This window comes from Rhododendron vialii, chromosome 7a (assembly GCF_030253575.1).
Source record: "Rhododendron vialii isolate Sample 1 chromosome 7a, ASM3025357v1".
NCBI classification, from domain to species: Eukaryota; Viridiplantae; Streptophyta; class Magnoliopsida; order Ericales; family Ericaceae; genus Rhododendron; species Rhododendron vialii.
The window spans coordinates 31,409,123-31,470,070 of NC_080563.1; the positions used below are offsets into that span (position 1 = coordinate 31,409,123).

Genomic DNA, 60,948 nt, shown 5'->3' on the forward strand with positions numbered 1-60,948 from the left:
CAGTCCCAAGGTAATGGCAAACCCAAAAGTTGGGGACCCAACACCCTCGTCCAAGGGCCAATTGATTGGGGGCCAAGGACAACAGAAGAGCTATGGGGAAAGGGAAGGCTTCTCAGAATGCTGCTAACAAGCAACGTTGTGGCACTATCTCATGCTTCTTGAGCAATGAATCAGCATAACCTAGATCACCGGGATTTGGTGGATCAAACTTCAACTGTTTCCATTGATAATAAGAGCATAACAAAGGCGCCAAAATGATTTTCTTGAACTACCTGATATGCTGGTATGCTTGCAAGAATACCACCATGAGACTGTAAATATACTTGTGAAATCATACAAATAATGCAGCTTAATAGAGACTACATCAGCCAGTAGCATTACATATTAGAGATTTCTTATGTATAACTTTCCGTCAAGTAGAAATGAGAAGGACAAGAAAACGTATTTACTACCAGATGTGAATACACAAAAAACATGCTTCCCCAACACTACCCATAGATGTAATACAAGAGGAAATGAGAATGCTAGCTAATGTCAGCATATGCATCACTAAATTCTAGCTAACGCTAACAGCAGTGCAGTCCAATCTCTCAAAGGTAAACAGAAGAAGAGTCGATGTCAGAGATATATAAGCAAGAAATGAGATGAGGTTATGGACCGGTCAGTGCTCTGTACACGCCAATGAAGCTTTCTCTGCTGCTTCAGAAAAAACAGCAGCCCCAACAGAAAACAACCTTTGGACCCATTGTTATCCCAACGAACAAAGCAAGCTTTTCTAGCCTCATCTGAATATCTTCCTTATAATCATACTACGTATTATATAGCTGTATCTAAGGCTCTTGGATGCAATGCTTATCATATGGGTATTGTTACTTGACAGTTGATTCTAAGTTTCTAATTATCCTAAAGACCTTAAGCGCATTTTCAAATGTTCTTAAAGCTTGTTACTGCATGGAGAAAGAGAAAGGAAGTCCAATAGACCTGTGCGCTGCTGTTTCTAAGGAATGCCCAGCTCTTGGTCTGCTCAATGCCAAAATCCTGCAACCTATTTCCTCTGTAGACAAAAAATCAAACATATAGAGTACAACTCTCCATCTCAAACGACAAACAAATTAGGAGAGAAAAGAAACCGCGTTTCTCTCTCTCTCTCTCTCTCTCTCTCTCTCTCTCGCATTCTATTTCTTCCTGAGTTCCTGTTGATTACAGCTTATTGTCATAGTGCTCTGGTTGAGTTGCTACTAAAATGGCTGTTCAAAAAAAAAAAAGAGTTGCTACTAAAATGGATCTCATTTAACTAAAAACAATGTTTCACGCAAGTGGAAGATGCTGTTCTTTGATACAACTAGAAAAAATAACTTCATCCAATTTTCCTACCATCCAACCACAAAGTTCAAGATGTTAAATCATGTCCAACCTCCTAAATCGCCAAGACGTGCATGCATCGGATAGCCTTCGTATACCCAACAGAGAGAGATGAAGATGAAGCAGACTCCTGCAGTTATATTTCACAGACACTCCCCAGGCCCAGCCTTGAGCTATTTGCTTCCTCTAGGTTTTGCAATAGGTGCATTGATTCCCGCCAATTTTGAACTTTATTTGGCCCAAAGAGGATATGTCCACCTGTATTACAAGAAACAATAATTAGTAAGGGAGTGCTTGATGGAGACAAGTAGCAGCAACCTCTCAAAGTGTAAAAGAGGCGTGGACGAGATGTCTCCAAGACTCAAGCTTTAATTTAGCATGCATTCGATGATGCTCAACCTACTTGGGAGTTAGCATAATTATGTTTTAATCTTATAGAGTCTTGTTTCACTTCTATTTTTATATCCTATGTCACTGGTTAGTTTTGTAGGGGTCACCCAAGGGTCGTCTCGTGGGTCAAGTTATTTATTTGGTATTTTCGTTATGTTTTATTTGGGAGTCAATTAGTAGTTTCCTTATTGAAATTATGAAGTCTCTTGTAGTTTCCTTATTTAGATAAGGAAACCTCTAGTCTATATATAATCATGTTATGCTTCAATAAGGAGGGAGATTAATATTACAGAAAATTCAGAGCTTTACAGCCTCTTTGATGGATTGTGCAATGCAATCAAACCCTAGGTGTGATGCCTAATGCTTGTTGGAGTGATTCCTAGGCTTATCTTCTTGACTTCTTCTATTCGTCTCTTTTATTCTTGTTTTTAGTTATTAACAGCTTTGCTACTGTTCAGATTACTATTCACAGCCCCAAACAACCTAAATTGGCACTAAAACATCCCCTACTCACATCTCCAAAACCCCAGTTCTTTGTTCCCCTTAAGTCCTCCGGCTGTCCTACATCAGTGCTCTAAATATAACTTAACCATGACAATAAATTAAGTTTCAACAGGATACCTTTTCATTATTTTGACTACTTCCCATTGAGAATGAGCGGGAACTTTTCAGCCCCATATAGAAGCCAGAAAATACATCATTTTGAAACAGCCTTATAACAGGTTTACAGCGTACAAGTTGACCAAACTGCACGAGCAAGTCTCTTTTATTTTCAGATTTATTCCAGGAACAAGCTGAAGCACATCAACATTTGCTAAGATACTAGAGTAATTAAAGGTAGAGAAGTGCAAAAAAAATTAACAAAAAGTAAAAAGCATAGATGTTGGACTTACAGATTGCTCAAATCAGTTGTGTCCTCATTGGCTAGATGGGTCCATTTTGTCCTCCCTCTATGACCAAAGTGCTTCACCTGCATGACCTTGGGTAGTATTGTCTTGTCCATCTTACCTTCTCTGGTTGGATCAGAGAAATCACATTTGTATATCTCATCTTTCCCAACGACAGTGGTAGAAGCACAATCATTGGCACCCGACTGGAAGAAAACACCTTTGTGCTGATACTTCTGCATAAATCTCCATCTCTTCTTTCGTGGGAGCTCAAGTTTCACATTTTCCATCTCTTCTTCCTCGGCCATATTTCTCACCTTCTCCGTCTCTTCCTTCCACTTCGACATTGCCCCTGGCTCCTCCTTATCCCTCTTGATCCCTGCAATCACTCTCACCATCCATGCTTCAAGTTCCTCTTCCTTTTTTACTTCCTCATCAGTGTCTATATCGGCAAAATTAGCCTCCCTTAATTCTATATTCTTCTGAAATTGTTCATCCTTCCAGATCTCCTGAGCCAGAATCCACTTCGTCTCCAACTTTCGTCCTTCCATTCGCTTCTATGTTATTTCCTCATGTGCTCGTTTTCGTGCCTCAAGTCTCTCACGCTCAGCTATGGTGCCATTTTCTGATGTTGAAACAAAGACTGGCTTCACCAACACCAGCCCCGTCATTTCATTCTCAGAGTCGGTCTCATATTCAAACTCCTCTTCTTCTTCTGGAATAAACGCAGCTTCTTCTTCCTGCTGCCTCTTAAGCAACTTCTCCCCAAGTGTCCTTCTCCTTTCCTCCAAGGCATCTTCATCTAAACTAGTCGATCCTTCTTTTGTTATCTTTTCCTCCTCTTATTGTCGACACAGTATCATCAGCTAGTCGAATCCTCTTATGATCAGCTATTATATCTCCGCGGCTATTCATTCTACTCTCAGCCAGACGAATCAGCCTACGATCATCATCCCGCCTAACAATATGTGAATCTTCCTGACTATGGAAAGCATTCTCCAGGGCAACTGCTCCAGTCATCCTAATTCCCACATCTTCATCCGCAAAAGTTGCCCATTCAGGAGCTTTGCCAGGCCAATACCTTTTAACTTTTCCGCGCCCAATATTTATTATCCCCATTATGGCAATCAGAGTATGCCAGTTCAAAGATATCAACCGTGGGTGGGGTGGCCTTCTACTCTCTTACTCTCTCGCCTTTAGTTGCTAAGTCTAATCAAGAGACTGCAGAATTGGTGAGCGAGAGTTGAGACCAACCCATTGTATTTATAACCTTTACACAAGTCCAAAGCCATAGAGGAGTGTAACCCTGATACAAATAGGATACCACTTAAATAGGTCCACACCAATAAGAAACCCCCATACATGAGACCTACGTATAAAACAATAGAACGTAACAAGGTGCACTGAGCCCAACCCGGGGGTGGTATTGTTGAGATGTGAAGACAATTTTAGAGTTACAGTAAAAAATGACCCGGAAGGTTTTGGGTCCCGTCCAACGCAGGTTTTAGCGTTTTTTAGGGTTTTCTAGTATTAGCTTGCTTGCACATATAAAAGCAAAGCTAGGGCTGCCTCCTTTTGTAACTCTGACTTATTTTCATTATAGTGAAACATCCCAGCACCCCCGTGGACGTACAATTAAGCAATCAGCTTAAATCGGAACCACGTAATCTCTGTGTTTTATTCTTTTCTTGTTTTATATTATTTTCTGTTCTTGGTTTGTTCTTCGATTGTGTGCGTTTGCTTGTGGGTTTGGACGTTCGAATCCCCAACAACTGGTATCAGAGCTCCGAGTTAGGAGGTCGAGGGTTTACACAATGGTTGAAGAAAAATACAAGATCGAGAAGTTCAATGGTATGAATTAGGGGTGTTATTCGGTCGGTTCGGTTCGGTTCGGTTCGGGGTGATTTTGCCGGAAACCGATCGGGTTTGGGGTACTTTATTCCGGGACCGATACCGACCGGTATTAATTTCCGTTCGGTTCGGTTCGGGGTGAGGTCGGGGAGTTCGGTCCACCCCGAAATGGGCCTTAATTGGGCCTTAATTGGGCCGTTTGGGCCATTTTGAAAATAATGGACTGTTAGGCCATTGTGGGCCCATTTTTATAAGAGTCCATTTTCACCTATTTATATATAGGCCATTTTTAGCATTCTTTTCACTTAGTTTTGGGCCATTTTTATATGGGCCATTTTCTCCAAAGCAAACAATCCACCTGTGTTTCTTTCTATTTGCCTTGAAAAGAAGTTGCTGATTGAAGCTGGAATAAGAAACAAAATGACAAAATAACAATCACCCAAGCATGCTAATTTCGGCAATATGAATCCCTATGATGGGTATTCCCAAACACCCGAGCAAACATAAGAAACAAAATCAAATAACAAAAGCAGAAACCCCATTGATGTCAATTTTCACGATGATCTACCCAAATAAAACACAGTCACCCAAATAAAACACAGTCACCCTTCAGGCCTTCACTAATTTTTTTTGACCAATCACCCTTCACAGTCACAATCACAGTCACGGAGTCACCATTCACTTCACTACGTTAGTTTCATTACAAAATACAACACGAAATTAACATTAAAAGTTTACAAAACATTTCAAATTCACTACCAAAACATCACCAATTCAAAACATTTCGCCGTCACCACCTCAACACATCAAGCCATACCCTGCCAAGGAAAACATAAGAAAGAAATTAAGGGAGTTCAAAATCAACTCGATAAATTAAAACAAGAATTTGTAGACAAACAAAACAATTACATTTGTGTACCCATGGTAGAACTTCTCAATCCAAACAAAACAATTACAAGAGTATCACCTTTGTGATTAGGAACAACACAAAAATTCAGAATTTTCTTTTGGTACCTCCAATTCTCATCAATAAAATGACCCGTAAGACACAAGTAATTCAGATTTTGGACCGAAGTCCAAGTGTCCGTTGTAAGACAAACCCTTTGATGCTTGAGTGTATGTTTCAATGTTTTTTTCTCCTCCTCATACATGACCATGATTTTTTTTGCCATCACAAGCCTACGAGGAGGATTCCACATTGGTTGAACGACACTAATAAAATCTTTGAATCCTTCACCCTCAACAAATGAAAAAGGCAACTCATCAATTGTTATCATCCTCGCTAGTGCCCTTTTACAAGCATCAACACTAAAGGCCACAGGCAAAAGGTTTGCACTTGTTTCACCATTGTGTTCTTTCTTTTGAAAACTAAGGAGTTTTTGCCTAGAACCTGCAAATTTCTTACTTGGTGGATATTTGGTACACTGATACGCTAGATGATGAGTTAGTGATTTAGTACCATTTAACTTCGAGTGACAAGCATAATCGACACCACACCAATTGCATGCAGCCCTAGGTTTCGGATGACCTTCCGGTGTAATAGTTGTAAAATGCTTCCAGCATGGAGCCCTTTTTTTTAGACCAACAACCTTCTTTTTTTCAGACTCATTGTTAATTTCAGGCATCAAATCATCATTTAGTTCAGCATTTTGAGGGATATCAAACTCAGCACCTTCATCCATAATGTCATCATCATCCATATCATCCATCTAACACAGTAGAAAATTAAAACCAACATAATCACAATCTGATTTTCATGTTGTTCGTACACTAATCTAATTTTCAGTCCATCACCTCATGTTCATGCAAAAATTCTCAGTATGTAAATTGTAAACACTAAACCCATTAAACTATTTAACAAAAATCTTATTTTCAACAAAAATATAGAGTTTTGAGATTGAATACCTCATGCTCACGGTCAGACATTTCACCGGCGTTATCAAGGAGGTTCTGGTGGAGATGAGGGACGAGAGATGAACCTGAGAAGTGAAAGCAAAACAAAAGCCCTAACTTAGAAATCATTTTACTGTTTATTTGCATTTGGAGATATTAGTTAACATTTGTAAGTGTGCTGGTGAGACAGGTTAAGTAGCGTTGAAGAGCTAGCTAGGGCTACTATCAAGAAATTAACTCAGGGTATGGCTGAGCACAACAAAGCAATGGCTTCTGCTAAATCTGATGAAGCAAAAGCTAGCATTGTGAGTGCATAGGTTGCTTAGTCTGTTGTAAAGTTTTAAGCTTATTAACAAGTAACTGACATAGATGTTCTGTATAATCTATTTGCAGAAAGCTCAAAAACATAATACTACCACTAGACTGCGAACCTGCAATAACATTTTGGCAATGAAATGAAAAAAGATGCAGAGACTCGTCAACTGAAAAAATGCTTAAAAGGTTTGGTCCGATGAAAACATAATTATGTTCTTTCTTTTTTTTTTGGGGTAAATATTATGTTCTTATTTTCATATTGCAGAAACTTAAAAAGAGAGAGAGGATGTTTTGGTACACATGCTTCTAATAGAAATTTCGACCAAATTAAACCCACAAGAATCAATTAGAGAATGCTGGCTAACGGATCTAAGATGTGAGAGAGAGAGAGAGAGAGAGAGAGAGAGAGAGAGAGAGAGAGCTAGAGCTTACTACCTTACTCGATCAAGAGAAGCCCGATCTATGAAAGGATTTTTCGTTCTCTCTGTCCAAAGGAGCTGAGAAGAAGGCCGGAGGGTTCCACCGTTTCCGAGAAGGTGAGGGAGGCGTGGTGGCCTGGTGGGCTTGGCGGCTGTGAGCAGTGAGCCAGAGAGGGTGAGAGATACACGCAGCCTCGCCGATCGGCGAGAGAGAAGCTGAGAGCAGAGAGAACGAGAGGATGAAAGGGAGAAATTGTGGCTGCTGGCCTGCTGCAGTGAAATGTAAGGAGATGAGAGTAAAAGAAGTTCTGAAGTAGGGTTTGGGTGATGAATGGTGTAGATAAGCACAAAATTTAATTGACGGTCCAGATTAAATCGATTTACATAAATATATTTATATATATATATATATAATAAATTAAGTCGGTTCGGTTCGGGGTGTTCGGTTCGGTTCGGGGTTTTCGGGCAGTTCGGTTCGGTTCGGTCTGACTAACATGCAACAAAACTGAGACCGAACCGAATTTGGTTCGGTCGGTTCGGGGTGGACCGAACCGAGAAAATCCCGCAACCACCCCGACCGAAGACCGAACTGATCGGTCAGTTTTTTCGGTCCGGTCGGGTTCGTAACAGCCCTAGTATGAATTATGCTTTCTGAAAGATGCGAATGCAGGATATTTTGTATCAGAAGGATCTATATCATCCGATCAGTGGCACAAAACCAGAAAGCATAAAACAAGCAGATTGGGATATTTTGGATCGCAAAGCTTTGGGGACTGTGCGATTGAGCCTCGCGCTGTTGGTTGCGTCGAATATTGCCAAAGAAAAGACTACAACAGATTTGTTCAAAACCCTAGAAAAGATGTACGAGAAACCTTCTGCGGTGAACAAGGTATATCTTATGAAAAAATTGTTTAACCTAAAGATGCCTGAAAACTCTATTGTTGCTGAACATCTGAATGAATTTAGTACGGTCACGAATCAGTTAGAATCCGTGGGTATTAATTTTGCTGATGAGATTAGAGCTCTTGTTCTACTATTGAGTTTGCCAGAAAGTTGGAATGGACTTATCGTGGCAGTGAGTAATTCCTCCGGGTCTGTAACAATTAAATTGGAGGATGTTACTGGATTGATATTAGGAGAAGAGGCTAGGAGGAGATTATCGGGTGAGGATGTTGCTTCGAGTTTAGCACTTAGTACAGAGGACAGAGGCAGGTCTACGAATAGGGGAGGCAACAAGGGCAAGGAAAGAGGGGGTTCAAAGAACAGGGGCAGGAGTAAATCTCATAGTAGAGAAGTGAAACCTGAAGGTTGTTGGAACTGTGGTCAGATGGGGCATTGGAAGCGAGACTGTAAGGCACCACCGAAAAAGCAGCAAAACAGGAATTATCAGGGGGGGTAAGAACACCGTCAATGTTTCCGAGGAATCGGATAATGAATCCTTGATTTGTTCGCTGGATTCTCATAATGAGTCTTGGATTGTAGACTCGGGAGCCTCATTTCATGCTACTTAACGCATGAATGTGCAACAGAATTATGTGCAGGAAAACTTTGGAAAGGTTTATCTGGGTGATGATGAAACTTGCAACATAATTGGGAAAGGGGATGTGTATATGACTCAGACAGACGGGACAGTACTGAAATTGAAGGATGTTAGACATGTACCTAGTCTAACAAAGAATCTTATTGCGGTGGGTCAGTGGTCAAAGGGTGGAGTGGTCACATCGTTTACATCAGACGTTTGGAAGATGAGCAAAGGGGCACTGGTTGTGGCTCGTGGTAAAAAGGAAGGAACCCTATATGTATCTTCGGGTACTTATCGTAGCATCGCAGTGGCAGCATCAGCGGTTAATTGTACTACGTGGCATCGTAGGCTGGGTCACATAAGCGAAAAGGGGATGAAAGTAATGTTGTCAAAAGGGAAATTGTCGGGTTGTAAGTCGCTAGACTTGGACTTCTGTAAGGATTGCATCTTCGGAAAACAGAGGAAAGTTAGCTTTACAAAGGTGGCAAGAACTCTAAAATCAGAGAAGTTGGAGCTGGTTCATACAGACGTGTGGGGACCATCTCAGTTATCTTCTCTTAGTGGCTCATGTTATTTTGTTACTTTCATTGATGACGCTACTAGAAAATTATCGGTTTATTTTCTCAAGTATAAATCTGATGTATTTGGTGTTTTCAAGAATTGGGAAGCATTAGTTGAGAATGAAACAGAAAAGAAATTGAAGTGTCTGAAATCTAATAATGGCGGCGAGTATTGTGATGGTGAGTTTGAGGCTTACTGTGCTGCAAATGGGATTCGAAGGTTGAAAACGATCCCAAAGAAGCCAAGGCAGAATGGAGTTGCTGAGCGCATGAATAGGACGATCCTAGAGCGCGCAAGGAGCATGAGGCTACATGCTGGGTTACCTAAGCAATTATGGGCTAACGCAGTAAATACATCAGCGTATTTGATCAATAGGGGACCTTTAGTTCCTTTGAACATTGGATTGCCGGAGGAGACTTGGTCAGGTAAAGAGGTAAATTTATCTCATTTACGAGTATTTGGTTGCATGGCCTATATGCATATTGAATCGAGTGAAAGGGGTAAACTTGATGCTAAGTCTCGAAACTGCATGTTCATAGGCTATGGTACTGATAGCTATGGGTATAGGCTATATGATTTTGAAAATCGAAAAATACACAGGAGTATGGATGTGGTATTTAATGAGTCTGTTTTGTATAGAAATAGACAGAATCAACCTGATGAGGCTAATGAAAATTCAGACTTTGTAGAGTTTGAGGGGATCCCTGACAGTAATGTCTTACAGCCTCAGGATATTAATATACAACCTACTCCACAGGCAGATTCTCAGACTCCTCCACTCAGGAGGTCTATACGTACCCTTAAACCACCAATGCGTTATTCTCCTGCTTTACACTATTTGTGGTTAACTGATAGTGGTGAACCAGAATGTTTTAAGGAAGCATTACAGGTGGAGACCAAGGGAGAGTGGGAGCGAGCAATGGATGATGAGATGGATTCTCTCTTATCAAACCAAACTTGGGACTTGGTTCAGTTGCCCAAGGGAAAGAGAGCTTTGCACAACAAATGGGTATACACGCTTAAGGAAGAATCTGATGGGAACAAACGGTACAAGGCGAGGTTGGTAGTAAAGGGTTTTGAGCAGAAACCAGGTATTGACTACACCGAAATCTTTTCTCCTGTGGTAAAGATTTGTACTATCAGATGTGTCCTTAATATTGTAGCTGTTGAGAACTTGCACTTAGAGCAGTTAGATGTTAAAACTGCTTTCCTTCATGGGGATTTGGAGGAGGATATTTATATGCATCAGCCAGAGGGTTATGTTGTCAAAGGGAATGAAGATCAGGTATGTAAGCTTCGAAGGAGTCTGTATGGGTTGAAACAGGCGCCTAGGCAGTGGTATAAAAGGTTTGATACTTTTATAACAAATACGGAGTTCAGTAGATGTCATGGGGATCACTGTTGTTATTTTAAGAAGCTTGGTAAATCGTATCTCATACTTTTGTTGTATGTAGATGATATGCTTGTTGCAGGTTCAAGCATGGATGAGATTGCTAATCTCAAGGCACAGCTGTCCAGGGAGTTTGCAATAAAGGATTAGGTTCTGCGAAGAAAATCCTTGGGATGCGAATCAATAGGGACAGGGTGAACCGGAAGTTGAAGTCGTCACAGGAGGAATATGTTGAAAAGGTGCTCAAAAGGTTCAACATGGAAGGTGCTAAGCCTGTTAGCACACCGTTGGCAAGTCACTTCAAGCTTTCGAGGGAAAAAAGGGGCAGTAACTGATGAAGAAAAGAACTACATGGCCAAAGTTCCATATGCCTCGGCGGTAGGCAGCTTGATGTATGCTATGATTAGCACAAGGCCAGACATTGCTCAAGCAGTGGGAGTTGTTAGCAGGTTTATGGAAAATCCAAGCAGGGAGCATTGGGAGGCAATCAAGTGGATTTTGCGGTATCTGAGAGGTACTTTTGATTTGGCTTTGTGTTTTGGAAGTTCTGATATTTGTTTGCAAGGATATGTAGATTCGGATTTAGCAGGGGACATTGACAGCAGGAAGAGCTCTACTGGGTATGTTTTTACATTGGGGAGTGCAGCAGTTGATTGGGTCTCGCGGCTACAGAAAATAGTGACTATTTCCACAACAGAGGCGGAGTATGTTGCAGCCACGGAGGCGTGCAAGGAGACGATATGGCTAAGGAGCTTCATGAAAGAGTTAGGTAAGGAACAGGACAATTGCAAATTGTTCAGCAACAGTCAGAGTGCAATGCATCTTGCAAAGAACGCACCTTTTCATTCGAGGACCAAGCATATTGACATAAAGTATCACTTTATTTGCTCTTTGTTGGAGGATGGACAGTTCACTTTGGAGAAGATTCACACAAGGGATAATCCGGCAGACATGTTTACGAAGGTGGTTATTGTGGAGAAGCTGAAGTCTTGTTCAGCTTCTGTAGGTCTCCAAGCTTGAGTGGGAGGTTGGGTGCCGATGGTGTTGATGATAGTTGATGATTGGCTGGATGTCTGATCATGTCTTCAAGTGGGAGATTGTTGAGATGTGAAGATAATTTTAGAGTTGCAGTAAAAAATGACCCGGAAGATTTTGGATTCCGCCCAACGCAGGTTTTAGTGTTTTTTAGGATTTTCTAGTATTAGATTGCTTGCACATATAAAAGCAAAGTTAGGGCTGCCTCCTTTGGTAACTCTGAGATATTTTCATCATTGTGAAACACCCCAGCACCTCGTGAACGTACGATTAAGCAATTAGTTTAAGTCGGAACCATGTAATCTCTGTGTTTTATTCTTTTCTTGCTTTATATTGTTTTCTGTTCTTGGTTTCTTCTTCGATTGTGTGCGTTTGCTTGTGGGTTTGGACGTTCGAATCCCCAATAGTCAAGTGGTTGAGGCCTGAGACATAGGGGTTTGCTGTTGAATTCTTCTTCTTGCAAACAACTCTTGGGGCTATCTCATCCCATGCATAAGTGGGAGGAGTTATAGGGATTATAGGGATTAGTCTGAGACGTGCGTAAGCTAGTCCGGGGCACTTGTATTACCAAAAAAATATACATTAAAAAAAGGTGCACCAAGCCCATAAACTTATAGTTGATCGCTAAATAATGGTTTTTGGTACAAGTAACGGTAGCGGTCGTCTTGTAAGGGTATCTGAAGTATGGGACGTCAGACGTTATCAATTGCGGCAGTCCTAAATGTTTAAGAAATCATTGTTAACCCCCCAAAAAAATTTGATTGCCCAACTCACCCGTAACAGTCGAGTATCGACTGTAACAGCCGTGAACCAGTCCATGAAAGGGAAATAGGCCGATACGCAACGGGACTTGCCTGATACACATGGAATTTTTCATCTCACCTGTATATCGGGGGTAATGGTTTTGGAAGGCTACGTAACTTTTTTTTGGTAACTAGCACATTTTATAACCAACCACCAAAACAACAAGAGAAGTTAATCCCACGTACAAAAACCTTTACAAAGGAGTTGGATACATGCAACTCTTGCATCTGCATCAGCGTAGATAGAGAGGGGTACCTGTTCTCGTCGTTGCCTAAGTTCTGTAGGATTTGGATTAAGATTTTGGAGGAGTTGGACAGGTTCAATTTACATAAATGTAGTTAAATATGGAATTATAGGCAACCAATCTTATGTGAAAAACTTCTTTACGGAGCAACCGTAAATAAATTTACAGTGCTCAATTGCGCGTATCAAAAATTATTTTAGACAGTTCGGATTTTAAGAATAATTTTTTAAAATCTGGACTATTAATTGCCAAAACAGACAGCGAAAATTGTGCAGAGTAGGGCTTGAACAAAATAGGAGTACTAATTTCTAAATAGGGAGTGGGGTGTCTTGGATTAATCGCATGGGAGGAGTGGGGAGTCCTGGATTAACTAGCCACACAACTCCAACCACAACACTTTCACATGGGGATGGGACCCTTATGGAACAAGTGAAAACGGTTCTTCATCTGTTTCTAAATGAGAGTTCATGTTACTATTTCGGATACTTCAAAAAAATTATTTATATCTTTCATTCTATAATGCTAAAAATATCCAATATGGATCTTGTTTGATAGATCCCAATTAGTTTTATTGGACAACATTTTTAAAATCATAAAAAAAATATCATAAATTGAAAGATATAAACAAAATAAAAATAACAAGAAAAAATAAAAGTGGACTCTCATTTAACAACGGAGGGAGTATTTCGCAATTCGGCAGGGGCAATTTTGGTCATTGGCCTTATCTATTTATAACGCAGTTGGCATGTAATTAGGGTTAAGAGTTTTCAGAAAAAAACAGAGAGGAAGGCGAAAAAAAAACTGTTCCCCCATAGAAGAGAGAAGACTTGTACTCCATATTCTTCGATTATAGTAGACTAGTGTAGCTTCCATGGTTTTTTCTCGCATTGGAATTTTTCACGAAAATCTGTGTATTCTGTCTTTTCTGTTCACTAAGCACTATTTTCGTTTTGCTGTTTGATTTCTGCAACAATATTTTTTAAGATCCGTAGGGACATTGTGGGTTGAAAGTGTAATTTGATTCCTAACACTTACAACTTGGATGGAGGGGTTTCATGAGAAAAGAAAGGAAAGGGTTATGGTTTCTTGTGAAATCCCTTATTTGGATTGAATATTTTGGTGAAAAAATGGAGAGAAAAGTACAAAAAATAAATGTGTTGATTGGCCCTTCCTCTTTCTGACGCAATCTCACCAAAATGGTGAGATTTAGTGAGAAATGACTCTCATTTCTTATCTCTCTATTTCTCATCATCCAAATGAGTACCTACATATATGAATAAAAGGGGTATTCAAAGTTTCAATGATTATATTGGTATGAATTGATGAGTCCTATAATGAAGCTAGAAGAAAGAATTGTTGAGCATTTTGAGTTATGAGGATTGTATCTGAGAATTGATTTAAGGTTAGGCCTTTTACATCAATTATGGAATAAATCTACCTAGAGATTCATCAAAAAAGTACCTTCATCTGATTTTGAGATATTTAGAAAAAATATACTATACTAAAGTGTTTAAATGGTGGACTTGAAAATAGGTTTCTGGCACCTAGGCATCCATCCAGATGATCGTCCCAAAATTGGTTTTTGCATTCCAGATCACCACTTCCAGTGGTCAGTCATGCCTTTTGGATTAAAAACAGCCACATCCTTGTTTCAAAAGACCATGATTCGGGTATTTGCTCCTATTCTATCCTCAGCACTTGTCTACATTGATGACATCCTACTTTTTTCTTCAGATATTGAGTCTCATGTTGTCCTATTACAAATTTTTCATTCCCTAATCCAAACCAATGGTATCATGCTCTTGGAGAAAAAGATGCTTCTTGCCCAACCAGAAACTGATTTTTTAGGGATGCATATCTCTAAAGGTCAATATGCCCTCCAACCTCATATAGCCTCCCAACTTGACCATTTTTCAGATGAAAATCTCACAGTCAAACAAGTTCAATAGTTCCTTAGAATTAACTATATGGCTGATTTTATTCCCAACCTTACCCTATACCGAACTCCTCTCTCAGCTCTACTAAAGAAAACTCCTCCTCCTTGGTTAGCCCTTTGTACCAAAGTCGTAAAAGACCTCAAAAGCCATAGCCAAAACTCTTCCTCCATTAACCATACCTTCAAATGGGAAGAGAGTTCTTCAAACAGATGCCTCTGATCTATATTGGGGAGCAGTTCTTTTGGAAGAAAACACAGATCAAAAGCGCAGAATTTGTGGATACAAAAGTGGTGCATGCTCTCCTGCAGAACTTCATTACCACTCTACTTACAAAGAAATTCTGGCAATCAAAAGAAACATTGAGAAGTTTGAATTTCATCTAATCGGTCATCATTTTCTAATAGAGATTGATATGATGAGCTTTCCTAGCATGCTCAAATTCAAACAGAAGCACCTCCCAAAGGCAAAGTTACTCAGACGGGCAAATTGGTTTTTGAATTGGAGTTTTGATGCTATTCACATAAAAGGAAAAATAAATGTCCTCCCTAATTTTCTGTCAAGGCTCAAAAAAAGAAATCAACCAATTTTCAAAAACAAAATCATATTCCTTTATTCATGGTTGTTTTTCCATGATTTCCTATTTCCATCCAGTTAATTTTTCTGTCCACCTTCAGTGTCATATTTTAGAGTTAACCCTTCTTTCTAGGTGTATTCAAATGTGTCAAAACCTTCAACATCTCTGTATTTTCAAGTATGGTCTTGATGAAGGTCCCATAAAAGGTCTACCTTTCCATCCTGTCTATTCTTTTCTCATCCAGTTTGAAGTGTCTTACCACAATGTCTTTTATTTAAAAAAAGAACCTATTCATCTTATGTTATTTAGTCGATGTGTATATTATAAGTGACTGTTTTAATAGATCAACAGTATTGGTCTATCTGGCTCATGCGGCGTTCAATCAAGTTCAACCTCCAAAAGATTTCTTTTTAAAATTTCTCCTGCTATTTGGAAATATACCCTACTGGCAACGGAAGATTAGACAAATCCCCAACAGTGTAGGCGGAGATCTCCAATTGCTTTTTGGACAAGTCGCAACAATATGAGTCATCCCAATCCAGATGGTTCTTTCACTTGGCGAAAGGAGTATCACACTATATTCCTCTCTGCATATCAGGAGTCTCAGAGCATCCAAGACCACAATGGAAATTATCTGGTCATGACTCAAATACTGTGTTCACTCAATGGGTTGACACCTGCAGAAGTGCCCTCATCTCTCCTCCATTATGAATCTGCAAACTGGAAATTCACCGATACTTATCCGGAAGAATGGCGCCAAAATATCTTTTGGAACAGTATTACTTGACCGACAGAACTGAAGACTATTCTGGAAGCAGTGGTTCAGATAATCCTGAATAATATCCTAGTGTTAAGGCCAGCTGTCTCTTTTGGTGCCCTCTTTCCCTTTTCAGGAGAGGGTAATATTATTGGAGTTTACTGTTGTGTACTATTGTAAAAAGTATTAATCAGTATAAGTGTAATGATCTTTTCAGAAGAAGTGAAAGTCTTGTAAATAACGTAGTAAAAGTTCATGGCAGGTAAAGTAGGATTGACTAATCAATTAAGATTGAACAGTAATGTTCAATTATACTTTGTAGGTGTAAAAAAAGTCCATGGTAGGTGTACGAAAGACCCAATTATGCATGGATACTGTTTGTATAGGTAATCTGTGATGTAAGCGCCAGTGTTTGTGATAAGCACCCAATAATGCATATTCTTGGTGCTTAAGTCCTCTAATATGTTGTGTTTGTACATATATTGTCGTTTTTATGCGATATTGCACGTAAGGTACGTTTTTGTGTATTTCAGGTAATACGTGCTAATAAGACAGTTTTGATGCCAATTAACGTTCCGGGATGAACCAAGTGTCCAAATGCCCGCCGGTACTCATCTCAATGCCAATTAACGTTCCGGGATGAACCAAGTGTCCAAATGCCCGCCGGTACTCATCTCATTGTTACCAAAGCCTAACGGTGCCACAAGAAGCCTCGGAGATTAGCCGGAGGTCAAGGTTGGCAAGGAACGTGCCAAAGTGGTTCAAGCGAGCCTAATGCATCGAAGATAGTCCTCGAGGGCATCCAAGAGTACAAGGCCATAAGGCATACCTCCGCCAAGTCCCGTTGATCATGTAATGAAGCATCGGAAGGCCGTCGGGGCACGACAAGGCATGATGGCCCAAGCTGACCCTGTTCTGCTGTTTTCACACAAAGGTATCAATACCTCATTTTTTAGGTATTGGTACCATCATGCCGAATTAGAAGACAGTTGAATTGGTACCAACACCTCATTTTTTAGGTATTGGTACCAATGCCCTTCGGCCAGCACCTTTTTTGCTGAATATTTCAACCTTCCATTAATGGAAAGTTTATACTTCTAGTATGTTTTTGGGATATTTTGGGGGCCTTTTTGTCCATTGTAAGGCTGATTTTGTAAGGCCTATAAATAGTCTTGTATGCCATTTATGGAAGATATGGGCCATTAGTTAGTTTTTTTTAGGCCTAAGTCTTTTCTTTCTTCCTAGGACTCCATTGTTAGTCTTTCAAGCTTTTGTTTGTGTTTCCTTCAAGAACTCCTTAAGGTAATTGTCTTATGTTAAATTCTCGTTTATTAATGTTGTAGCTATTGTATAGATCTCTATATAAATCAAGTTTATTTTCGTTTTTATCGGTTAATTACGTTTACCTTTCTTAGCATGCTTTCTAGTCTTTTTATTATGAGTGAGTAGATAATCGGTTCGGTCATGGGGTGAGGTTCACCCTATGGATTAGTCCATTAAATGGTTTCTCTTAACTTTAGCTTAATCTCAAGGTTTTGAATGAATTAAACCCATGATTTCTAGTTTTGATCATGGGGTTGGTGGCTTCTTTGATCAATGAAGTTTATCGCCTTGTACTACGAGCTTGATAATCCTACGCGTGCGAACGATCTTTTTTTCGTCTCTCACTTGCGTTAAATGAGTTCAATTTGAATTAGAGCTTTGAATTAAGTTATAAGTAGTCTTCAGCTTTTAATTCGTCTAGTGGATCCGGACGGTTTCGGTCCATTCTTGAGTTAGATGAAGAAACCGTTTGATGGCTAAGTCGTGGGTAAATCAATCCCTTTGACTCGACCATCTTAACCTAGTTTATTTGAAGTTTAAATTTCGTTATTCAAATCAAATACCAAAGTTGGCCGCTTGAATGCCACAACTCTCTATGCAACATCTAATCCAAATTCGCTAAAGAAGATTTCTCTGTGGGAATGATTCCGGTCTTACCGGTTATTATGCTTTCAACGACCTAGCCCTACGCTTGGGGTGCAAACCTATTTCTAAGAGGTTAGGTTGCGACAGAAGCAGTTTGTAGTCCCTCCTTACGCCTATAAAAGGAGAGCTCTCCCCGTTGTAAAAAGGCAGGTTAATGAAAGTCAGTATTTTCCTAATATATCATGTGTCTTGTATTCTCTCTCTTTGATCTTAACCTACTTTGTGTTTGTACCCACTTCGTGTCTGTAAACTACTTTAGGCAAATTTGCAAAAAGAACACTTCTTCGAGGAAGAGAGAATTTGTTATCCTGCAAAAAATGATTAAGAGGCTGGTAGTTAATAACCAGGCGAAGCTTTCCTCTTATCTGCTCGGTTCTTTTGTTCACATAAAATGCTTCACATTCCCACTGAGAGGTTATGGGCTCAATCAAACCTTCTGACTGAAGTTGCTGGAGCTCTTGAAGAGCAAGCTGGTAATGTTCTGGGTTCATTCCATGATGGATAGCTTTGGTGGGGTTGATGTCTTCATTTTTCTTAAAGGGAAGAGAAGTAAAGAAATCTGGATTTTTTCAAAGTGGGTTGGAGCATTTGGTGAGAAACTGAGAATGGGATTCAACATAGGAAGTTTGGATTATGGTTTCTTTGATGGAAGAGATATTTTCTATGGAAAAAAGATTTGGTTGAGTGGTCCAAGGTAACACGTAGTTTTTGTATTTCAAATCTTTTTTGAGCCAGGAGACTTTGTTGAGATTTTGGAGAATATCAAAGTTTAACAATAAATCTTTTCCTGGGAGATCAGAACCATAAACTTGGTGTTTTATGGTGTATCCGGGGAAAAGTTGAATGATAATAGGCTTACTAATCAAAGTGATGACAAAAGTTTCTCCATTGGCTGCTGTAAAGGGTCTAAAACATGATTGCCAATAGGATCTGGGAAGGATTGCTGGGTTGAGAATAGAGGCTGCTGCACCAGTATCAAAGAAAGCGATAACTGGTATGGGTTTCTCATATTTTTCAAGCAAGATTTTGACCTTGGCTAAAGGTTGAGCCAGCATGATATTGGAGAATCCAAATGTTCGGACTTCATAGGGGAATGAGTCAGGATCATCAGAAGAGTCATCTGATTCTGATGAATCATCTGAATCATCAAAAGTGAATGCAAGGACTGCTTCATCTGTTGCTTCATTGTCAATAGAAAACAGAGATTCGACATCAACATCTTCAATATCATCATCAATGAGAGCCAAAGAGCTTACCATTTTGTCCTTTGTTGCTTTATTTGGACACTGTTTTGCATAGTGCCTTTTCTTTCCGCATATGTAGCAACGATCAGACTTTCGCTGCCCTCTGAACTTCTTCTTTTTGAAAAATTTCCATTTTTTCCTGCGTGAGAACTTGCCAGATTTTGGAAACTTTGAAAACTTGCCAGGAGACTGAAACTTCCATTTCTGAAAATGTTTGAACTTCCGGTATGAAGGATGGCAAGTGCACTTCTTGTCTTTGCACTTTATGGATAAGTCTGGCCGGTCACATGCTTTATCAAGAAGTTTTCCCTGTTCTTCAAGAGTTCTGAGGAATTTCTGATGATTGCACAATTTTTCTAAGGCAATCAAAGAGTGCTGGTAAATACCACCAATAGATGTTGCATTCAGCGTCAATCCTTTTGTTTGAAGTAACCTTGTTGTCTCATTTCCCAATGGTCCAGGAAGGGAATTGAGAAAGGCTTGCTTGAGATTGACATCATCCATGCTGTTGAGAAGATAAAATTTATGAGACATACGGTCATAATGAATCTCAAGATCTTTTCTTTTGAATGAACAACACTTCATGCTGATATATTCCTTTCGAACAAACTCTTTTGTATTGTTATGGTCTCCAAGAAACTCAGTATGCAGGACTGAGATGAATTGATCAAGGATTGGCAATTGTTTAAGCTGCAGCTGTCGGTATTCACCAAGAGCCAAGTACCATTGACGAAGACGGCCAAGGAATTTTGTTGTACACTTAGTAATGACAATACTCAGTGTAGCATTTGGAGAAAGCATAGCAGCAGTGCACCAAGCATGAATTTCATAAAGTTTATCCAACCATTTTGATGGGGGAATGTTATCAAAGAAGAAACTTTGGGTGTGGATATTGGAATGTGAGAAGGAATCAAAAGTGGAAATTTCTGAAAGTGTATCAAACTCAGGACCTTCTTCAATAATAGGATCATCAACATGTTCATCTGGAGTATTTTCTGGATTCATCATGAAAACATGAGGAATGTGCATCGAGTCAATGGATTCAGTATCCGATTTAGACTCAATGGTTGGTTCAGGAGATGGGGCTTCTGGTATAGTGACTAAGGTATGTAGGAGAGTAGATATTGGATTTTTGGAAGGGTTAGAAGTTAACTGAACCATTAACTGAGGTGACTTTAAATTTGGGTCAGATGGTTTGGAAGGAGTAGAGGTAGTTGGAGTAGATGTAGATGGTAGAGACGGAACTGTTGGAGGCTGGATAGATTTTATCTGGGGCTTTGGGAAAGGAAGTTTTGGTGGAGATGGTCTTTTTGGTGGAGGAAGAAAAGCTGATGAGCTCCCAAAGATATTGAACTCACCAAATCCTGAAGCAGGATTTATAGGTAAGGGTTGAGACATTTAAGGATACCCAGAAAAATATTCTTGAGAGGAAGAAGGGAACATGTCAAATGGGCTTTTTTTTTCTGAGAATACTGCTGAGCTTGAAGTGAGTGAAGTTGGTTTTTTAGGTGCTTCATTTCAGCATCCTTTTGAGAAAAAGCTGCTGAAAATGCTTGGTCGGCATATGCCATCTGGAGAAGTTTCTGGTGAACATTTTGAATTTTCTGCTGCAAATCTCTGATAAGAAGTTCCAAAGAGGATAATTTCTTATGAACGACATTCTCCAAATTTTGTTGGGAGTTAGCAATTCTCTGGAGAATTTTGTTTTGAGCTAGAGAATTTGCTGATTGCCAATTTATTGCTGCTTCTGCTGCTGAAACTGCTTTGGTACTACCATCAGGGAAAATGGTAGTAGAGTCTGGAATTTTATGCCGATGGATCATCCTTTCTTAGGAATTATGAAATTCTAAAGGAGGAAAATCTGCTTCAGTCTAGGAAGGAGATGAGATGAACATAAAACATCCACTCGATTGAGCAGAAGAACCATCATGTCACGACCCTAACCCGCCCCATGAGGTCTTAATCATGACAAATGCCAGTGATTTCTCACTAAGGCCAAATCACGAATCAAATATCATCTAAACAAGCGATAATCAAAAGGGGATAAACATAACAGCAGAAGTAAAAGACGACTTTTATTGATAACGAACCAAAGTATTACTTAGGTTTTACAAACCAAAAGGTAACCCTCTCAGAGTTGTGCTTATTTACAAACCCAAAAGCTAGCAAGCCATATACAAAGCTAAGTGTCTACAAGCAAAACTTCCTTTCTACAAGTTTCCAACAAAAAAAAATACAACACGTCCCAAAAGTAAACACGCCACCACACTATGCGTCACTTCCTGAAAGGTGGAAAAGAAAATCCATAAGCCAAAGCTCGTATGAATGATTAATATTTAACTCACATGCCTTCTATGGACAATGCAAAATAATTCGATAATATTTCAAAACAAAAAGCTCGAAACCGTAAGCCAAATATAATGCACATTCTGCTATTCAAAATTCAAAAGCTACCGGGCGTCCCCGGTAGTGGATAAGCCAAACGTCTATGCAATATCCCAAACACCAACCTCAAACACCCTTGCTAGCCATTAAGCCGTCCCCTAGCAAGACTGGACGTTGGGAATGCCATTAAATAGATTCGCAAATATTTCACAAATAGGTCCACCTTTCATTGTTATCCATAGAGTACATAATTTATAAAATATGTTCAATTAAGCTCGATAGGGAAAACAAGTTCAAACCATGTGTTATTAAATCACTCACCTTGGCTCTACGAACCACCGGAGCTTCCTAAAACAATTAGGCAATAAAAACATGATTAGATGATGCTAAACAAGCCTATTTTTAAGGTCCTAAGGTAGACATGTGAAGTTAGATAGCTAGCCCAAGAAAATAATCTCAGAAACTGCAGTTCCATAAACTTTAACGCAAAAACTGACTTTGTACAAGAATAACTAAGACATGATCTTCATGCATTTTTTTAGGTCTACGAGTCTAGGTTAAAAATCAGAAATCGGATCGGAATTTCATCGCCCGAGCTCAAAATTATGGCCGTTTCCGTAACATGTGTCTGTGCAGTCTGCACAGTTCCAAAAATGAGTGATGCTAGGTCACGAATTTTTACAGAATTCAATACTTTGATTCTGATCCCGAAATTTTTACCATAGATAGAAAACTCATAGAGGAGCTCTCAATAAAAATCTCAGAATTTTTTGAGCCTAAAAACTGCCTCAAACAAAATCCACAAAATCAAGACAGATACGAAATTTCTACCCTGCAGATTTTCAGAAATTTTCCTCTTGTTCTACTTGCGATTTTCAACTCTTAAACCCATCCAAACTACTTGTAATTCCCATTAAAACCTCACTAATCATGCTCAAACTCATAGATATAGAAGAGATACTCCAAGAACGTCAACTTCATGCACCAAAATAGATTTTAAACACTCAATCCAAGGGATTTCAAGTTAGGCACTTGAGTTCCTTAAGAATTCAACCCTAAAACTCAAATTCTACTTAAATCAAACATTTAAAGCATGAATTCAAACCCTAAGATATGAAATTTAACATACAAATCATGAAATCAAGTAAAAGAAACATGTATTACCAAGTTAAATCTTCAATTCCAAGCCAAGCAAGGTTTTTCCCTAATTTTTTTCTTTCTCTTCTTCTTCTTCTTTTCTACCGGTTCTTTCTCTCTCTCACTCACTCTCTGTTTCGATAAGAACAAGGGAAAAAAAACGTAGAGGCCCTGTTTTTGTTTTGCTAGGTTTAGGAAAAATTATTGAGTGTGTGTGTGCTATTTACCAACTTATGTTTCAATTTCATGTAGCTAGCAAATTAAGCCCAATAACTCACATATTAAGCCTAAAACACATCACATAATTAACTTAAAACATAATTAAAGACTATGGGTATTACACATCATCAGATGGGGGTTGAGGAGGAGGTGGAGATTTACAATGAGTGGGAGGTAATGAAGGACATATGGAACATGGACATGAATCTTCAAAGTCCTCGTCATCTTCTAGGAGACTGTCTTCTAGACACTCATCACAGTCACAGGCATCAAAATAATAATGACCTGTTTCTGGATTTTTGAAATAGAAGACTGGAAAGCCACTGGGATCAAAATATTTAATTGGAGGGCCAGGCCTAGAACCATCCACAAACATGTAATTCTAGAGGGAAAAATGACAGGATGGGTGGAGGATGAGGCAGAGGTTTCTTTTGGGAAAGAAATCTCCACTGTACCATCAGGTTTTGAAATGAAAGTTGGATTTGAGGATTGGATAGGTATGGGCTTGTTTTGATTTTTCTCATAAGCTGTAACTCAAGACTCTGGGAGAAGTTGAGAAACTCAGGACGAGAAATTTGTCGTGGAACATGGACACAGGAAGCTTGGTGAGGTGCGTTGACAGTTAGGAAAAGGGCTTCATCTGTGGAAGACGGTAAGGACATGTCAAAAGCATAGTTTTGAAGGCGATATGCCATTTGGTAGTGAAGGGTTGCTGCATATGTGGTAGAAATTTGGGAGGCACCACCAATTTGAACTTGGACCTTCAAGGCGGATAGCAGATGAGGATCTGCTAATGGCATGTTGAAATTGGGATAGAAGGTAAAGATCACAGTTCCAGCATTTAAAGTGGCTTGGACTGTAACAATACATGCATGCTGGTACTAGATAAACCTGATGTCTACCAGAGCAAGTCTAGAAGTTACAGGTAAACCTTTCCTGCCATGGAAAGTGACAGCCAATCTGATTGCTCCAAAGTGAATATGGGTAAATCCTTATTGTTGCCAAAGGCGAGGCAAATCAACCGGAATTTCCAAAGATAAAAGTTGTTCAGCTTCTGTAGCTGCTATGAAGCATTGATCAAACTTAGAGGCTTGAACATATTCTTTTACGGAAGTTGGTCGTTTTGTAGAGAAAAATTGGGTGACAGTCTTTTTTACAAAGGTTTGTGGTCTGACAAAAGTATTATAGGGATTTAGGAAAGGGAGATCAGTAAGAGGAACCTTACTATCATCAGGAAGGTATTCAAACTCATACAAGTACTCAAGGTTAGAAGAAGGGGTGGAAGAATTTCTACTGCTGGAAGAGCGTGAAGGAACAAGAGATGAGGTGGCAGAAGAATAGGTAGAAAAAAGATGATTCATTTTTATGGATAAAAATCTGGATTCCTCATTTCCTAGTACAACAAATCTTTTCTTTTTCAATGTAAAATCTTTTAACTAATTTTGATTAATAAAATTTTGTATACTAGGGTAGATAAACCAAAACACACCGCTCAATAGCCAAAAGTCTCAAGATACTTTTAACCCACTGATACAAAATTCTTTAATCAAAATAGTTAATGAAATTTCTGATGTGGAGGATCCTTAAAAGGCAACCACAAAGCATACGCTTCAATTTTTTCCTTTTAGAAAAGATTTGAAATAGTTTTGGAAAAGAAGTTCCCAAAAGAGGGCTTAAGCTAGAATGGAAGACATGGCTCTGATACTAAGTTTACAGATACGAAGTGAGTACAAACACAAAATAAGTTAGGACCAAAGAGAGAGAATACAAGACACATGATATATTAGGAAAACACTAACTTTCATTAACCTGCTTTTTACAACGGAGAGAGCCCTCCTTTTATAGGCGTAAGGAGGGACTACAAACACTGGTGCTTACATCACAAATTACCTATACAAACAGTATCCATGCGTAATTGGGTCTTTCGTACACCTGCCATGGACTTTCTTTACACCTACAAAGTATAATTGAACATTACTGTTCAATCATAATTGATTAGTCAATCCTACTTTACCTGCCATGGACTTTTACTACGCTATTTACAAGACTTTCAAATCGGTGTAAGTGTAATGGTCTTTTCAGAAGAGGTGAAAGTCTTGTAAATAGCGTAGTAAAAGTCCATGGCAGGTAAAATAGGAATGACTAATCAATTATGATTGAACAGTAATGTTCAATTATACTTTGTAGGTGTAAAGAAAGTCCATGGCAGGTGTACGAAAGACCCAATTATGCATGGATACTGTTTGTATAGGTAATCTGTGATGTAAACACCAGTGTTTGTTGTCCCTCCTTACGCCTATAAAAGGAGACTCTCCCCGTTGTAAAAAGGCAGGTAAATGAAAGACAGTGTTTTCCTAATATATCCTGTGTCTTGTATTCTCTTTCTTTGATCCTAACCTACTTTGTGTTTGTACCCACTTCCTGTCTGTAAACTGAATTCTGTACAGAAAGGTTGTGACAAATGGTATACTGATGTAATTAAGGATATGTCTCATATACCGTCGCTACTATTAAATCTCCAGTGGGAAACAATAAAATTTTCAACCAAGGTATGATTACACCAAGGGTCCGCTATGAATCTTTGCCTTAGCCATGAATGAATTAACTATACATATTTAGTCATATGGTGGTGTCGATGAAACTGCCAAAAATTCTGAATTAGAAGATTGGAGGGAAACTTGAAGCTTGAATCCTATATACTTTAGGCAAAAGTTGAGCCTAAAGCAGTCACCAATAACAAAAAAATTACTGTATCAAAATTCTTCGTCTTAAAAAATATGCATTTGAAACAACTCATTGATATTTAGTAACTAGTGACAAAATTAAAAACAACTCATAGATATTTAGTAACTAGTGACAATTTTTATTGAATCTCACTAGGATGGAGTAGTAACTAAACCCAGGAGTTTACTTTGCTGTCATTGGTTGAAAACATCATGGTCCAAAAAAACATTGTGATCGGTCGATGCACGGAGAGCAAAAATAATCCGTTTTATTCCTGTTGTATTGTGCATCAAACATGCACAACACTAGTTAATAAGGAAAAGAACGGTCAAAAGGTGTTATCATTTACAATGACGAGAAACAGAAACTAAACGAAGCAACTTAACTATAAGAACTAAGAAAGCACACAAACGACACGGCAATCATTTCCAATCACGAGAAACAGAACAGAAAAAAGAAATTGACAATCTGGTTCTTGAGGAGAATTCAAGTGATATAAAAAAAGGGGTTTAATGTCCAGTTTTCGAGTAAATAACGAGTGTCTTCTGCCCTTCAGAATGATTCTGAGAAAGAATGAGAGAAAAGCCCCTCCAACAGTACAGTCCCAACGCAACAAGTACTGTCCAAAACATGGATCATGAGGGAGTGTAATTGCTCACGGTTTCCCCGTAATTTGAAAATGTGTCAAAAGATTACTCTTTCCACATGAAGTCTAATCCGAGCACCTACATGTCTTCTTTATATTCCTCTTCAACAACCCAACAAGGGAAACTTGGGTTGTAAAATCGGCGTATATGGTACACATAAGCAAAACCTGTGCAATTTCCCCTTTCCGATCATCAGCTGATTTGACGGGGACCCCACCCATGTCCCATTTCAGATATCCGATTCTGAACCAGAAATTTCGGCACTCAAAAGAAACAGTACAACAGGCTAAGGTGGTTCTTTCTTCTTCCAAGATGATGTCTTCAATCTCTTGATTGGAGCTTCTATGTCAAATTTTCCAACGAGGCTAATGTGTGCAGGATACCTGATATTTGGACAAACTTGCTCAAATGGTAGAGATAACAAGGGCTCCCTTGAACTGAAAGTACTACCAACACTTGGGTGCTCAAATCCACGATCAAAGAAATTCTGGCGGCTCCTGGCTCTTCGCCTGACAAACATTCTTCACTTGCTTGTCATGTGTTGCAGCTGATGACGTTTGTTGTTTATAACACGTTCCACTATTTCCAGCAGGCCGTCTAATGATCCACTTGGGAGGTGGTGATGGAAGTGGACCAATGTTCTGCACAAACTGGTTCTGATTACTTGGAAACTGTCCTGAATTGGGTATCCTTGGGGACATCAATGCCGGTGGCTTTGTACTGATTTCTTCAATTGTCAAAGCGGACATTCCATCCTGTAGGCTGTGGCGCTGCTCTTCTTGATGCAAGTACCCATCTTGTCTTCTAAACTTCTGTGTGTTGCCTTGCACCACATAGGGAGAGACCGTCTGCTGCTCTTGATTTAAGTATCTATCTTGTGTCCTTAAACTCTGTTGGCTTGCTTTCAATTCAAAGGGAGAAAATGCAGGTCTAGGAGAACCTGCAATTCCGTTGCCTTTGTCATAATTTCCACAGTAGGAATTTCTGTCCTCAATGAACCTCCTTCCATACCCAGAGGATCCAGTCCCTCGTGGCCTATTATGTACTTGATTGCTAGCAGCATTCCTGTACGAAGTTTGTTCTCCTGATCCAAAATTATTGTGATTGGATTTGAGATTCAATGTGTTCTTGAGCAGACGATGTGCTGCTTCTCCCAACTGAGGAATAGACATTGCCCCGGGTACACGTGGCCTGAGGGAAACAAAAGCCATCAAAAGAAAAAGTTCGCTATGTCAAGATGTGCCGTCATTAGGAACAAAACATAAGTAACTTGTCAGTGAAAAAGCAGTAACAAAACAAAGTTGGTAATCCTGATGTTGACAACAATATCTGTAAGATAAAGGTGCACTTTAAATCATAAATTCATAATTACCACTGCATTTAACAAAGTAAGGAGTAAAAAGAAATTCTAGCCAACTACTCAAGTAGTAACTCAACTGGCATGGCCAAAATGGTGTTTCCTAAAACTTTCCTAAATACTAAATGGGAAAATTAGCCATAAGGATGGTAAAATAGTTTTCATTTTGGGGAAGGACACCAGCAAAATAGTTTTCAGTGAAGGTACTTCAACTTTTTAAGTTTTTTAGCCATATGGCCAAAACATGTTTAAGCACTTTCATAGGGTTTTAGGATGCACTTTCCTACTATAGGATTTTAGTAGTTTAGGCACTTTCATAGGGTACCCTAGATTTTAGGCACTTTCATATATAGGGTACCCTAGGGTTTAGGCACTTTCATAGTACCCTAGGGTTTTAGGCACTTTCATAGGCACATTTGTCCTTATGTTTAATGGCAAAATGTGCTTGTCCTTGAGCTTAAAAAATGTAAATATGAGGGATTTTTGGCTAAGTCTCCCATACTAAATTTTAGGAATCAGTTTAAGTGGTGGACTAGTGGTTCTATTTTCATGGGTTGCTACCTAGTTCAGGTCCTATAAATTAGGATGTTGGGTTAAGTATGTTAATTAATTCTTATCTGGTTGTTTTAATGCCAAACCCAATGCATAATAAGAGAAATCGCAATGAAGGGAGCTTATAGGATAAAATTTCAGTGTTATTTGGCATTCCTGCCTTGAAGTGAGATTGTGAGACTGTCTCCCTTCCTCTTACTTTTACTTTTAATTACGTGTAGGTCTGTCACAGAAACTTGATGACTGGAGATGGCTCACTGGAGAAAGTCGCCATCCCGAGACCGGAGAAAATCTGGTCACTTGTTAGAGGTGGAGACTGCCGGTGATGGGTGGCTGGCTGGTGGTGGTTGTGGGGTATAGGAGAAACTAGTATTTCTAGAGGGGGGTAACTTTTGGTCCCAACAAGATCTGAATTTTGGTTGGATTCCTTTATTATCCTATATTTGAAATGCCCTAAATCTTAAAAATGTTGAGGGGATATTTCACCAAGTCACTCAAGTTAATATTCACATGAAAAGTCTATCAACATATACATTTTGCAGTACCATATTCCAAGTTCTGTAATAAGAAAAACAGAAAAAGTAGCACTCTTGTACAAACAAAAAGCTGCAACCAAGAGAACGACCAGAAAGAGAAGAAGAGAGGACCTACTAATGCAAAGATTGAGCAGATTCAAAATCCTAAAATCATCAAAATAAATTTCTAACCTTTCTCTGCTTTGCTGGCGCCGGCCACCATTATCTTCATGCCACAATCCAGGGAAGGGTTTTATGTCCAAAGGACCAAGATTCTGTAGAGGGAAACATGTATCAGAGAAGCAGTATGCTGGTCATAGGGATAAAAAGGAACTACCTAGTAGCACCAGCACCAATAATGCACTCCCATTAACCACAAATTTTAGCATGTAATTCCATCAAGACTAATGGTTCAAGATCATTCAACTGGGAAAGCAGCAAAAGACTACTGATCATTTGCAGGAGGGAGAGGAAATCTTGAAGCTGATTAATGAGTCCTCTTGCATTATTTTTAAAACTAAAGGATTACTACAAGCAACTCTAAAAGCATCGAGACGTCATGTGTCACCTTTCCAGGCAAGAGTGTGCCTTTAGGATGTTCAGGGATATGTTTATGGGGTGGAGGATTCAAATAGGTAACATTTCTGCAAAATGGATACACATAGGTGAGTACTCCTTAAACTTTGACACAATGATAAAAAGAGGGTGGCCAAAAAAAAAAATAGAGCAAAAAAACAAAAGGATACTTACAAAGTTTGGTTATGGCAAACATCTTGCAAACCACTAACAGGAGAAGGAACCACATTCATGTACCCATTCCTCACAGTTAACCAAAGATATCCATTCATTTCCCCACTGCAAAATGTCAATGTCACATAAAGGTTGGAAACCATACTATGACTTCCGTGCACCCGTCTAACAAAGGAACAAGTATAATAAACCAACCTAAAATTTGTGTCAATTGGCCAAGGATATCTTTGGTGTGGGGCTGATTGGTAAAAAAAACGGTAGTATGCAGTAACTTTGGCAGCCAAGGGATGAGAAGTATGCACATATAGCAAATCATGCATCACACTATTCCGAAATCGTTCTTCCTCCTGCATGTATACACCATTGATTAACCCTAGGGGGAAAAAACAGAGAGAGAGAGAGAGAGAGAGAGAGAGAGACTAAAAAATTCGTGTAAGAGTTCATATTCAAATAATATGATAATAGCATTGGAAATCAGAAACCAATAACATCTGACCTGCTTCCAATAGATCTTGTGATGCAGTCCACAACAGGAACAAGAATAAAAAACAAGATACAGGAAAGATTCACGTTTGGAAATTACATGGTTTCGAGCGAAATTCAGTCCTGATCATTTGCACCAATGTATTTAAATTTGAGTTGCAAGGCTTAGTAGAGTCCTCTTCTTAAAAAATAGTGCAGGGAGCTTGTGACTAAGACGCTAGGGAGAACACTCTTGTTTTTCTTATGTTCTATAAGTTTTTAGGGTAAGTATGCTGCCGGACAGTTTATATACTAAAGGGATTTAGATAAGAATTTCTAGACACGGGTTGTTATATGGGTCGAAGTCAAGGTTGTCAAATCGCGAATCGAATCGAGAATCCGATTTGACCCTTTTCCAAATCATGAAATTTCAAAAATACATTTGAAAATGCATCTATGCACCTAAATGATAAAGATACACTGGAAAATTAAAAAACTTAAGCTTAAATCAATATTGAAGTTTGTTTTCTATTATCAATTGATGATCACGTGGTGTCGTGGTCAAATAGGAAGACACTTGTAGTTGTACATAATAGGAAATTAAATACTAAAGTAAAATGGATATGTGCACGTAGATGTTAAGGATTCATTATAAAAATGAACGCTTACTCTTGACAAATTAAAACTATGTAGCCTAATAAGTATGATACTAGCTTATATTGCAACATATGTAGGTTGAGCACATCTATTGTCTCATATTGTGATGAAGTATATTAAAATTTAACCAATAAAAATAGATAACTCATGAGTATAAGGTATCTTAGTTGAGCATGGCAAAAAGTTTCTGTATCTTTAGAATGACTATTAAATGTTTAAGAGGAATGAGGAAAAAAGGGTTAACAACGTGCTCCAAATTAGAAGAAATACCAATCAACAAATGATTCAAAAATTTTGCATAGGAATAAGGTTTTTCGTACTTAACAGTATTATGATCTTATATACTTGCTTTTCTATAAGAAAAATTAAGGCAAAACCACAAAAGTGATTTCATATTAGTCAAATGAAACAGTTGCGATAAACCTTGATTCACCCATCGATTCCTATAGTTTTATTGTGAATAACGAATCAAATAGTGAATCATATGATTTAGCACCGATTTTATATAAACCTTGATTCACCTATCTTTTTTTGAAAGGCAAAAAAATATCATTAATCTCTGAAGTTGTAACCTTGATTCACCTATCAATTGTATCGTTTTTGCATGAATCGTGAATCGAATAGTGAATAGTGCGATTCTGACAACTATGGTCGAGGTATCTATTTAGTTACAGGTACGAGTGGTTTTAGAAGTCTGAAAAATTAGAAGTTTTTTTCCCCTAAAAGTCCTAATTCTAGTTGGTTCAGAAATCTCAAGTCTATATAAAGCTACAGGCCTACAGCCTACATAAAAAATCTAAATCCAAGAATTGATATTATGGAGAAATTTCAGAGCTTTTGAAACCTCTTTTACGGAACGGAACGTATGATGCAACATAACCCTAGGTGTGATGACTACGGCCTTTAGGAGTAATACCTAGACCCTATGTAGCAAGGGCACTTCGTCGAAGGTCACAGATGCACTCTTCGAACACGTGTCTTAACACTTAAATCTGAAATGTCCTTTCATTCTGAGCATTTTTCGTTTGGACACTCCAGAGACGATCTAAAAAATGCAGACACTCTCGCGACACTCGCACAATAATTCGGAACCAAAGATAAAAACTTATAATATTCTAGGGAACGATGCATAAAAATTTCAAAGAAAAAAAAATATTTTGTGTAGTACAGAAAATTACCCTTTTTATACTGTGAATTTAAGCTATTGGATTACTATCTGCACTAAAACTGGTGTTATGAAAAAATATTCATCGATCAAAGAACTATGTGATTCCTTAAAATTTTCAAGACAAGCAATAGGATGAGCACCTATGTAGCACCAACGTGGACACGAAACATAACACCGGCAAGTAAATTTCAAAAAATAGGATACGAGATGTTGGGGACATGTTTTAAAAAAATAATTATGCATTCTATTACATTAAACAAAACTACAACTCTAATTATGAATATGCAGCTCTATATATACTTAAGTCAACAAAAGTACTTAAAACAAAAGCGTTTCACAACACACACACACGCAAGCAACTTATGTGTGTGTTTTTTTGTCTGTGGTGGGGGGAAGGGTTTGGAATATATATTATAATTAATAAACCATAATTTTACATGAAAAGAAAAACTTCCCTAAAACTAGCAACGATTTCGTATAACAATCCTGACATGTCTTGCGAGTGTCCGAAGCATTTTTTGGAGTGTCCCCGAAGTGTCCAAACAAAAACAATAGCAAATGATAGGACACTTTTGATTTGAGTGATGGACGCATGTCTAGAGAGTGTCAATGTCCAACGCTGGGACGTGACCTCCGACGAAGTGCCCGTGTACATAAATGAACACCAGCCTATAATGATAATCCAAAGAAAAACACAACTTACTAAGGATATACATGTTTGTGTGCATTATACAAACTACAAAACACAAACCACACACACCTTTTCCTACAACGGCAGGCGAAATATAGGAAACTGGGAAGCTACATATCACAGCAGCAATTAGACATGTAAAAAGACTAAAGCTGCTAAACACAAAAACATGAAACAAAACAATCAAACACTAAAAGTTAAAAAATGAGGACCCATTAAATAACAAAAACAAATGTAGTTGTCAAGATTTTGTTTTCCTCTTCTTATGGCCTACAGGTTCGACTTGGTTTTCATGAATATCATGACATTGTTGCTTAGTAGCACGAAGCGGGAGCGGGGGCGTGGGAGCGGAGACACCTAGAAGCTCCTAAGGATGGGAGCACCTAAGGAGCGTATATAGATTACATATAAATACGTATATAAAGTATCTTTAAATACTTAACCACCGGAGGAAAAGTGATTACTTATGAGAATTTTCACGATCTTAAAGGGTACTAATAGGAAGATATTTTCAACTTTGCAAAACTTCTTGAGTGATATGATTTTAATATTTTTATTTCTACGATGGCATAACTCCCTTAAGAATAAGAGAATAGCTGCCTTAACCGCCCAATAAGCTCCCATCTTAGTTGGAAGTGAGCTCCTGTCAAGCTCTCATCTTGGCCGAGCTGATTCGAGCTCCCGTCTTGGGAGCGCACCCATTTTAGAAGGATCCTACTACTAAGCAATATTGCAATGCAATGATTCAAGTCTTTGCCTGCATATTCACCAAGGGTGGGACCTTTTTCATATTTTAAAATAAGTTAGCCAAACAAAAACAAACAACTTTAGCACAGAACTCCTACATGACTGAAAAAATTAAGCTCAGGCACTCTACTTTATCCTCTAATACAACATCTCACAAAAAAAGATTGTGACCAAAAGAAACTTACTGTGAGAGAACACACGCAAGCTTGCACAATAAATACACACGGAAACACTGTGTAAATGCTCTAAATGATGCATAAAACCATTTTAAGTTATGGTCTGCAAAAATCACATTTGACAAAAATCCCAATCACCATATCCTATTGTCAAAAATCCCAATCACCAAAGAGTATGAGTTCCTATAGAGGAACCTCTATATGAGTGATGAGTGTCTAAGAAATTTTTGGCCTGAGGATTTCCCTTAGATAGTCATCTTCTATACACAATAACACTTCTTTTGTGTTCCAAAACTACCATATCCACCAATATGTGCATCGGATAAGCAGAGAAAAAGGGTAAGAAATTCCCATATTCCATACCTTCAAAGTGCCCTCTAGCTTCTTTGTTTCAGCAAGCAATTTCTTCTCGTCAATAAATGGCAATTTAGCAATACCCTGATTCTCACACAACAACCCAAGCTTACTTCAATAAGTGAACCAAAAAAATCTGTGGTACTAGTACTAGTCATAATCCAGGCGAGACTAATAATAAGCATCCAAGAACATATAACACATTTTTATGATGGTAGACAACACCATACCTGCCATGCAAAGCGCTTTCCATTCATGTCAATCTCAAATTCTATCCAAATGGGCAAACTGAATATTAGTGAACAGGAGGAGGACATTCAAAAAAATACATAAACTCATTACAGTCAAGTTAAACTACCAGGAGGGTAGAATTCAAGGATTGGTGATGCCGGGTCAGTCATCAATCTCCTGTACTCTTCAGGAAGAGCACTAGAACTATAACATGAAAGGGATAAGTAACACAGCACAAAATGCACCACATTAGAAAAGGGAAGTTTAGTATTTGAGTTTGCACAACTCCAGTTGTAAAAAACGGTAAGTAGAAGGCAAAACCTTGCAGCTGGCAGGGTTCCCATGAGTTGATCAAAGGGCTTAAAAGGCTCTCCAAGGAAAAATGTTATTTCTAAATCAGCTAGACCTTTCAGATCAGAAGCAAATGGAGCATAATGATATGGGTAAAACCTGAAACAAAAGCAGAAAATGTTTATTCAAAAGAAATTATCTGCAGAGTACCACTCATCCCAACATGAAACAATTAATAATAAGTATCCTTAACAAAACTGGTGTTCACAAAATCTGTCTGGAGGGATGCACATTAGCATCTACTCATATCCAGAAACTTTGGTGCCATTATCATCATAAAGAACCGTTTGGATCCTATTGGATCCTATAAAGCTAACAACCTAGAGCTGCTTTCCTTGACATACACTAAGACAACCCTACAACTGACCATCCCATTCCCATCCACATAACAGATACTCGACAAAAGGAAGGGCACTGAGAAAGTGCGAGAAATCTGCCCTGCTTTGCGTTCTTAACTGCAAGGACCAGTGTGCAGAATGTTGGTACATAACCTCTTTGTTTGCCATAACGTCTTTACAAAACTCACTATAGACATGCACTACTACAACATGATCAATATCTATACAAATACAAATACACACATACAGAACCATGATCACACAAGTTAATGAATTATGAAGCTTTCCACAATAAATCAGAAACTGACCATAGCCACGAGCAGACACCTTGGTAGTAATACCGGCAAACCCAGCATAAACCTTCTACATACCTCGAAACCTGCAATACAGCTTAGAATCATCATCAGCACCCCCATATTGTGTGGTATGTAAACCCTGAAGTACAAAGGATTTTCTAACACGGAATATATGTTAACTGTTAAGAGGGAAAAAGGCAAGAAACACAACTAGAAGGGAAGTAACAATTACGTAGTCCATAAATTAACATATACAACATGAACTAACTTGTGCCAAATTACAAGAAAGTAAGATCCACAAGGAATATTGCCCCAAAATTTGTCTTATGTCTAGTAGGCATGAGATAATTGACCTTTTTTTACGCTGCTCCCTCTTATGCGGTTACTTTTACCATTTGGATCACATAAGTTTCATCAATGTTATCACTTATTAACATATTTCATTCCTAACAAACCGGACTTATGATCTTACAAAGTATAAACCCACCGAGAGCGCGCTCGCGCAAACACACAGACTCGCACACTCTCAAGTTCTCCCCACCTTCTGCGGTCGAAAAGAAAATGCTGCTCCATATGAGCTAATGCACATATGTAACATACTAATGAACACCTGAAGCCAACATGATTAAGAAATATAAACGTGCTCCCTCAGTTTTGTAAATTCGCTTACAAGTTAGCAAAGGAACACACTTTAAAAAAAAAAAAAAACAGTTTTGCATCAGTCCATACTGCAAGTATGAGCAGAAAGCTAAACTACTTCCATTTCTCAAGATCCATAGAAAAGAAATCCCGAAGAAACCACTTTTGATTCTCAACAAGTACAACGAATAAAACAGAACCAGAATCTTTTCAGAGACTATTGCTATGAACTCACAGAGAAAACAAATTTTCCGAAGCAAAGAAACCACAATAATCCAAATTAACATAGTAAAACATGCAAGCAAACAAAAAATTAAAAGAGAGTCTCCCCTCTTAACCATGCATGACTGGGAAACCACTTTATGCCACCAAACTCCAAAGAACACCACTAGATTCTGAAGTGCCTAGCTGGGCATGCAACTGAATTCTAAATGACTTTCCAATGATCTTAATCTGCTGATATTGTTGCTTAAAAATGAATGGTGCCCCTACACACAAATTCTTATGACTCGTAAAATTACATTTTTCCGAGGATGTAAAAAAGAATATTAAGCAATGTGACTGTTTAGCCATGTCTTGTTACCATTGGATTAAGTAACTAGATAATCTAAAGCTTACAAACATAATAAGAACATATAAGATAGCTGAAAAACTGCATCAATTCGTATTTATAGACAGAGCATAGATTACTTGAAATGAGAGAAGAGACAGTGAATCAAAAACCACTAAGTGTTCTGAAACCACGGGAAAATAGTTAAGCAACAGAATTAGCGAGCAGGTCTATCAGGGCCAACAGTGAAGTACAATTCCTTATACATGTCTCGGAGTCTTTTTTGGAAATGAGACAAGTGGAGCAAGACAGTAGTTAAAGATACTTGCACGAGGCAATAGTTCAAACATCAAGTTTCCGTCCTCTATTCACTAAGATTAACACTGTTGAAAAAGAGACAGATCATCTCGTAGGACTTTAATAATTGAACAGAAAAAGCAATCTTAAGTACAACTACCAATTACCATTCTAGACGAGAAACAATACCGTAAAATGAATCAACAAATAATTTTACTAGGATTTCATTATCAATGTCAATATCAACTAGTCCAGCATAAGTCCCAGAAGCATAAGTGGCAAAACCAATACGTCTTCCAATACTTATAACTTGAATAACATTCTTCAACTTAAATCTTCCCAGAAATTTGGCTCAGCTACAAAGAGACAAACAATTTTGATACGCATGGCAAAAAAATCAAAACTTTGAAAAACTAGGATGCAGAGAATCAAATATCATAAAAACATAACGAAAGCAGATTCAATGCAAGTCATTTTAAGAACTTTCAGAAGAATCAACAAACAGTATGCTGTTGGACATTCAATACAGTAATCCCTGTTTTTCAAATGGGACCAAAACCTGTTGACTGTTACATGGAAAACACATGTAGAGGCTGAATATATTTTGCCACAAATAAAAGCTTTACTAAACTTATGCATCCATTGAGATAGTGCAAACACTAGAAGGAACTTACAGTATCTTTTCTAATTTCATCAATTTTTTCTGGGTCTGATGCATCAAATTTCTCCGCATAATACCTTTCCTTATATCCAGGCTCGCCTAATTTCACCTGAGATAAATGGTAAATTTATGCATACTGATTAGGAACCTAGCCACGCAAAAAAGTCTCACATGCACCGTACACAAGCAAATGCAGGACATTAAAACATTTGGCATAAAAAACCAAAGTGAAAGATCACTGTTTCTTACACAATCAAAGGAACAAATATAGGCATAGACTAAATCTTTTGAAAGCCATTTTTACAAAGTATTCAAACAATATGGGACTGAGGGTGTAGTAGGTAAAGTGTCAACTCTTATAGCTCTTGCAGTGTTATAGCACGTTAGGACAGATCATAGATTCTAGTGGTATTCTATGTTCTGCCCTCCTTAATACGCACTAAGTGGCTTACATCAACGGGAGATAACTCAACCATTGCAGGTATTTACAAGATGGTGGACTTATTTCCTCCATTGATATACAAAATTTAGCTTGCCACTTCTTCTTCTTGGTCTCGTATATATAATTATAGTCAAAGGAAAAGCCTTACATCCACCATCAAGATTATCTTCAATGATAGAGCCCTCAACAATGGAAATCGCTTATCACAGTTTGGGATAGAAGAATAACTCGAACATCAAGATAATCCTCGATCGGAGATGCAACATAATGTTGTCAATCATGTATGTCATGAGAGACTACCTTGTCTATCAAGATTAATGCATGCAAGTGACAGGAGACCAACCTCGACATAGAGATTACGAGAGCCATAGGAACGTCATAGAGATCATAACTTAGACACTTCTCATGCTATGAGGAGGGTAAGTAGGGGTAATTTCTAAGTATTTTAAACAACATTATTTCCTTTCCATCAGTATATGGAATCCAAATCGAATTGATAGAATTTGGAAGATATAGACTCCTTGTAAACCAAAGTCCAACAGAGTTTTAGGAGCCTTGGCAAAGCACTTTGCAATGATAAGAGATGCACATGTAGGAGTTTTAGGCATGGTGATAACGTGTACGAGGATGGCCAAATTTCGCTACCTGAACAAATATGTATCGTTTGCAAAGTTGATATAGCTAAGTAGTTTTACCCAGCAAGCGATCCTTGCCTTTCTACAAGCCAATTGCATCTTCTACAAGCCTAATAGCATTTTATCGAATTTTCGCAGTTTCAGATTCTCTCTTTCACTAAAAAGTACAGGATTTTGAATTTTATTTTGAGTCTTAGACCAAGTATTGAGTTTCTTTGATCTTGATTGGTTTGACATTGTTACTGAGGACGCTTATACATATATAATAAATCGAAAATCAAATTCGGATGTTGAGAAATGCTGGGAGAGGTGATTTGTTGCTATAGTGAGAGCAAGTTGAGGGGGCGTTGGTGTTGATGTCGTAATGAGGGACTGGTAAGGGACGCCCCACTTTGCTGTCCACACTTGAAGACCATGGCTTTATGGCAACATATTGCTGCTTCCACACCAACATTCCTGGATTCTTAGAGGAGATACTCAAGAATCATACTGCTACTCAAAGGAGATAGCCAAGAAGAATATGTTAAAGCCATAGGCGCTTTAAGGCTCTTGTCTTAACCATATCTCATGCTAGTGGGCTTTTTGATGCAATAGGTTTGAGGGTATTATTGTCATTTTAGTCTTTAGTGTTAGTAGGGTTCTTTGAGTCTATAAATATACGAGTCTTGAGTCCTCATTCGGTAGTTTTTTATGTATATTGATTAAAGAATATTTGAGAGCCTTTGCTCCTTGTCTCCCATTTTGGGATGATCTCTCTCTTATGAAATCTATTCTTGATTTTGTTTGCATCATTTGGTATCAGAGCTTTTAGCTTGATCCTAACCCTTTGATTAAGAAGGTGCACCGGTTGTTACCTCCAAGTGGAAGTAGTAATGATTTTCAAATTCAATTTGAATCTACTTCTGACTACAAAGAGAAGAAGAACATCGATGATGACCTTGTCACATCTTATGGACCCTTCAACCCGAAAGAGTTTGGGGAGGAGATGATCCTCACTCCAGATAGATTTGAAGAGACGTATGAATTCAGTTATTTCAAGGACTTTCTCATCTTTGATGAATATCCTAATGAAGAACTTGAGGGTGTTCTTGGAGATGATTGTGCATTTGAGATTGAGGATGAGTTTGAGGATTTGCCCATCTTTAATAAGTCTCCAAAAGAAGACTTTCAAGGTGACTTTGAAGACGTTCCTGTCTATGAAGAGTATCCAAATGAGGATAGTGACGGTAACAACGAAGGAGAAGGATTTGAGGACATTGATGGTACTGATGAAGAACAAGAAATTCCTATTCTTCTAAACAATGAGCTTTTCTTCTTGCAAGGGAAGATAGGGAACAAGTACAAGAAGAAGGTCATGAAATTGATCTTGGATTGGATGTGCTGCCAAAGATGAATGAGGTTGGTTTTCATGTCTCGGCAGTTCTAGAGGACATGGAGCCAAAACTTGATTATTGCTTTCAAGTTTTGAAGATCAAGTTTTCTTTGGTGCAAGACACTCCACTTGAAGTCGCATTGGCATCTTCATTGGCTCTTGCTTCTAAACCAGTAATGCCAAAAGAGGACAAAAGTTTCTTGGGACAGCTTGAGGATCCTTCGGGTATGCTCTTTACTCGAGTAAACCTTGGCTATGAAGTGAAACTGGACACAAGAGACATGCTAAGTGGGTGGTCAATTTGCACATAAGGATGGACACAGGGGATGTATACAAACGAAAGCTCGTACTGAAGATGGGTTATTGCATGAGCGTGACGTGGATCCAGGAAAACGCAGCCACATGCCTACTTTGGAGCTGCATAATAAATAGTTCCATGTTTTCTTTATTTAGTTGTCTTATGTCTTGTTGTCCAACTTGAGGACAATTTGTTTTTTTAGAGGGCGAGTCCTGATGCAGTAGGTTTGAGCATATTATTGTCGTTTTAGTGTCTTTAGTATTATTACGGTTCTTTGAGTCTATAAATAGGTGTCTTGAGTCCTCATTAGGTAGTTTTTGATGTATTTATTAAAGAATAATTGGGAGCTAGACGTTGCAGCACCTTCCAGCTTGCATCTAAGACTTGACATGTGCCAACGAAGTACGAGGTGACAAGCAATGAGGCGGCAAGCAAGCGCATGCCTAGAGAGCTTCTTGTATTTTTAATGCTGTGAAAGTTAGCGTTTACCATTATCGACTTGGTTTCCAACAAACAATTGGTCAAAAATATTACATGAAAGGGTAAGGTTTTTGCAATGGATAAGCCTTAAACCAGATGGCTTCACTTTTGACTTCCATGTTTCAAACAATTGGTCAAAAATATTACATGAAAGAGCAAGGTTTTTGCCATGGAGAAGCCTTAATCCAGATGGCTCCACTTTTGACTTCCATGTTTCCATCCAAACAACTTTAAGAATTTCATGTCCTTCAAAATTTCTCTCCAACAAATACTTCTGACTAAGGTAACGATTCAAGTCCAACAACTACAAGAAAATTACTTTTTTGTATTATTTGCAGTGTAGCTTTGATACATTATTATTACTAAAATACATCAGGAATATCACTATGAGGAACAATATTTCATTAAATCAAAACTATCATCCAGTCTCCAAGGTAGGAAATTTTCTTTGCATCAACCTCTCTTTCTTGATGAGCATTCGTCAAAACGAGGCAAGAACGGATACAAATCCCATGGCAAGACCAACAAAAAAAAAGTCCAAGAAGAACCGGAGAGTACCGATTAAACATTTAATGGACAATGGAAAAGGCATGTCATTTGTTTCAAAATTCAAATGGGTCACCAGAACTAACTAAACTATAACAGGTCAAATTAAGTGGTTATTGCTCCAAGATTTTTCAACACAACCAAGGGGAAAGTGGACCTTATCGGGCACTGGCGGCTCTTCAGAAGCCTCTTTTCTAGTTTTAAGCTTCATCCCTTCGTTATTATCCATAGCCTGAGGCAAAATAACCAGAGTAATTAACAACAATTTGATGTCACCAATACTAAATCAATTCCAAACAAAGCCATGCACAGGCCTCAAAAAGTATGAAAACAACCCAACAATCACATCAAATGGGATAAGATAGAAAAAAGCAAAAAACGGAAGGTCATGGCCCAAGCAAACCTAGTCAATCTGAAAGATACTTTCAATGATATTGGACAAATCATGGGATAAATCTCCAGGTACCGTTCACAAGGACAGAGATTAAAAAAATACCTTCAGTAAGAGAGTTTATCATGTATTTCGTACTTTATGTGCAGAAACCACCCAATATCTACTAGATGTCTTGAGTTAAAAAAAAACCCATATAAGTCAACCAATAGCTTATTAGAACAACTGAGCTGACTGACAAGAGGGAAAACGTTGGATCCACGAAATAATGGGAGGGCTTGTCTTCAAGGGTATTACTGTATTAGTAATGCTTTGTTTTCATTAGAGTGGAATAAAGAGGGGAGTATCAATTTTGTGCCTTGAATAACGAGGGAGGTAATATGGATAGGGGATTACTCCATATTAGCCAATCCCCCATGAGGAACTATATGAGGAAATAGTGAGGCCTAGATAATCGTCCCCGAACTATCCCAAGGCCAAAGGATGGACCAGCTAATCCCAAGGGTCCAAGTTCACCCTATCCCTAATGTCCCTCTTTAATCCGGGCAACAAACGTGCCACTATAGACCTATTTCTGTGAGACTGAACCTGCCATACATCTCATAAGAGAAATTACAAAGTAGAACTAATTATGTACGGCTCAAAGTGCAATACATCTCATAAGAGAAAAGACAAGTGTAAATTAATTGTAAGGGTAAAAGTGGAACCACAAACTGACCAAAAGGAAAATGGAGAAAATAGAAAAAGCAATTCCAGAAACACAACTGTGGATTCAAAATTTAGCAGTGCATTCCATCATCAAAAGTTCTAGCCTTCTAGGAAATATGCGAGAAAAGAGAGCTTCAAAATCATATGCCAATATGGCATTGCAACGTATCAAAGTCTAAGGGTGAGTTCATGCTAAATTTTCCATCCTCAAAACGACGTCAAAATACAAGTTGTTTCAGGTAAAAATATTAAGGTGTCTAAATGTTATTTTTGGTGTTTATGACCCTTCCATTTAGACAAGATATAGTATAGACAAGTCATCAAAAATACCAAAAATACCATTTAGACAATACAGTGAACTCACCCTAACTGCAAATAATAATATAAACCCACCTAAACAACTAATTGTAGACTCCGTTGGAGTCCGTTGATCAATAATAATATTCAAAATTCGTATTTTTATAATTATTCCTGGTTTAAGGGACAAGCTCTATCTTTTTTGTAATAAACTTGTTTCTTTCCCTAGCCTGAAGAGGACAGGCTGGTGCGTCATGGCAATCAATCATAATAAAATACCTGCTGTATACGAGCCCGCTTCAAAAAGATTTGCTCCTCAAAGAAAGCAACTGACTGGATAAAATGTTCCACTCTATCCAGCAAAACCTGCATAAATATACTATAGGCATCAAAATTTGTTTATTTGATTAGTACCCCAAAAAATTAATAAAAAAAGACATGTCCAACATGGAAGAAACTTTTTATAGCAGAATCACTAAGTATAATTTTTAAACCAAAATCTTCAAACAAGACAGATTTCTATGATCCCTGCGCATTTCTTGTTTCCTTCAAAATGCAAAATAAGTGATCCAATGGAACACTACCACGTTTCAAGAGGGATAAAACTGGGCTCAGGCTAAACTGAGAAGTGAACAAACCCAAACACCTCCGGACCGTATTGTTGAGGTTTTGGATTAGCACAGCCCTTCCGGAGTGTTACAAGATTGTAAGGTTGGTATTATACTCCAGCAGAAGTTAAAGGTCTAATATACTGATAGGAAGAAAAAAAAAGAGTTGGCTTCCAAGAAACACGTTCAAAATGGTGTAACTAACATAAGGATGTTACAACTACAAAAAGAATAACGCCATTGAGATGGATTAGAGGAGATATTTGTACAAAGATCAAGAAACAAATGCATCTGGTGGAAATCAGGAGGGATACCCATCGGAAATGAAATGAAGCAAGAATTGTTTAAAATCATTTGGCCATGTGGGGTGCCTATACTAGTGCATTGATTAAAGTGGATTTTTTAAGAAGTTGAAGGCATCAAAAGGAATAAATAACAAGAAAAAATTGATTTGAGATAGTGAAAAACATGGATAAGTCCCAGACTTAGGGGTTGTTTGATAACCTAATTCAGCACTTAAAACTGAGTAGATTAAGTAAAAATCAAATAAGTTGGTTTGATAACCGAAATAGTGTGTGCTGAATATGTTCAGAGCACGGCAAAAGCAAAGAGTAAAAAATTAAGTAGCTCCCCCCTACTTATTACTTATCACTGAACACGCTCAGTGCAACACGGTTCCTTTTTTTTTCTCGCTTCTTCTTTGCCCTCTTGTCTCTTCCATACCCTCGCCTCTGTCCAATTCCCAGGTTGATCAAAACTATCAAACTTCCCCAACTAATAAGACCCATCTCTCTCTCTCTCTCTGAATTGCAATTGAGAAACATGGAGTAGTGCTACCGGAATTTCGAGATTGGATTTACTGGATTCATGCATCTGTATGGATTTGGGGGTTTCGATGTTCAAACCCATTTGATTACCTACCCCCAATTCATGCTCTGCTGTATAAACAAATGGCTTTAGGTAATTATTTCAGATAAAAAAAATGTAATTGTTTGCAAGCATATTATTTTCCCAAAATTTAGAACTAAAAGGTCATGACTCGTGTTTATGTGTTTTCTTTCTCTTTTCTTTTCTTTTTTCCTAATTCGACGGCTGCGCATCTCAACTAATCCTCTCCTCGATCCAGTTAAAAGTATACCATTCACGCCGGAATTAAGGAATTCACAAAAAATTCTTTTCTTGCAATCTAACATCAAGAATCGAACCTTAATTAATTCATTTGGTGGTGCGTGTTTCTGCTTGCGTTTGTATATTTGTCTTAAAACCTTCTATTCATTTGGTGATGGTTGTGGCGGTGGTTTCTGCCTCACTGGTTGGTTTCAAAAAAGAAGGAAAAAGAGACAAATTGCGACAATGAATATATTTCTTGATTTGAATACTATCATAATATTCGTTCTTCAAATCTATAATGAAAAGCACAGTAGGAGTATTGGTTTGAAGGGCAAAGTCAGAAAAATAGTGAATTTAAGACTTCAGTTCCTTCTGCAGATCAAACAACTTGTTTAATTTAGTGCTTAAAATTCAGTATATATCAAACAGTTTCTGAACTTAAAAAAAATCAGCATTCAGATTTCAGCACTTAATTTTCAGTTTTCAGCTTTCAGTTTTCAGTTTTATCAAACAGAGCCTTAAACCAAGAATTTTGTTTTGAATATAGTCACCCAGAGCCAGAGGAAACAGATCCATGGAGCAAATATCAAATAACTGGACCCCAGCCTTGAGCGAGTCAATTCTGTATATTGGAAGTCACCCCACAATATCTATGGAACCTGTTACCCTCTTAATTCTACTATTACTAACCACTCACATCTTGTCATCAGGTAACCTAGAGCGAAGCATGAGCACATCCTGGATGGTTGGCCACATTTCTAGACAATGTTGTTGCAAACGTTCAGGTTTAATCATGAATCCATGATTCAGCAGCCAAAAAATCATCATATATCACCTAAGAGTTGAACAATCGAAAGCTTCCACAATATCAAAAGGTTACTGAAACCGGCATGAGAGAAACCGTGTTTTATTGTTTCATCTAGTCCATGCGACAAATCAGGTGCGAAAAACTGTCTTTTATTGTTTCATCTAGTCCGTGTGACAAATCAGGTGCGAATTAGATTTTACAGAACCAACCTCATCTAGAGGTTTCATAAAAGACCTAAACCTAGTTTTGTGGCTGATTCCAAAAAACAGTGGAACTATGAAGGACTTGAAAGGCTTTCCACCTATTAGTTCAGTGACAAGGCATCAGCATATAGGCAAGAAAAAAAAATTAAAAACAAAGTGTAATGCTTTATGGTCGAAGGACAATCCTAGATTAAGTGCTTATTGCTGAAGAGTGCGTGGACTCAGGTTGAGGAGTGGAGGCCCAGGTGTTATCTGCAAGCTAGACACTGAAAAAGCCTACAGTCATAAGAATCGGAAACATTCTCTGGTACATTTTGGTGACGATGGGGTTTTGGAAGATATGGTGCTCTTGGGAACTATTTAAATTTCACAGCAATCAGAAAACCATAGTCAAGCATTACTAACATGACCTTGAAACAACTTACTTAACCAAACAGGAGGGTCATTAGCCAATACAACAGAAAACGACTATACGAGAGAATAGCAAAACCATTTTCAACATGGCATGTAACGTCAGCAGAAGCCAGAAAACCTCTACAACGAGAGTGCAGAACTAGCAAGAGAAAAATGAAGCCTCAAACTAACTGCTCTTTGCCTAATGCAACGTATGGGAGACTTTGAGGATATTGGGACGTGGAGCAAAGGAAGATGGCAGGGAGACAAAAGCAGAGGCGACCGCAGGATTTACAATATGAGGGGGCCAAACCATATTTATATAATCCAGTAACTTGTAACCAAATGGGACTCAACACGTAGCAAAAAAAAAATCAACCGTTAGAATCTCGTTATGGGTATTACCAAATGCTAATTGATATGTTACATAGAGAATCAATAATTAGGTTTGAGTTTGTTCCATTGTTTGGATATGAAAGAGAGAGAGGCTGAGAAGAAGAAGTCGAAAAGAATAGATCATTTTTTGCTCAGTTAACTACATAACCGATAGAAGGGTACAAGATAAAAATGAAAAAGGTGAGGAGATTAACTTTAATGTAGCGTTTTCTATTTTTGTGATAGATAAGGAAAGTTTTATAGAAGGGAGTTCAATTCATTTGCAGGGGCCAATTCTCGTATTAGAGACCAAGTAAATTGTAGCATTATTGGTAGGGTTTCAAAAAAAGTTGCAGGGGCTCGGGGGCCCCCTATGCCACTGCCTGTGTCCGCCCCTGGACAAAAGCACAATCACAAACCCTTGAGTTGATGTAGAAGGGCAAGCCTGGAGTTCATAAACATCTTAGAATGACGCTTGTGAACCTTTGGCGGCTCTACGTGTGCGCTGTAGTATATATCTACACTTAAAACAACTAAATATATCTGCAAAAAACAAAGATGAGTGGAACCCCTAACGAAGAATATTACCTCACCAGCATCAGTAAGATAACCACCCATAGCAACAAACTCCTTTCTATAAACATGCATCAATAGATTAATAGCACCCTGAAGAAGAAAAGTGTGTTTTTCTTAGTGCAGCATGAACAGAGGATTATACTAAAGAGAGAATAACATCAACCATTAGCAAGTTGTGATTCTTAACAATGCTGCAACCATTTTAATAGCGAAAAATATGCTAGCATCTACAATTAGCAAACATGATATTTTAACCACTTGTTTAATCATAGAACATTCAAGCGACGGATTGCCAGCCAGCTACATACCTCACGAATTTCCAGTGTTGGCATATGTGGAAGAAAGTCATTTCCAACAAAAAAACAGAGAAACACAAAGTCATCCACCAATCGCTCAAAGCTAATCTCAAATGGAGGGTTGGGGATCTCCAAATCATATTGCAAGTATTCTCGCAACACCCATATATTAAGGAACTGCCCAGGCCAAATACGCTCATAAGTAGGAGTTAACATGGGGTATGGCAAACAAAATGAAAATAATAAGTAGAGAGTGAAGCATCAGAAGCCAAGATGATAGCATCCAACCTGATATTTCTTTTTGTGAATTGGCGTGTTATCCACCACCTTCCCATTCATATCTACATCTTGGCCACCTGGCCTACCACGACAGTCAGCAGCTAGATGACCAACTTGACCACAGAGGAAACATTTTTCTTGCTGCCCAGGCAAGGTTATCACCTGTAAAATAGGCAACAGACTAGTAACATTGATCATACCAACGAGTTAGAGATACAACGGAATTTGTAAAGAGCAGCCACCCACCTCCCTTAATATTGAGAAGTGAACCTCATGTGTCGCTAGAGACAGCATAATCAGATCTGCATCCTGCTTTTAATAAGCTACATCATTCTTTCCAAATACACAACTTGCAATCTTAAGATAAGTATGCAGATAACCCTTTTAAGCCACCGCATACAATGTGAAAGCAAAAAGAGAACAGGATTAAAGAGGTTATTCATTATCAACAAATCAAGGACAATAAGTCACTCACCAGGCCATACAAACAATGCCGAGTATTCGGATTAAAACCTGAAAGGTTACGCTGCAGCCGTATGTAAGACATGATTTTGTGTTCACCCTCACCAGGAACATTCGAATCAGAGAGTATAACCTTCAAATAATCACCCAATGCAGCCCCATAAATAAACTAACACAGACAAAGCATCCTGGAAGCCAGAAGCATATATCAAAAAGAACCAGAAGGGATTACTCCACAGAAAAGGAATCATCGTTCTTGAAGGGACAAAGAGAACAAGAAATATCTAGGAATCAGCCTACCAAACCTTTGTACTCCACCAGGCAGGGTTATGGTTCAACCTAGACTGTATATGGTATTGAAGTCCTACTGAGAGCACTGCCATGAACTCAGTGCCAGGAGTTATGACATTTGAGTCAGATGTTTCTGTGGGAGTCTGATTTTTGCCCTCAAGTTCAAACTCCTTCCTCAATCGTTCCTCCTCCGCTTCCTGAAGAAGAGAAACAAAAGGAGCATATTCACTTACTTTCTCTAAATTTAAGTATGGTATGACCATCTTTCAAAAGTTAGAGAAACTACAGCCGCAGCCGCATCTTTTGCTGCTCTGAAGCGCCTGGAACGTTGCTGATTCATTTTAGCTCTTGGGGCAACCCCATCTACAAAGTTAAAGATTAGGTCAAGCTAGATGTAGTGCAAATAGGATGAGAATAAGGCACTTTTGGGTGACAAACAATCTTACCAATTGCCATGTAAAGAAGCTTTCTTGGGCGGACCAGTGAAAATAGATGATCAATGTAATCAAATATTGATTTAAATACGTCATCGTAAGTGGTAGGTGCAGGCTGCATGTGCATAGAATGAGTCTTCAGGATCAAGCTAGTATAAAATCAAACTCGTGACAGAAGAACACAGAGAGGCAAATATGAGAGGTAGGACAAACTTGAAGTCCTTCTCAAAAGCATAACAATTAAATGGTTAAACCAAAACAGATCACTCAACAACACTCCACATATAAAGAAGCTTTTTGGGCAAACAATGAATCTTTACATACATAATCATAAGTGGCATGTGGACACTGCATGTGCAGAGAATCTTCAGGATCAAGCTAGTATACTACGAAAGTCGCAACAGGAAAATAGGGAGAGGGAGAGAAGAGGAGGACAAACTACTGTCTTTCTTGTAATAGTATCAATTAAACCAATCCAGATCTATGAACAACATTACAGGTAGGACAAACTGAAATCTCCGAAAAAATAATAAACCAAGCACTAATTAAGGTAATACAGATCTCTCAACAAAATTGTGAAGCAGTACAAGAGCAAAGTTGAGGTTAGGCACATTTGCAAGCAAGATGAATGGAATATTCTCATGACCCATAAACTACTAATCCAAAAGAACACAGCTCAAACCAAACACAGATCAACTAGTAATGTTTTAAAAAGCACCAAACAGCAAATGGTCCCCAGCCTAGGTAGGTTTCCAGAAGACTGTGGGTAGAAACGCATATGTATATGTACTTGCCCTCATGTCAAAGGTGTCGGCTTTATCATACATGATACATCCATGGTCGCCCAATTTAACTTCAGATGTAGACACAGAAACAACCTCATACAAAACTTTGTCACAAAGTAAATCTCCTATTGAAATCTCAACATCTTGCACTAACTTTTAGTGTATTACCTTGATACAGCCATGAGATAGAATACGGTTGAGCAATTTGGCAATTCTTTAAGTCCCAACCTTTGAGCAAAATCCCACGAAACAAAACTTTTGGAGCTACCATTAGCAAGAACCAATGTGCAATACAGCCCATAAAACACAGCTTTGGTGCAAAATATAGAATCACACTTCCAATCATGAGTTGCACTTGGGAAATGCTTTTGATATTGATAAAGGATCACCCCGGTTATAACGGCATAAACCTCGCCATGAGCCTGACCTCTTTGTTTTCTTCATTGGCACTTTCCTCGTCTTCACTGTCTTGCACTGCTAAAGTAACTCTCCGATTAGGGCATGTGACCTTTATCATCACACTTGAAACATGGGGATTTTGACTTCTCATCTAAAGTTTCAAGACGCTGCAGTGCTGGTTTTGCTGCAGGAACTTAAGGATTTAATGTTGGCTTGCACATAGCATATAGACTCTTCATCTTCTCTTCAAAACCATAAAGCGACTTGGCAAGTCTCCTCCACAGACCATAGCCTAAAGTCAGCCATATCATCCTGGGTTGGAATTCGCAGCCTGGCTCTGTATTTTCTACTTCCTCAGCTTCATACACCCCTGCTCTCATGGACAACACAGAGAACTTCTCTGTGTATTCATGAACACTTTCATGTCCTTGTTGAAGGCTAGGAAATTTCGTAAATAAGCTTTGCTGACAGTCCATGGGAAGAACCACACTTTAGAAGAGTCTTCAGTTCATTGCATGTAGCTACTTCACCCTTACCACTTCTTCGATTAGCCTCTGTGAGTTCTTGCCCACCGTATTTGTGTTGCTCCTTTCAATATAGCACTAGCGCATCGTACATTACTTCCTCAGGTTAGTTGATGTCATTAACGTCCCGGTCGAAATATGGCATCAACCAATCAAGGAAAGTTTTAAGGATTCATCTTCCAATTAAAGTGAGACTCTCTGCTAATTTAAACCCTTTATAGCCCGTTCAAAAATTTATCATTCACATTTCTAACATTTGTTTGACACATAAGTTGGTCTCTTAAATGACAAGGACAATCCAAATGAGGTGGATTTTCTAAAAAGTCTACTTGCTGCCTTTCAGAAGCCATGTTCATGGACTGCTGCCCATACTCCAGAGATATTAAATTTAGAAAGATGCCCCCTTTGCTGAAAAACATCTTGTCCTTCTCTTTGGTTGGAAAACATCTTGTCCTCGGCCTCTGAAATGCACATTACCGGCATATGTTGTGCCTAGGATTTGTTAGCTGTGATAGTTTTTTAAATGATAGCTTAAATGTATGTTTGGCAGCTGCATATGAAGAAGTTGGTGGATCCACAACACCTTTGCATTTCCAAGAGAAATTTCTTCCAAATAGTACCTACCATGTCTTCCAACAGGTGAAAATGTTCATTGTTTTCTTCTCTTTGATCTTCAATTGTAGTCTTTAAACCATTGGTATATTGTTCAATACTTTGAATCCTGTCATCATCGGATTGAATCTTCTCATCACGCTCCACGTTAGTTACCATTTTGAAGAAGACTTCTGAAAGCAACCTAAGGATCTTAATTTGCTCTGATACCACTGGGGTGTACACTGTCCGGATTGGTCCGGTTCTCTAGAAAACCAGTAACCGAACCATTTCAAACGGTTCTAGAAAATTGAGAACCAAAACCTAACCAGTATATGCATGGAACCTAACCAAAATCAAACCGCAAAACCGGTCCGGTTTTGGTCCGGTTCCGGTTCCATCCAATAAGCATCAAAACACTTATTCTCAAAATTTGAACTCATAAAATTAAAGAAATAACAAGATAATCTGTTGGAATAAGAAAGGAAGGAAGAAAATAAAAGTTTTCCTAATAAATGAAATTTCATCTCTAAATAAATTAAGTTTAGCAAGGAAAAGATTAACCTACCAAATTCAAATACTTATTTAATTACACACATATATGTATATCTATATTATTTTAGTTTTAAACGGTCCGATTCGGTTCTAACCACGGTTCATTAATTGAGAACCAATAACCGAACCAAGATTAATGGTTCTTATTTTTTTGGAACCATAACCTGACCATAGATCTGCAGAACCTGACCAAATAAGACGGTTCGGTCCGGATCGGATCGGTTCTACGGTTCGGACGGTTTTCTTGAACACCCCTAGATACCAGAATGAATGAATCTAGGTGGGAGGTTCCAACCGGTGTTTTAAAACCGCGCACCTAGGAGATGAGGTGAGGCGAGGCGCTCCATTGGGGCCGAGGCACCCCAAGGCAAGCCGCAGGTGAAGCGTATGCCTCAAGTCCTCATGGAAGTTTCACATATCTTTACTCAAAATTCATCCTAACCATTGAACTTACCAAAAAAAATTCATCCTAACCATTGATCAAAGGATTAAAACATGGCCCAATGCACCAGATAAACCCTTCAGATTAAAAGTGCTTGATCATTAGCCCTAGGTGACCAAAAACGAAATACAGCAGGAAACGAAGCCCTGAAGAGATACTGCAGCTCTGATGGATGAAATACATAAAAAGTAAACTCAATTCTAAAAAAGTCCCAGAAAAAATGCAAAATCAATTTTACATTTTATTCTGGCATATGGTCTGAACGAAGAAGTATGTTTATGGGTGAGCATGACATTTGGTCCATGAAATATGTCAAAACCTGTTTCTATTTTTTGGTGCATCAGAAAGACTCAAAACATGTATTCGTTGTAATTGCCGTGGGGTATATGAAGAGTCAAATTTATGACCCAAGATCTACATAACAGCCCATCCACAAAATCAATTTTCCTGTTTTATGACATTTGGAAGTTTTATAAGTGTCTGCTTATGTTGAAGTTTTGCCTATATTAGAATTCTACTTATTTTAATAAATTGCGCCTCACTTTGATGAGGCACGCAGCGAGGCTCCAGGGGACCATGGCGCCTCAGTGCGCCTTGAGCCTTTTAAAACACTGGTTCCACCAAATACAATATGTAGGTGGACCCAAATAACTTGGATCAAGGCTGAAAATCAAGTGTTCTTAAATAGGGGTACGTATCGACGTTGTGTATCATTTTTCTAATTTTATGAATTGTATCGGGAGACATATCTCAAATGCTGAGATACGTTACCAAAAGGCAAAAGCTAATATACAACTCAATGTTAGTTATACATACAATCTAAAATCTGTTGTATACATATGAAAATTAAGTTTTCAGAATGAAAATTTTCCGAGTTTCCCACGTGGGGTCTAATGGTCTATTACAGTAAGGCTTTCTTGTGCCTGGATAAAAGGAAGAGAAAAACCCTTGTCATTCATGTAAAACGTGATTGAAAAATGTTGTTTCTATTCAAGATCTGATGGATTGAGCTTTAGTTTTCTTCAATCGTGCAAATGTCGCCATAACTAGATCACACAATTTAGAACACATTTTAGTTCTGCTTCTCAACATATGGAACGACTTTTTGCAATAAGTAATCGTACCGAATCAGATACGCAAACATCTCGTAGGATACGAGTTGGGATACACAGTTTTTGGAAGGAGACGATACGAATTCGTACCGTAGGTTTCTAACAACTATGCGAAACAGAAAATCTCCTAAACCAGATTTTCAGATTGATTCTGCCAGCAAATAGAGCCTGGTGCAACCAATTTAGGCCCCCGAAAATTTACAAATGGGAAGGGCCCCTTTAACTTTGGTACTCCTGACAAGTGTCCAACAAAAAGACCCCATCTTTAATCTTCACTTTAGGCCCCCCAAACGTCAGGGCCGGCTCTGCGGCAGCAAACAAGGCTCGAAATCCACGAGCTATGGGCTCAAAACCAAACCCTAGAAGGCAGAAGCACAAGGCCTCAATACGACAACATCTGACTCTTTTAATCCATCAACTGCCTTCAAACTAACATTACATTCATGCACACAATAGCTAATGGATTACTTCGTGGTGAAGTACCCAACAAACACAATGTAAAAAAAAAACTACCAAACAACAAGGACAGGCCAAGCTGCAAACAAGCAGCCATGTCGTCAACAAGCAGCTTACAAACACCTCCTTTCTAACTCAAAAACAAAAGCGCGTGTGCATAAAGAGTGTTTACTTTACCTTGCCTTCGGGATGAAAACAGGGATGGATAATCCCGTTCATGTCGAGGTAGAGGTTATCGAACTCCATGCCGTTAGGGTTTGGTTTGGAGACGTCAACGGGTAAGAGGACGCCGTTGGGGCCTTGTCTGGGCTCCTCCTCGACCACGTCGGCGATGGACTTTGGGTACCGATCGGCGAGCCACCTGTAGAAAGCCGGGACTCCCATCGCCGAGCCCTGTGTTGGGGTCCGGACGTCAAAGGTTTTGATGCGACGGGCAGGAAATTGATGGGGATTTCCACTGCTCGCGATTCGATAAATTTCTAGTTAAATGTATTTGAATGGTATCTGAATATGCTGATTTTCTCGTTTCATTTTTTTTTTTTTTAACTGTCACTCCAATTTTTGCTATCTTTTTTTTTTTTTTTTTTGATCAGAGAAAAGGATGGGAGGGGGAAACCAGCATAGCAACCCCCTTGGGCGTGACCATAGAGGCTTCCTACCCGCTGTGAAATGTTCGGTTTGAGCCATAGCTACTGTCCGGGAAGACAGGCCGTCACCACAACACCACCTAAGTGCAAGTGGGCATAATGCTTTATCCCCCACCCCTTGCCACTTGACAAGGCTGAAACCGAGACCCTGCCTGGGGATGAGGGGCACCTGCCCACCAGGCTACCACCCTCGGTGGTTCCAATTTTTGCTATCTGAATATGCAAAATCTTTTCCCTTGAGTAGGCTGCGTTGAACTTAAAATGAGAATTTTGTCTTTATTTAAATTTTTTTTACATTTGTTATTTTTGTGCTAAATTTTTGTTGGCTATTAATTTGTCTAAACGAGAGTAATCGAAAAAGTAAAAATTTTTTACTTTTACTTAAGTATTTTGAAAAATAATCATTTTTAGTATTTTTTTTCGCTAAAAATGATTATTTTTCAAAATACTAGGGTAAAAGTCTAAAAATTTTACTTTTTTAATTTCTCTCGTCGAAATAAATCAATAGCCGACAAAAATTTAACACAAAATTAACAAATACGAAAAAAATTAAAATAAAAACAAAATCCTCATTTTAAGTTCAGTAAAGAAGATAATGGTACCAACCACCACCATCCCGAAAATCGTACTGGTAGCCTCGTCAGACCCACTCCAGCCACCAAACAGCCGATTTGAGCCGTCCAAAAATTTTAAAAAAAAAATTTCGGAGTCCACCTGGGAATCAACGGCATCCGATGCGTCTAGGGTATTCGATCCAAACACGTATATATGCGAAAATGGAGCATTTGGATCAAACAACCTACACGCATCGATTGTCGTTGATTCCCGCATGGGCCCCCGGGTTTTTTTTTTGGAATTTGTGAACGGCTCGGATCGGCCGTCCGATGGCTAGAGTGGGCCCGGCAAGGCCGTCAATACGATTTCGGGATGGTGGTGGTCAGTATGTACAGCACTACTCTTTTAAGTTTAAGTTACGACCAAAAGAATGTATTAAGGTAGGCTTGGATTAAAAAGTCGAGTTACTTATTTTTTTGTCCTTATTCAGATTTTTTTGCATTTGTTTGTTTTGCGTCAAACTTTTTTGACTTATTAATTCGGCTTGACAAGAGGAATCGAAAAAGGAAAAAAATTTGATCAAAACTCATAATTTTTTGAATCTACTCACACAACAATCCAAACACAACAACTTACACAACCTCTCACATATATGTGGGGCCCACACATAGTAGTGTATGTGGAGCCCACATGCATATGAGAGGTTGTGTAAGTTGTTGTATTTGAATTGTTGTGTGAGTATCATTTTTGTTTTTTGAATAGAGACAAAAATAAGTCAATAAGTCAGTTTTTTTTACGTATTCTTGTCTTTTTGAAAAAAATTATGAGTTTCAATCAAAATTTTTACTTTTCCGATTCCTCTCGTTGAGACAAATCAATAAATTACAAAAAAAATTATGCAAAACTAACAAATGCAAAAAAAAATTAAATAAACACAAAAAAGTTCCTATTCAACTTTTAAAGCCAAATAAGCAATTATTTCGGTACACTCATTTTTTTTATTATTGTATTCCATTTTTTGTCTTTTAGTGAAATTTTTATGTGTATTTTTCTCACTAAAAGACAAAAAAAAGAGTGTCATAATCAAAAAATGAGTGTACAAATCATTTCCCTTTTTTATTTTTCGCAACTTTTTGTTTAGCTTTTTGACGTTATTATGCAAATATAACTATAAAAATATGGATTGATGTTGAAAAAATTTAAATAAAACGGCGTTTAAACTCCAAAAGACAATTGTTTTATACTTCTTCGTCTTTAGTGAAGTTTTTTTTGGTTTTGGTCATAATTTTGTATACTTTTTAGACTTCTCTAGTTAAGATGGATGATTAATCTAAAAAAATCACGTCGATCTAAAAAAATTCAAAAAATATGAACAAAACACACAAAACGAAAAAAATAAGTTAAGTTTAGAAGAACTCAGCCTTAAGTACCACTCCGGTTCATTGCCCAGTCCGCAAAATCAAAAAAATTTTGTCAAGAAAAATAAAATTTAATATTTTGTCAAGAAAATTTGAATTTAATAACAATGAGCTCTTTTAAGTTATCAAAAGAAGTTTTTTTTTTGAATTATTTTATTTTATTTTTTGATTTTGGCGGATCGGACAATGTTTTCGGGCGAAAAGAGGTTTATTTTCAAGATATATCAATAAAATACCACAATTTAGAATATTTTTTCGACGAACAAAATCATCTCATATATATTAAAATATGAACAAATACAACAGATCGAACAAAAACTGTTCATGAATGCGCATTTTTAAATGCACCATAGAGTCGGGTGAATGTAAGACTTGCCACATAAATTGTTACTCTGACATGGGGACGTTACGACAATGCGCAGTACGTAGCATTGTCTAAATGTACCCTTGCACTTGTATGTATGACCATGGTTTCATTGATTCGTTGCAACAAACTCGATGGTGTGTTGTGCACAGTACGGTATTGTGTAATCTCAATCGTCTAAAAGTGTTTTGAATGGTTCAGATTTTAAAAAACTCTTCCAAGAAATAGTTAAGTTTTTAAAAATCTAAACCATTGATTATCGAGATGGACGATGCAGATGGTACACAACACACTACAAAGCGCAGTCCCTACTTCCCATTGCAACTTTCTTCGAATGGATCCATATGATGCCAATGGTTGGTTGCTCTGTGCTTGATGAGAGTAGAAACCTCGATGCTCTTTTATTTGTTTTTTTCGGTCAAACAAAAATTTCATAAAACTAAACAAGAGAATACCATAACAGAAGTGCAAGCATAATAAGTATCATTACAACCAAAGAAAGCACAGATTACTTAGGGGCTGTTTGATAAAACTGAAAACTGAAACTGAAAGCTGAAAAATTAAGTACTGGAAACTGAATGCTGAAATTTTTAAGCTGAAAAGCTGTTTGATAAATATATTAAGTACTGAATTAAAAAAATGATGAATTAATTTTGTTCCAATTCTATCTTAATTTTTCTAACGGTCACAATATACTTTTGGTAATGGTGGTGGAGTGGTGGTGGGGGAGTGGTGGAGGTAGTAGGAGTGCTGGTAGTGGTGGTGGTGGAATGGTGGTGGTGGTGGTGTAGTGATGGTAGTGGTGGTGGTGGTGATGGTGGTGGAGTGGTGGAGGTGGTGGTAGGAGCGGTGGTGTGTGGTGGTGTAATGATGGTTGTGGTGGAGTGGTGGTGGTGGTGGTAGTGGAGGAAGTGGTGGTGGTGGAGTGGTGGTGGTGGTGTAGTGATGGTAGTGGTGGGGGAGTGGCGGTGGTGGTGATGGTGGTGGAGTGGTGGAGCGGTGGTGGTGGTGGTAGGAGCGGTGGTGGTGGTGGTGTAGTGATGGTAGTGGTGGTGGTTGTGGTGGTGGTGGAGTGGTAGAGCTGGTGGTGGTGGTGGTGGTCGTGGTGGTGGTAGTGGTGGTGGTGGAGTTGGTGGTGGTGATGTGGTGGTGGAGGGAGTGGTGGTGGTGGTGATGTGGTGGGGGAGTGGTGGTGGTAGTGGAGGTGGTGGTGGTGGAGTGGTGGATGTGGTGGTAGTGGTGGTGGTGGTGGAGTGGTGGAGGTGTTGGTGGAAGTGGTTGTGGTGGTGGTATGACGGTTGAATATAAGCACACAAAAATTCAGCCAGAATTAAGTAGCTCAAAGCTACTTAATTTTTTTCAACTTTTTAGCCTATATTTTAAGTGGTACTTAATTTGTTAAGTAATATGAAATGTGGTTATCAAACCTACTGAATCACTTATTACTTAATTGATTCAGTATTAAGTGCTGAATTTAGGTTATCAAACAAGCCCTTAATCTAACACTTGCCTAATATTTAGGCTATCCCAATGATGAACTCCCAAAGAAAGACAAGTATGGGGGGTTTGGGAGGCAACTTTTTGACTTTTCATTTTCCACTTTTTGCCTTTTTGACTTTTGGGATTATGATCAGAATATATTTTGTATTTGGTAGAGTGTTTGGATGATATGTGCAGAATGCATTTTGCAGTAGGAGTACTGTTTGGAAGATATGGAATGAAAATGAATTATGGATTGATTTTTTACTATATTGCCCCCGGTTATTAATAATAGTGTATAATGTATATAAATAATGTTTTAATCAATTTTTTTAAAATGTACTTCCGAAATTGGTTATGTACATGAACTGAAAAGTGTCCTCCCTTTATTTTACTTATATTTTTATTATTTCAATTATATGTTTGTTGTTACTTTTCCATAAAAATATTTTTGAATTATAAATTAAATTAATAATGAAGTTTAAACCAAAGTAATGAGAAAACCAAACAATACAAGAAGCGATGAAATTTATAATCTAAATATTAAAAAATTACAACACAAAATATTACTTAAATCCGGATTAAACCAAATTACAAAAATTATACAAGCATACTAGAAAATACATTACAACAGCAAATATTACAGAAAATCGGATTAAAAAAAATTACTCCAATTGAACAAACATACTACAACAGCGAAGAGCTCATCTAACGGATACGATTAGCGACAATCCAATCTCGAATTGAAGCCCTTACATTTTCTATGTCTTGATCATCGTCAACAAACACGTTTCTATGTTTTTGAAAGGGCTTATACCTAAAAAGATAGATCCATTAGATTTCAAACCTATACAGGCATAATGTAAACACAAGTTGAATGGTGGAAACACTAAAACACAGATGGTTTTGGAGCACCTACTTTTGTTATCATTAGAAGGAAAATAGTTACTCCGAAAAAAAAAAACTGTCAGTTCCAACTATAAAATATGCATTGTCAGTTTCAAGTTTTCTGTGAGAGCTCAGTTTCCCCAAACCATGCAAGTGCTTCCAGACCTAAACGAGGGCAAATTGGAGATTATTCCAAAAGGGGAGGGTAGGGTAGACTTTTTGGCAAGCCAGGATTCCAAAACGGGAAAATGACAATTGAAAAAGCTCGTCTCACCTCATTCTCCGTTTTATTTTAGAAAACTGAAAACCCAAAACCCATTTTCCCTCTTCCTGCCAAACACCCAAAACCCAAAAATTAAAAATGGAAAATGTAAAAATGGCCCATCCAAACACCCCCTATGTCAACAAGCATGACAATTTCTTCTTCTTGTTTTACACCTACCCGAGCAAGATGGTCAACACACTGGTTTGTTATATATCTTGCTTTACACCTACCCGAGCAAGATGGTCAACACACTGGTTTGTTATATATATATATATATATATATATATATATATATATATATATATATATCGGGGCGGTTCCAGGAACCCTTAAAAAAATCCCCCAAAGTTCCCGATCGAATTTTAATGATCCGAGCCACTCAATATAATCAGAACGTGATTTTAAGAGTGCATGGAAGAAATCAACATAAAAAATGACCGGGAAGGGCTTCATCCGAACGGTTTTTTATTGAATTTTATTGAACGGTTCAATAAAAAACTACTCAAATCAATCCCTTCCTGGTTAGTTTTTTTGCCAATTTCTCGCAAGGACCCATAAAATCACATTCTGAACACATTGAACGGCTTGAATTATCAAAATTTGATCGAAAACTATGAGATTAAGATTTGGAGGTTTTTTTAGGGGTCCCCGGAACCGCCGCATATATATATATATATATATATATATATATATATATATACATATATATACACACACACACACACTCCGGATCCCCTAAGGGATCCCGGATGGAGGCTTTGGTGCGGGACTCAGCTCCCAGCCGTTGGATTGTGTTTTGAATGGTCGGGATCCGCGGACAGTTTGTTCGCGTGAACAAACAAACTATCCGCGGATCCCGACCATTCAAAACACAATCCAACGGCTGAGGAAAAAAGTCCGTACCAGAGCCCAATCCGGGATCCCCGACTGGATCCAGACTATATATATATGGTGGCGCTAATGCCACGATGCTTTTCTTTAGGGCCATGACAGATTTTGTTTCCTGACAATTTTACCCCCGAGTCAAAGCTTTTGAGAACTCATCTCTCTCTCTCTCACTTGTTCACTTTGCAGCCCTTTTGCCTCTCTCCCTCTTTCTCCCATCGGGTGGCTCACCGCTCCAAACATTAATAATTTAATACCGTCCCATGACGACCAGCAGAATGGATTCCTATCCTCTCCTTCCCTCTCCTCTTCGGCCTCCACAAGAAACCCACCTCTGCTTCTCCTCTGTCCACTCTCACTACAAATTAGACACAAGCGCCCATATCAAATCCCTATTCAATGCATCCCCCTTGTGGGAAACCCATTCAAGTAAATCAGTACCTCCAACCTTAAATCTATACAGAATTGCAGATAACATATATTTCTATGAAAAGAAATGGAGAACCTGTTCCTAAAAAATGATGAATAGAATAGAAAATTAAATGTATCAGGAAACCCAATTGTTCCATTATCGATCTTCTCTCTCCACACTTTGTTCAAAAGTGTAGATTGTCCCTTTTTCATTGATGGAAACTAAGGTGTGGGTAGAGATGTGAAGGTCAACGGCAATGATCGCCAAGCGAATCCATAAAGGTGACCTCGAATCTTTCACCTTTGCAGTAGTCTCCTCCTCCAGCCATCAATTGTGATTACAAAAATATAGTATTAAGCGTGCAGTTTAGAGAGAGAGAGAGAGAGGAAGTAAATGTAAGTCAAACAAGAAGGATTAATGGGCGTAATTGTCAGGAAACAAAAACTGTCATGGCCCTAAAGAAAAGTATCGTGGCATTAACGCCACCCTATATATATATGATCACCCCAAGCATAAGGCTAATACGTCATTTGAAGCATAATAATCTGAAAGACCGGTATCGTACCCAAGGAAATATCATCACGGCTTGATTGGATTTGTAGAAGTAAGATTCGCGGTCTTGAGACAGCCAACTTTAGGAGCATTTTGAAATGGAGAAAGTGTGTGTGATAAATTTGAGTTTTAAAAACTATTTAAACTAACCGGCTAGGTCTAGGAGATCTTACCACTCACAACTCGAATCAATCAGCTTTTCTCTTTAATTACTCGGTTTGAGATACGCGTGAATGATCTCCCAAATCGGAAGGTTTATCATTAAAACCATTTTACTAGAAAATGAGTTGAAATACCAAGCGAGTTCTAGTGCATGTTCATCTAGCAAATGCATGGGATGACACAGCTCTAAGCATTATGCATGGCAAGTAGACTTGCTATTGCCTACGCAAGATCAAAAATGTTAACACCGCTAACTTTTAATAGACAAACACGAACTACCTTTATTTTTCAACTAAACATGAAAATTTATTGAGAGAAACGCATGATCAATCTAACCTATGGAGTGTTAATCACCCCATGACCAAGTCTAATTAACTACTCACTCATGCTAAAAAT

General features: G+C 38.4%; 2 protein-coding genes and 1 pseudogene across 3 annotated transcripts; all 3 read right to left on the reverse strand.

The window, feature by feature from the left end:
• Positions 1-112: 112 nt before the first annotated feature.
• Positions 113-3,972, reverse strand: LOC131332900 (uncharacterized; annotated as a pseudogene).
• LOC131332901 (zinc finger BED domain-containing protein DAYSLEEPER-like) lies at positions 3,853-7,371 on the reverse strand. The gene is made up of 7 exons (XM_058367213.1): positions 7,134-7,371; positions 6,396-6,469; positions 5,400-6,199; positions 5,288-5,308; positions 5,078-5,176; positions 4,842-4,893; positions 3,853-3,945 (listed from the first exon to the last, which is right to left on the reverse strand). Exons 2-7 carry the CDS (start codon positions 6,414-6,416, stop codon positions 3,853-3,855), a joined length of 1,086 nt encoding a protein of 361 aa, XP_058223196.1. The 5' UTR covers positions 6,417-6,469; positions 7,134-7,371.
• Positions 7,372-25,866: 18,495 nt separating this feature from the next.
• Positions 25,867-53,418, reverse strand: LOC131332375 (5'-3' exoribonuclease 4). Of its 2 annotated transcripts, none has more exons than XM_058366564.1 (22): positions 53,103-53,418; positions 48,074-48,176; positions 47,914-47,990; positions 47,642-47,824; positions 47,350-47,469; positions 47,121-47,183; positions 46,884-47,036; positions 46,608-46,772; positions 46,312-46,389; positions 42,506-42,592; positions 40,988-41,062; positions 37,071-37,166; positions 34,923-34,993; positions 34,247-34,375; positions 34,053-34,129; positions 33,925-33,965; positions 33,704-33,778; positions 29,635-29,786; positions 29,440-29,544; positions 29,258-29,333; positions 28,882-28,964; positions 25,867-27,456 (listed from the first exon to the last, which is right to left on the reverse strand). In XM_058366564.1, the coding sequence occupies exons 1-22, from the start codon at positions 53,307-53,309 to the stop codon at positions 26,742-26,744; spliced, it is 2,931 nt and encodes a 976-aa protein (XP_058222547.1). In that variant the 5' UTR covers positions 53,310-53,418; the 3' UTR covers positions 25,867-26,741. The 2 variants fall into 2 exon arrangements, with proteins under 2 accessions (XP_058222547.1, XP_058222548.1); XM_058366565.1 differs by lacking the exon at positions 53,103-53,418 and adding an exon at positions 49,015-49,836.
• Positions 53,419-60,948: the final 7,530 nt, after the last annotated feature.

Coding starts and splice junctions, on each gene's coding strand:
- LOC131332901 (XM_058367213.1), bottom strand. CDS start 6,416: ATGTCTGACCGTGAGCATGAG. Junction 5,309..5,399: donor TCTACCATGGGTACACAAAT/GTAATTGTTTTG, acceptor TTTCCTTGGCAG/GGTATGGCTTGATGTGTTGA. Junction 3,946..4,841: donor GAAAGAAACACAGGTGGATT/GTTTGCTTTGGA, acceptor TATTTGTATCAG/GGTTACACTCCTCTATGGCT.
- LOC131332375 (XM_058366564.1), bottom strand. CDS start 53,309: ATGGGAGTCCCGGCTTTCTACAGGTGGCTCGCCGATCGGTACCCAAAG. Junction 46,773..46,883: donor TTCACAAAAAGAAATATCAG/GTTGGATGCTAT, acceptor TGGCCTGGGCAG/TTCCTTAATATATGGGTGTT. Junction 29,787..33,703: donor AGCTAGAGGGCACTTTGAAG/GTATGGAATATG, acceptor GTATACATGCAG/GAGGAAGAACGATTTCGGAA.